Source organism: Ovis canadensis, chromosome 10 (assembly GCF_042477335.2).
Source record: "Ovis canadensis isolate MfBH-ARS-UI-01 breed Bighorn chromosome 10, ARS-UI_OviCan_v2, whole genome shotgun sequence".
NCBI lineage: Eukaryota > Metazoa > Chordata > Mammalia > Artiodactyla > Bovidae > Ovis > Ovis canadensis.
Window position 1 is genome coordinate 70,386,560 of NC_091254.1, and position 72,089 is coordinate 70,458,648.

Here is a 72,089-nt window from a genome sequence, read left to right on the forward strand (position 1 = left end):
TAAAAGGTTATTTCTAATTTATGCCTCCCCTCTCTTAACACATTGCTCTTATTCATTTTAGTTACACACATACTATAATCTCCTAATACATTATTGGTATTTGAACAGTTATCTATTATAACGATTCCCAACCTCCAGGATCTAATGCTGGTAGTCTAAGGTGGACCTGATGTAATGATAATAGAAATAAAGGCACAATATATGTAATATGCTTTAATCATCCTAAAACTAACTCCTCACCCCTGGTCTGTGGAAAAATTGTCTTCCAGAAAACTGGTCCCTGGTGCCAAAAAGGTTGGAGACTGCTGATCTATTAGATTAATTAAAAATAAGGTAGAAACATTTAAATTTCATTAATTCCCTCTCTGATGCTCTTTCTTTTTTTACATGAATCCAAGTTTCTGACCTATGTAATTTTCCTTCTCCTGGAAGAACCTTAAAATTTCTTGCAAGACAAGTATTCTAGTAGAAAACTTTCTTAACTGTTGTCTGAGAAGATCTTTATTTCTTTTTCAACTTGAAGAATAATTTTACTGGATGCAAAATTCTAGATTCATAGTTTTTTCCTTTTAACATTTTATTTTACTCCATTCTATTCTTGCTGGCATGGTTTTTGATGAGAAGGCTGATGTATTTCTTTTCCTTGTTCTTTCAAATAAAGTATCCTCCTTTGCCCCTGTCTCTTAAGCTTTCAGGATTTTCTTCATTTTGAATATGATGTTTTTAGAAGTAAATTTTTTGGTATTTTTCATGCTTGATATTCTGAGTCCTGTACCTGTAGTTTGGTATTTGTCATTAATTTAAAAAAAATCCTCATCCATTAGTGCTTCAGATATTTTTATAGTCCTTCCTCTATTTTCTTTCTAGTACTTCTACACTCATATATTACACCTTTGTAATTGTCACTCAGTCCTTAAATATTATTTTCCACTTTCTTCTTCTTTCCATATACATTTTGTTTTGGAACATTTATATTGACCTGTATTTTAGCAAATTGATTCTTATTCATCTGCGTCCAGTCCCCTGATGAAACCATAAAAACATTATCCATTTTACTTATAAAATGTTTCATGTCTAGCATTTATTTTTATTGTCTTAGAACTTCCATCCTTCTGCTTGCTGCTGCTGCTGCTGCTACTGCTAAGTCGCTTCAGTCATGTCCGACTCTGTGTGACCCCGTAGACGGCAGCCCACCAGGCTCCCCCATCCCTGGGATTCTCCAGGCAAGAACATGGGAGCAGGTTGCCATTTCCTGCTCAAATGCATGAAAGTGAAGAGTGAAAGTGAAGTCACTCAGTCTTGCCTGACTCTTAGCGACCCCATGGACTGCAGCCCACCAGGTTCCTCCATCCATGGGATTTTCCAGGCAAGAGTACTGGAGTGGAGTGCCATTGCTTTCTCCTCTTGCTTACATTTGTTTTTACATGCTGTATACTTTTTCCATGTGAGCTCTTGATATGTTAATCATAATTATTTTAAATTTATTATCTGAGAATTAGAAAACAAGTGCTTTAATCAATTCAGAGATACTTATTTTGTCTCTACAGGTTATGTTTTTTCCTGTTTTTTAACGAATCATGTAAATTTTTGTTAAAAGCTGAACAAGAAGAATTGTGCAATGGGAATTGAGGTAATTAGGGGATTTTCTCAGGTCTTATGTTAATTTTGCTAGTTGCTGAGCTGTGCTCTACATATATTATTGCTCTAGATGTCAAAGGCTTTGGTTTCTGATACTTTCTTTATTGCTGTTTAGGCTTCCCTAAAAATTCCTTATAAAATACAGTTTATGTCTAACAGACTCAGTTTTAATCCACTGGGATTATTCTGTAGTCCAGTTATTGTCTCCAATGTCTTCTGCTTCTGCTAAACTGATCTTAGATCTGACTGTACATATTTGTCTCTCTCCACATCTTGAGGAAGTAGTTTGCCTTGTGACCTCATTCTCTGACAGACCTATGAAAAATCATTGATTTTGACTTTGTTCATCTTTTTTTGCTGTGTTGTGAAAGGGGGAGTTGTGACTTCCAAGTGCTTTATGTGTTGGAACTGAAACTAGAAATCACCCCAGTGACCTTTCTGAGGTCAGCATGATTTTGACATTGAAAAAGGATACTACAATATAAGAAAAAAAGAGCTTAAAAGCCTGTGTGTGTCACAAAATTATGGAATATAATAAAATAATTATTTTAATCCACTGTGCTCTAGAGTAGTTTGTTCTGCAGCTAAAATAACTAAAATACCAAATATATAAAACTATGTTGTTAGAATAATAGAGTTTGGTAAAATTGCTAGATACAAGTTAATACAGAAAATCAAGGGAGGTTTTATATGCCATCTACAATAAGACAATATAGCTAGAAAAATTTTTTAAGTTACATAAAACATAAGACATAACTAAACATAGAGAACACTGGGAGAAATTAATAAAAGAGGTACAGGTCTTATGAAAAATATTAAAACTTTACTGAAAGTTAATAATGAAGACCTAATTTATGGATAGGTTATACTATTAATGGTGAAAACTCAGTATTCTAAAGGTATCAGTCTATTCAATTTGGCTTAAATAATTAATAAAATATTCTTTAAAATACTGACAGTTTTTAGTGGAAAGTAAAGTGAAAGTGTTAGTCTCTCAATCCTATTCAACTCTTTGCAACCCCGTGGACTGTAGCCTGCCAGATTCCTCTGTCCAAGGGATTCACCAGGCAAGAATACTGAGTGGGTTGACATTTCCTTCTCCAGGGGATCTTTCCAACTCAGGGATCAAATTCCTGTCTCCCACTTTGCAGGCAGATTCTTTATCTTCTGAGCCACCAGGAAAATGCCTATTTAATTCTATGAAGCATATGAAAGAAAAACAATAAAGACTATTGCTCCAAAAGAAAAAAGCAAGTTTTGAAGGTCTTCTAGCATTTCTTGGAAGAGATGACTTCGAATAAAGCTAATTAATATGAAAGACTTTGTAGAATGGAGGAAAAGTGTATGCATGTTTCAGGTGTTCACTTCAGCTAGTAAATCTTTCCTGCCACCCGCTCACCCTACATTCCCATCTTAATTTCCAGTGAAAATCTAAATTTCTACAAGTTGTTTTTCAAAACAAGATTTTTTTGGCTACTTATTTACTGCAGTACTCAGAGCATTAAGAGGCAACATAGCTATTATGAACAAGGTGGGAGGAAATCATTTTTTTTTACTTTGAACTTCTGAGGTCACATTTGTGTGCATTTCTGAGCTTAGAATGGAGATCTTGGCTCCTACTCCAATGCTACAATGATATAAATTTACTTGAGGTTTTTGAATTAAAAAGTTGGAAGAAGAGAACCACCCCTTACTGTTCTCAATTTATTATTTTTCTCTTGTTTCTAGAATGATGATTTCAGAAGCACAGGTGTATTTCATGTAACACTGAATTAAGAGGGGATAAGGTCATGGAAGGTGGGTAGGAGGTTGGTTCTTTCCTAACATATTTTGGTATTCAGGCTTTCTTTTCCCCATTAAATCAAATTTGTTCAATTTTATAGAAATGAGCTACTAAAGTTAATGTCAGAATTCAAGCCTATCTTAAAATAAGAATGTTTTAAAATAGTGTAAATACTATTTTGCCTAAAATTTTAAAGTTAAAGCATGACAATAAGAAGAATCTGAATGGCCACACCTGGAAATCCAACATTTTGAAGTCATGTTGAAAACAGTTGACTATAAAAAGCTCAATAAAATTCCAACTTTCTCCTTTTTCGCTGTTAATATTTACAGGAATTAGCATACATACGGAAAGGAAACTAACTGCAGTCAACTTATATAGATTTTCCTGTGGATTACACGGTTCTTGCTTATTATTTCTTTGACGGCTTAAAACAAAATTCAACAATTTGCATGCATCGTCCACAACTCCCCTCCCATTATTTTTGGCAAATCATTATACTGGCACTGTCAAAACCTGGTCTTTGGCATTTATCAATCTAGCATTATCAGGAATTTTCATGATCCAAGATTGTACTGCAGGTGAATTCAGTATGTGTGTGTGTGTTAGCTGCTCATTCATGTCGGCATCTTTGCCCAGGCAAGAATACTGGAGTGGGTTGCCCTGCCCTTCTCCAGGTGAATTTAGCATATTTTACTTCAAATACTTTTGGATATTTAATATTTTTATAATGTAGTACTTGCATAATTCTGAAACTTACAAACACTTGGCAGATATATTTGCATTTGTGAAAACTGCAAATTGCAACACCCCCATGCATACCTAAATAAGACTGAATAAATATTCCAAGTGTCTTCATAGTTGGTCATAGGGGTCATTCCAATTGGAAAACAAGACTTCAGATGCTATTTCCTCTATTAAGCTAATTGCAAACAAATGTTCCTTTTGTCAGAAAGGAAGGAAAAAATATTAAGCCCAGTGGAAAAGCCCTTTCAGTGTTTGGTGCTAGTTTCTGGCAGGCTGTACAGTCCAAAGATCTCATTTTTTCCTTTCAGTTCTCTTTAAGGGTTGCCTGGGCTCCATTATGTTACTCCTAATTCAACTTCTATTCTTGAACTTAAGGATTTCTCATAACTGGAACTGTTTGGTGCTAGAGATTCTAATACTCCTCATTATAGTAATCCCCACATCTATTGGCCAAGAGGAAACAAACAGGCCACCCCAGGGCTCAAAGTGCTAACCTACAGGATTCCAGAAGAACAACAATAAGATGTAAGAGTTGGAGGGAAATACCAAATGTGCTAATAGAACTACTGGTACAAAGAAGAAGCCACTTTGAAAAACTTGATTTGAGCCCTTAAGCTGTGCAAAGGAAAAACACCCAGCGCACTAAAGAAAGCAAGCCCAATAAATAGAAAGAACAAGCAGCTTTATTCTTTATTCCATACGTGCATTACCCAAGTTTTCTGTTTGAAAGACCTTGAGGGCTGGAGAACTATTCACCACTGTATTAATTGGTCAAGTTAAATGACTTGCCCTGCATTCACTCTAACTCCCACATTCTCCGTATAACCATTGGCCACCTGGACTCGGCACATTCTCACACATGGTCATTAACTCTGAAAACTAGTGCAAGCCAAACAAAGCCTGAAGAATAAATGAGTTGCCATAAGAAAACAATTAAAAAGTCACCTGTTGTGAAAAGACATATTTAATCAAACCTGGGCAAAGAGACCACCCAAGATTACACAGTTTTCCTACAAGTCTGGTATTTACAATACAGGTGAATTTTTGTGAATGAGTGACTGTGATGAAAATATATCTAGTTGATATGGGTGAGCACTAAGAATAAAAGTTTCTGATATAATAAACATTCAATATGTTTATTATTTATAAATAGTGAGCATCTATTTTTTTTCTTAAAGACCAAAAGTAAACTATATTTTATACAAATTTGATCATTAACTATGTTATACAATATCTGCAACTTCTGATTAGACTGCTCATTGGATTCATCCAGATTTGGGCAATAAGCTATACTAAAATTTGAAAGATGAATGAACTCTTTTTCTACTTAGGAATAAAATCGTCATGAAGATGCCTATGTACTATTTCCAAATCTTCCAACTGATCTCTTCTTTCCTCAAGACAGATTCTTGCAAACACAGCCTTTAAATTTCCAATATAAACATTTCAAATTAATTAAAATAATTGCATCGCAGTTAAATTTACTGTTAAAAAATTTTAAGGGTTGCTTGGGCAACCCTAAAATTAATGGAGGAAAGCATTCATCACACTTTTACCAAAAAAAAAAAACCAAAAAAAAAAAAACTGAAGTCCACAAGAAAATATATGGTTTGTGTTAAATGCTTTGGGAGAAAATAGTCACCCACTTTCAATTATACATGAAAACACAATAAAAAGGAAAATGTACATTTGTTGTTGAATGAATGGTGATTTAATGGTATTAAGGAATACAATTAAGTTATAATATTAAATCAAATATTACCATCAAAGCTAGTCAATTTCTCACTTAAAAATGGCAATGGAAATGGTAAATCATTATTGTCCCTGTTCTAAGAATTTGAAACTGTTTTCTAAAAAATGCCATTTGCCTTACATAAATTTTATGCAGAATTTGAATATTTTGCCTAAAATTCATAGAGAAGTGACTAAAAAATTGAACTTGAGATTCCATATGTCTGAAATGGGAACAAATATTTGTGTGTGTGTAGAGTTACTAAGGAGAAGGCAATGGCAACCCAGTCCAGTACTCTTGCCTGGAAAATTCCATGGACGGAGGAGCCTGGTAGGCTGTAGCCCATGGGGTCACTAAGAGTCAGAACGACTGAGCGACTTCACTTTCACTTTTCACTTTCATGCATTGGAGAAGGAAACGGCAACCCACTCCAGTGTTCTTGCCTTGAGAATCCCGGGGATGGGGGAGCCTGGTAGGCTGCCGTCTAGTTGGACACGACTGAAGAGACTTAGCAGCAGCAGCAGAGTCACTATAGCATGCACAGTGGATGAGAACATAGAGAATTTGGATCAAAATCGGTTACTTATAAGTTGCATGACCCAAAACAACTTTCTTAAACTATCTGTGCCATACTTCTCTCATCTGTAAAATGGGCATAATGCTAACACCTACCTGATAGACTTATGAGATGCAAATATTCACTGTAAGTCAAGTGCTATCATACAAGGGCTATTTGTGAGTTATTGATGATGTTGCTGTCCTCTCATATTTCATGTGTTTCTGATGAATTCAGGAGAGAAAATATATAGTCTCCATGCACATTTCAAAGCATTTCTTTATATAATTCATGATTAGATATTATAAACATGTTTCCACGATTTTGATTTTGAACCAGGCTTGCAGAGACAAAACATAGTCATAAAAATAATGCTAAATTAATTTTACATTTGATTAATTTACAACCAATGAGATAGCAAGAGATGATAGATGTTTGTGTTCTAGACTATCAGAGAAATGCAAGTGTGTGCAACAGAATGATGTTTAACATTTGTCTTTGTAGGCCACTCAAGGTCTTTCTATTATCTTCCACTTTATCTATATGACATATACGATATAATAAAATATGAGAAATAGCCTACAGAGTTTAAACTCAGTATGCCCAAAACAGCCCTTATAAATTTTCTTCTTCATATCTCTCATGGCATTGCTAGACTGACCTATTTATAATGGCATTGCCCTTATAAATTTTCTTCTTTATATTTATCATGTCATTGCTAGATTGACCTTCAACAATTATTGTCATTTTTTTATCTGCCAGGGTTTCATATTTACATTCACTGCATCACATGTTCCTAAGTATTCTACCCCTTTTTCTTCCTGATGCCTTGGTTCAGGCCCTCCTCCTCTTTTCAACTGAACTACTATAATTGTTTTCTTCTTGTTCTCTCAAACTTGGGTCTTCTTGAGTCTGCCTGCAAACTGTCAGTATAACTTCCCTAACAGGCAGACTCCCCATGTATCCATATCCTCACTGGCCATAGAACAAAGTTTAATTTTATCAGCATATTATAAGAGGTTTTGACCTCATCTTGCCGGCACTCTTCCCTCTTCTTCTTCCTGTTCTTGCCATTTCAAACTCCTAGCCATTCTTGAGAACATGCCCATGTTCTTCTGTGGCTTCATGATTTTACATTGTTTGCTCTGCTGGGGACTCTCTTCCTTTTATTTATTTTTTTTAATTGGAGTATAATTGCTTTACATTATGTTAGTTTCTGCTGTGTAACGTGAATCAGCTATATGTCTATATATATTCCATCCCTCTTGAGCCTCCATTCTTCCTTTTTCTAAACAGTGAATGACCCTCATCTCTCATGAACTATCAGTGTCACCTTTTCAAGTTCTCATCTGACACCTGGAATAGACCCTTCCTTCCCCCTCTATCCCAACACAGTGTCAAATATTGTCTTCCACTATAAAATTTACGACACTCTTAAAATTGTCTGCTCCTAATTTTCCACCATTGAACTAGACGTTGCATTTAGGCTGGATATTCATCTGATTTTTAAATTTATTTTTCCTTTAATGCTGCCATATTTTGTTCTGATGAGGGAATTTTCAAAAATTCTAAGATGTATTGTACCATTATGTTATAAAATAATGGCTGCTTGTAACATCAAAAGTTGGAAGAATATACCGTTTAGTGAAAATAAATCTTTTATATAGTTATTAATATGTATGAACATTTGAATAAAATTTCTTTGTTCCTGTTTGTTTTTACATTTGGTTTTTTTTTTATGTGGAACTGTGAAAACCCTATAATGGGCTAGTACCAGTTTAGGACCTCGCTATTGGTTCAGGAACCCCTGATTTAATATACTAATTTAGTTTGAACTGAGGTTCAAGGGTAATTGAAAGAGACACCAAAAGCTTATTTGTGTGATTATTTTGGAGATGTGCTGCACTTAGTATAGGGCCAGGGACTGAATACCTTTGATAAAGATTCACTGAATGAATGGACATGTTAAGAATGACCACTTAGTTCATTACTAATTCACGTGATTTGTGAGACGATGTATCTCTGCATCAGGGTCAAATTACAGGTGATTATTTAGATTCTATCTTTTTGCTTCTAACCTGTCTTGCTTTTACTTTTGCTACCCTAATTCATATTTTCCTTCTTTTTATTCCCTTGCACTTAATAAACTTTCACATTAAAAACTTTTCATTTTTCTTTAATTTAAAAATATTTATTCAACAATACTGCACAGTTTTTTAAGTCTCAGGTTTATTTTATACCGAATTAGCAGAAATATCATTTCTATTCATGAGTAATCTTATTTTTTAAAACTTAATGTCATAAAAGTCAGATTTTTACTCTTGTGATACCTTTATATAAGTGGCCACATCATAATTGTTATTTAATAGTTGTAAGAAAGGAACAGGTAGGAATTTCTGACTTCCAAAAGAAAAAGGAAAACACTCGAACTTGAGAGCAGCTGTAATTCTTTATCCTGCTTTGGAACGCTTAAATTCCAATGTGGGCTATAACAAAGGAGTGGTTTTATCTCCACTTGTTCAAGTTTATTCATCCCTAAAAAGGGGAGGAGAGAGTTTCTGTTAATCTTTCTCAAAAATAAGTTATATGAGCAAACGCTTCAAAAGTATTTTGGACTTCTCAGAAGAGTCAATAATAATAACTAATAGTGTCATTATCATAAAATAGTGAAGTATTTTATCATGAAATCAAGTCTAATGAAAATCCAAGTGTGTTCAAAGGCTCATTTTGCAGTATTATACTATTATTTGGTTATTATTAGTTGTGAATAGTTCCAGACAACAGCCTAGCTGGATAAGGAATTTAATCCTAATCAGTTGTGGGTTTCCTCAAAATGCTCTTTTGACAGAAGGAGTGTATTTTAAGTTATTAGTGTCTCTTTTTGAGAGTTTTCTATCAAAATTTTTTCTTATATTATAATTTTAAGATACTCAGGGTCTACCAAATAATTTTTAAAAAATGAAAAAGAAAATTGTTGCCCTGTTGCCCTGTTTCTCCTGTGGCTCTGAGAAAATGCAGAGGGTTCAGGTCTGGCAGAGAGACCACCAGCAAAGAACAGCTGTCTTACGAAACAGCAGGAGAGAGTGCTCCAGGAAGGATAGGAGGAACCCCACCTCGAGGGCTGTACCATGAAAGAGTGTGTGTCAGGAGGGTGAAAGGCAGGATGACTATGAATTTCTTTTATTTATTTTTTTGACTATGAATTTCTGAAACTCTTAAATAAAATGGCCCTGCAACATGAAATGAGAAAACACTTCCAATATTACATAAGCCCAAAAGAGAAATGCCCCAAGGAAATGCAACTCAAGATATTCTTTAACTTGACTATTCACTAAAAGCACGTAAAGTGTTTTTTAAGTGAATGTTAAAAGTCACCAGTATTTTCTTTAGGCAACAATTTCATGAACACTGGTGGACAGCAAAATGAATTAAATGTATTAATTTCTTATTTTCAGTGATGTTAATGATGCTGACCATTTACATTAAGGGAAATCTCTACCTCTACCCACTGAAGACTTATCACTTTGCATTTTTTTCTTTTAAATCTCTTTTTAAAAATGTTAGCTCAGAACCATCTTCTTCCTAATGTCTTCTGAGAACACACTCCTTCTCTGATGGACAATCGCACCATTTATCTTATGCACCTCTGTCCAACTGTTTCTGGTTCTGGTATTGCACTCAGTCATGTCCAGATCTTTGCAATCCCATGGACTACAGCACACCAGGCTTCCCTGTCCTTTACTATCCCCCAGAGTTTGCTCAAACTTATGTCCATTGGGTTGGTGATGCCATCCCACCATCTCATCCTCTGTTGCTTCCTTCTCCTCCTGCCCTCAATCTTTCCCAGCATCAGGCTTTTTTCCCATGAGTCAGCTCTTCACATCAGGTGGCCAAAGTACTGGAACTTCAGCTTCAGCATCAGCCCTTCCAATAAATATTCAGGTTTGATTTCCTTTAGGATTGACTGTTTTTATTTCCTTCCATCCCAGGGGCTCTCAAGAGTCTTCTCCAGCACCACAGTTGAAAAGCATCAATTCTTCAGTGCTCAACCTTTTTTCTGGTCCACTCTCACATCTGTACATGACTACTGGAAAAATCATATCTTTGACTATATGGTATATATGTGTTTCTGGTATATACCCAATATATTCCTGTCTTGCATATTGCTGTGTGTGTATGGAACTTGTTTTATGGCTTTCATTGACTTCCACTTTGTCATTGGATCAAAGTGTTTCATGTGACCATTTTATTTGAAGAAACATTGCACCTTTTCCTTTGCTTTATTTGTGTGGTCAAATAAGTAGTCTTCCTGAGGTTTCTACTCCATTTTTAAAATTGGAATATAATTGCTTTACATTGTTGTGATAGATTCTGCTGTATAGCTTCATAGAGTCCTGTACTCTGAGGACCTCAGTTTGGGATACGGCAGAAGTAACTCTTGTGTAGGTAAATCTCCTTGTTGCTTTGTCCTCAGACAGACACACAGATACACACACATGTATTTATAGCTATGTTTCATTGCATTCTCATGAATGTTAATAGCAAGCATTTATGAATGGGCTCCCCAGGTGGCGCTAGTTGTAAAGAATATGCCTGCCAATGCAGGAGACATAAGACTCAGGTTCGATCCCTGGATTGGGAAGATCCCCTGGAGGAGGGCATGGCAATCCCCTCCAGTATACTTGCCTGGAGAATCCCATGGAAAGAGGAACCTGGCGGGCTCCAGTCCATGGGCTTGCAAAGAGTTGGACATGACTGAATCGACTTAGCATGCACACACATGAATTTTTCAACCAGAATATGTAGTTTGTCTCTCCATATAGCCTTCCTTGGCAATTGCATCCAGCATTAATATCTCTCTTCACTCTGCTACTCAGATATGTGTTGAATTTCTTGGCAATAAGATCTCTGAAAAGGGAGCACCCTTAGCACAGAGAGGTTCAGGAACTTTCCAAGGCTCAGATTCTTTAAATAAGCTGATGTGTAGAAAAATGTTAATATAAAGCAGGTGCTCTGAAAATTAGATATTATTACAGAAGACGTGTATTATATACAACTTCTTATTTAATCAATTGATTTAGGATAATTTTGTCTTTTTGTCTCCAAGATTCTATGCCCCTTTAAAGTACTTATTGAAGCACTTATTGTTACTTCCTCGCACAGCATTTGCACTTTAGCAAAGCGGACAAAGTAATTGATAATTGTTTGAATGAAAGCAGGAAGGCAGGGGGCAGGGAAAAGAGTCAGAGGAAATATGCTGTACACAGAATAACAACAAAATCCCACCAAAGCATAAGGTTGGTATTGGTTAAGAGCAGGAACTGGGTGGGAGATGGAAGCTCTTGGAATAACTTCCCAATAATATTATAGAAGGAAGCTGAAAAACTTACAAAATCACAGTTTTATAAAACTAAAAATGTGACCATCATTTAGTCCCAAGACTGTGATGTCTGGACCTTTTATATTCTCATAATTTTCTATTAAGGTATCAAATACAAAATGATGCACAATTATAAACAATCAAGTATAATCATTTTCTAAAAGGCATAGAATTCATTAAGAAAAAACAATATTAATGGAAACTGCAATGCACAGTTATAGCCAAAAAAAAAAATCTACAAAATAGATTCCAGGAACATTACAATAAAATGTTAGACAAAGTGGGAACCAGGAAGGGAAATGAGTTTTAACAGAAAGAAAAGAAGTTTACAACCTCTTGTGGCTCAAGGGAGAAAAAGCTCACCCACAGTGCTCCCTTTAAGAGTTTTTCCAGATTTAACTAGCTGCGTGGAGGTTCCCATATGGCTATTAAAGAATTATACTATCAAATAGAAAAATAATAAGTATATTAAAAACAGTATATAATCATGCTATTAGAAGGGAAGGGCCATGTCATGAGCACATTATGTTTAAGAGTTTAGAAGAGCAGGTACTCAATAAACGGCATGCACAGGGCAGGCTTTGAAAGCTTACTTTCTAAATCCAATATGTAACTAAATAAATAATGCCGCCTTGATAACCCTCAAAATAGAAAGTAAATGGTCCATTAAGAGAACACATTAAGCCATCTTACTGACTCATACGTGGACCCTTCAAGTGCCCATTATTAGGCAAATGCTCCCATCAATCGCATTACCTACATAGAAAACAGTCTTCTTAAATACACTTTCAGGCCATAAATTCCCCATTCTTAGTCAGCTATTGACCAATATTTCTAATTTGATGTTTCAGAATTTTATAAAAATGTTACTTCTTTTTTTTTTTTTTTGCCTTAAAGTTGCATTTTTAAATGGTAAGGTTTATTTTTAGGAAGCATTAGCCCTAGAACTAGCCTGGAACAGAAATATCCTTTGGGGTTCATGACTCTCATTCATACTGTCACCATGAGAGGGATAAAGCTGCAGGATTTTTTTTTTCCCAATTACACCATATTCAAAGACAAAAGAAAGCTGAGGGCCGAAGAATTGACGCTTTTCAACTGTGGTATTGGAGAAGACTCTTGAGAGTCCCTTGGACTTCAGGGAGTTCCAACCAGTCAGTCCTAAAGGAGATCAGTCCTGGGTGTTCATTGGAAGGACCTACGCTGAAACTGAAACTCCAATACTTTGGCCACCTGATAGGAAGAACTGACTCACTGGAAAGTACACTGATGCTGGGAAAGAGTGAAGGCAGGAGGAGAATGGGACGACAGAGGATGAGATGGTTGGATGGCATCACTGACACGATGGACATGAGTTTGAGTAAGCTCTGAGAGTTGATGATGGACAGGGAGGCCTGGCATGCTGCAGTTCATGGGGCCACAAAGAGTTGGACAAGACTGAGCCGACTGAACTGACAAAGATAAATTAGCATTGTGAGACCTTATTATTTTTTAAATTATTGGAGTATAACTGCCTTACAGTGTTGTGTTAGTTTCTGCTGTACAACAAAGTAAATCAGCTATATGTATACATATGTCCCCTCTTTTTTGGATTTCCTTCCCATTTAGGTGCCTCTGTGTGAGCGCTATGTCACTTCAGCTGTGTCTGACTCTGTGTGGCCCTATGGACTGCAGCCTGCCAGGCTCCTCTGTTCATGGGATTCTCCAGGCAAGAATACTGGAGTGGGTTGCCATGCCCTCCTCCAGGAGATCTTATTTTGGTGTCTACAGAGCATTAAGCAGAGTTCCTTGTGCTATACAGCAGGTTCTCCTTAGTTATCTATTTTATATGTATTAGTGTATATATGTGAAGGACACACACATATATATATGTATATATCTTCCACCAAATATCAAGGATACAAAACAGACTCTAGGGTTCATTTGATATATGCTGTACAAGGATGCTATCCCTGTCTCCTGAGTGGAGAATTCAACTCATACTGACCTAGAAGACATGTGATTCCAAATGTATTGGATTTCAAGCAGATTCATACCCAGGCTTCTAAATTGCATTTTTTTTTTTCAACTTCTAGATATCTAAATCGGAGAAGGCAATGGCACTCCACTCCAGTACTCTTGCCTGGAAAATCCCATGGATGGAGGAGCCTGGAAGGCTGAAGTCCACGGGGTTGCTGAGGGTTGGACACGACTGAGCAACTCCACTTTCACTTTTCACTTTCACTTTTCACTTTCATGCATTGGAGAAGGAAATGGCCACCCACTCCAGTGTTCTTGCCTGGAGAATCCCAGGGACGGGGGAGCCTGGTGGGCTGCTGTCTATGGGGTTGCACAGAGTCAGACATGACTGAAGCGACTTAGCAGCTTAGCAGCAGATATCTAAATGGGCGATGTCCTTCAGTGTGGACAGGCACACCTCAAAACTTAGGTGCTAAAACTGTCCGCTCTACCACCATCCAAGCTTGAATTCAAAGCTGCTTTACTTTGGTTGGAGAGCTTAGACTCTGTGACATAGTTTCTTCTATATCCAGCATAGAACACTTTCTAAAATTGTTTCTCCTCAGCTCTTGCTGATCAAATGTTTTCTCTACCTTTTTGATCCGTATTTTGTTGCAGAGAAGGAGCCAGTTCTGACTCCATCTTGAAACTGTTTCTTTGACTTGTTTTATTATTCTAATTGCTTTTGTTATTTTTATAAAAACAAAAGCTTTATTACTTTCATTACCATTGTCATACAAAATGGCTGACTGTTAAACTAAAGTGCCTGTGTTCAGAACCCTGCCCACCTGCAGATGGCAGGAAAGAAGAAATTAACATATCTGCCTGAGGTTTGCCATTCTAGATGTTTGCAAGACTAATGGACTTTTTACTTTGCTTCCTCAACTCCCTCCATCTCTGATTTATTAAAGAATCTGGCATCCGGACCCAGATAAGGTGGTTATTTTGAGGTGCTAGCCTGCCATCTTCTCGGTCAGCAGAGTCCCTGCATAAAGTATCTTCCTTGCTTCAAGCCCTCATCTCTCAGATTCATTGGCCGGTCATACAGCGAACAGAGTGAATTTTTTTGATGTGGACCATTTTTAAAGTCTTATTGAATTTGTTACAGTATTGTTTCTGTTTTATATTTTGGCATTTTGGCCACAAGGCATGTTAGATCTTAGCTCCCTGATCAGAGGTTGAACCCCCCCATCCCCTGCATTGGAAGGCTAAGTCAACTGGACCTCCAAGAAAGTCCCATCTAGACACAGATTCTCATTATTCCCATGCACCCACCACATCTGGACTAACATGGACTATTATTACAGGCTTAGTCAAACAATTTGTGGTAGTTCTATCAGCATTCCCCATTGATGGCTAGGTAAATAATGGTTTTTTTTTTTTTTTTTTTGGTCTGTAGAAAAGAGGTCAGTGCAATACACATTTAATTTGAGAAGGGTTTAGTCATTACATAAGTCATTATTCAGATAAAGCTGCTCAGCAGTTAATACATCTGGGAGTGAATTAAGTGTATGTCATGTGGAATTTGTTTGACACAATTTTTAATCTCTAAAACATTTGTGAAGAGGAAGTTGATGATATTTTTTCCTTCAGCTAAAAGAGCAAGGTTAAGTGAAGGTTGCGTGCAAAGGGATGGGGAAATTTATCTGGAAGAAGTATCCAGGGAAGGAGGAGAGGGGGAAATATGAGAAAGGAGAAAATAAACGGGAATGGGAGGAAATAAAGGAGGAGAAGACAGGAGTGAAAAGGAGAGAAGACTGAGTGGGAGAGGAGGAGGTTGGGGGAAGGAAGGAGAGGGGAGAAAGAAGAATGGGAACAGCATTAGTTTCAGGAGTGGCATTCTTAAAGAAAAATAGTCATTTTACTTGGTATAAATTATATGCCAAATTGGTATAAATTATATGCCAAACATTGAAATCTTTATTCTATATCTGTAAAATTAGAGAAGAGCTGATACACACAAACACACACACACAGACACACACACACACACCCCTATAATATTCTCTCTATATTATTATATGTGTTATATGCTATTTAGAAATGAATTTATATGTGTCTTGCACATGTTTTCTGAAAAAGTACTGGAAAGAAGAGAACTTTAGCTATTCCCTGATAATTACCCTTTCTCTCCGTCCAATCCAGTGTCTGCTAAAACCACAATTAGGCATTTAGAGTTGTACAAACAGACATGCAGGCACACCTTCACATCATCTCATCTTCTCTTTCTACAGCTTTCACAGTAGAATGTAAATCTGCATTTTAGGTTGACTCCAAGAGGCATGAGTAAGTCTGCTACTGCTAAGTCGCTTCAGTCTTGTTCGACTCTGTGCAACCCCATAGACGGAAGCCCACCAGGCTCTCCCATCCCTGGGACTCTCCAGGCAAGAAAACTGGAGTGGGTTGCCATTTCCTTCTCCAAGGCATAAAATTGAAAAGTGAAAGGGAAGTCGTTTAGTCGTGTCCGACTCTTAGTGACCCCATGGGCTACAGCCTACCAGGCTCCTCCATCCATGGGATTTTCCAGGCAAGAGTACTGGAGTGGGGTGCCATTGCCTTCTCCAATGAGTAAGTCTACATTGTCAGAACTCTGCAATGACAATTCAAACTTCTGAGAAATACCATGGTAACCAGACTATCAGTTTGGTGAAGATGTCAACCCTCCAAAATGCAAAAATTAGTAACAGAAGCAACAGGGAATGATTGGAAAAAGTGAAGAAATAAATTCATATCTTGTCAATAAAATTATTTTTGTTGTTTTAGAATTTAATAAAGTTTATACTTTTTGTTAGTCATTAATAAAGTTTATACTTTATTAATAAAGCTTATACTTTTTCAAGTGCATATTTGCCATTTGTCTTTTTAGTCTTTAAATTTCTTTATCCATTTTTCTATGGAAGTATGTGTATTTTCTTTGCACTTTATTTGGAAATTGAAATTTAATTTTTACCTAATTAATATGTGCCCAGTTTTAATATTTACTTAATTCAATAAATCTTAGAATGAACAAAAGCAGTCCTTTGCCTTGACCCTTCTTATCTTTATTTAAGCTACTCTGAAGTCCATTATGTAATTTTAGTTACTTCTTTTAGGATTTACCTCTGTATATCTAAATGATATATTAAACTGATATATTTTGAGGGCTCACTTTATACACAATCTATTGAATTTCTATTATGAAAGTTATATAGTTAGTTCATTTATACCTTGTTTCTGCACAACACATAATTCAGTACCAACTCTCAATATTGTTAAGGAATAATTTTAATTATAATTCATTTGTTAAAAGTTAAGAACTATGGTTCTCTTATTTAAAATTGAGTCTTATGTTTTCCTGACTTGCACCCAAATTTTTATTTTCTCTGGAGTCAACAATTCTGTTTTGTCTTTTTTTTCCTGTTTGATTTTCCCTGTACCTATCACTAACTTTTCAACACACTCTTCATCACATGCGTAAAATTTAGGTCTATATCAAGCAATTATGCAGTCCTAGTTTTCCCTGAGAGATCTTTGCTGAGTTCTGTAGTCAACTATTCTGATTGAAACTGGCCTCTCTCTGAGTATTGATTCACAGCTTTCACCTGGCAGCTTTCTTTACCATAAATCAGTATTTTTTTCATAGTGCATCTATTTCCTGAAGGCCCTGAGTTGCTTGACATGCTTCCCTTGACAGCATAGCTTCTATTGGCTATCTTTAAAAGAGTACAAGGGAGATGATTTTTTGTTAAGCTAACATGCCTGAACTTGATCTATACTTATAATTAATTAATAGCCTGATGGAGTATGGAAGCCAAGCTCAGAGATGGTTCTTTCTTGAAATGTTCACAATGCTAATGCTTCATTACTGTTTGCTGTCTAGTATTATTACGGAGACATTTAACACCATGCTCAGTCAAATGTTTTCTGTGCTTACTTTTTGCTTTTCTCCTTTCTGGGAACTTTTGGGATCTGTTCCTTCTTCTTGGGGTTCTAATAGTCAAAGCAACAATGGTGGAATATTTACCAAATTTTCCAAGAGACATGAATGAATGTATTTTAAAAGCCAAGATAATCCCAAACAGGATACCTTCAAACAAACTCACATCAAGAAACATCATAATCAAGCTGCGGAAAATTAAAAATAAAGGAAAAATAATCTTGAAAGTAATGAGAGAGGAAAAACAGTGGGAAGCCAGTTTGAATAACTGGTCTTATCAGAAGGAGGCCAGAAGGGGTTCAGTGTTTTTCAAGTGGTGAATGAGAAGAACTCTTAACTTCAAACCCTATCCTGGGGAAACAGTCTTTAGGAACCAAGGAAAAATCAAGGCAGACTTAGATGAAGAAAACTGGGGAAAAAAACTAGCGGGTCTGAAAAAGGATTAAAGAAAGTTATCTGAATAGATAACAGATAAAGAACATGATGAAGATAGAGTCTTGGAACATTCAGAGGAAAGAAAGAATAATGAAATGAGTGAAACAAGTCTAAATACATTTTACTTCTGCTGACTTTCCTAAATTATGTTTTATTGTTGAAGTAAAAACTGTGACACTATTTGATACAGTTCTAAATGTATATAGAAGAAATATTTAAGATTATTATAAATGGGATGTTAAAGGAAGCCGTGTTTCTGCCACTCAAACTGCCACTCACAGCCATGTTTCTGCCACTCAAACTTCATATTGTGGATAAAGCCTCGTTTCTCATTGTCAGGGACAGACATTAAAAATGAGGAAAAAAAGGAACTCTCTTGCGTTGCTGGTGGGAATGCAAACTGATACCACCACTATGGAGAACAGTATGGATAGTCCTTAAAAAACTAGGAATAAAAACACAATACAACCCAGCAATACCACTTCTCGGCATATCCCTGAGGAAACAAAACCTGAAAAAGAGACATCTACCCCAATGTTCATTGAAGCACTATTTACAACAACTAGAACATGAAATGGAGAAGGAAATGGCAAACCACTCCAGTATTCCTGCCTGGAAAATTCCATGTACATAGGAGCCTGGTGGGCTACATCTCATGGGGTGGCAAAGAGTCAGACATGACTAAGCGACTAACAGTAGGACCTGAAAGCAATCTAGATGTCCATCAGCAGATAAACGGATCAAGAAGCTGTGTTACGTATATAAAATGGAATACTGCTTAGCCATAAAAAGGAATCCATTTGAGTCAGTTCTGATAGGTGGATGAAACTTACTTCATATTATACAAAGTGAAGTAAGTCAGAAAGAGAAAAACAAATATCAAATATTAATACATATGTGTATGTATATATATAATCTAGAAAGATGGTACTGATGAACCTATGTGCAGGGTACAGCAGAGATGCAGACATACAGACCAGATTTATGGACATGGACTGGGGAGAAGAAGGAGAGGGTGAGATGAATGGATGAGTAGCAAGGGAGCATGTACAATAACATATGTGAAATAGATAGTCAATGGAAATTTGCAGTATGACTCAGGGAACTCACACTGGGGCTCTGTAAACCTACAGGGGCAGGATGGGGTGGGATGTGAGAGGGAGGTTCAAAAGGGAGGGGGGCATATATATATCTATGGCCAATTCATGTTGATATATGGCAGAAATCAAACCAATATTGTAAAGCAATCATTAATCAATTAAAAATAAATGTATTTTCAAAAAAAAAATAGTTCAGTTCAGTCACTCAGTCGTGTCTGACTCTTTGTGACCCCATGAATCACAGCACACCAGGCCTCCCTGTAGTCACCAACTCCCGAAGTTCACTCAAACTCGTGTCCATAGAGTCGGTGATGCCATCCAGCCATCTCATCCTCCGTTGTCCCCTTTGCCTCCTGCCCCCAATCCCTCCCAGCATCAGAGTCTTTTCCAATGAGTCAACTCTTTGCATGAGGTGGCCAAAGTACTGGAGTTTCAGCTTTAGCATCATTCCTTCCAATGAATACTCAGGACTAATCTCCTTTAGAATGGACTGGTTGGATCTCCTCGCAGTCCAAGGGATTCTCAAGAGTCTTCTCCAACACCACAGTTCAAGAGCATCAGTTCTTCGGTGCTCAGCTTTCTTCACAGTCCAACTCTCACATCCATACATGACCACAGGAAAAACCATAGCCTTGACTAGATGGACCTTTGTTGGCAAAGTAATGTCTCTGCTTTTGAATATGCTATCTTGGTTGTTCATAACTTTCCTTTCAAGGAGTAAGCGTCTTTTAATTTCATGGCTGCAGTCACCATCTGCAGTGATTTTGGAGACCCCCAAAATAAAGTCTGACACTGTTTCCACTATTTCCCCATCTATTTGCCATGAAGTGATGGGACCAGATGCCATGATCTTCATTTTCTGAATGTTGAGCTTTAAGCCAACTTTTTCACTCTCCTCTTTCACTTTTGTCAAGAGGCTTTTGAGTTCCTCTTCACTTTCTGCCATAACGGTGGTGTCATCTGCATATCTGAGGTTACTGATATTTCTCCTGGTAGTCTTGATTCCAGCTTGTGCTTCTTCCAGCCCAGTGTTTCTCATGATGTACTCTGCATATAAGTTAAATAAGCAGGGTGACAATATACAGCCTTGACGTACTCCTTTTCCTCTTTGAAACCAGTCTGTTGTTCCATGTCCAGTTGTAACTGTTGCTTCCTGACCTGCATACGGATTTCTCAAGAGGCAGGTTAGGTGGTCTGGTATTCCCATCTCTTTCAGAATTTTCCACAGTTTATTGTGCCAAGTCAAAGGCTTTGGCATAGTTAATAAAGCAGAAATAGATGTTGTTCTGGAACTCTCTTGCTTTTTCCATGATCCAGCAGACATTGACAATATGGTCTCTGGTTCCTCTGCCTTTTCTAAAGAAAGAGACAAGACTAGTATAAAACTTGTGGTGTTGTGCCAGTTTCAGTTATACTAACATGAAGCTCCATTAAAAAAATTAAACATGTACAGACATGTTGATATAGACATGTGTGAATATGTATATACATATATTTATTTTCTAGTTCATGTTATTCTAAAAGTAATCATACCCACTCAGCAATGAGCAAATTTGTTATTTAGGTTTGCTGTTTTCTAATAAAAGGAAATAGATGCTTCTAGGTCTAAGCAGAAAAAGTGCAAGATGAACTTGGAACATCAGTCATCGGTGGTAGAAAGTAATGAACTATTTAGAAAGGAAAGTTCTATGTCAAAAGAACTGAGGGGCTAGCTTCAAAAAACAATCAGTGACAAAATCTGGGACATTTTAAAACCACGAAATAATAAAGCTTAATATTTAAACTAAAGTGAATAAACTAAAATAAATATTCATGAATTTACATTGATATAAATATATATTTAAATAAATAAACAGATCGATGGCTAGATATTAGATAAAGGACAACTTTTCGTTATAGTTGTGAATTTGAATATATAAATAGAGAAAAATTCATAGAACTTGAAAGTCACCATTTTGTGAATACATTGTAATTATCCTTTCTTGTCAAGCTTCCCAAGTAGCCCAGGGGTAAAGAATCCACCTGCCAGTGCAGGAGACTCAGAGAACAGGTTAAAAATCCCTGGGTGGGGAAGATCGCTCGGAGTAGGAAATGGCAACCCATTCAGGTATTCTTCTCTGAGAAATCCCATGGACAGAGAAGCCTGGAGGGCAACAGTTCATTGGGTCACAAAGAGCCGGACACAACTGGTCATGCACATGCAATATCATCAGTGTGCTAGAATTAGTTGGTGAAATTATTTTGAAAAACAGGATACTTGTTCATTAAAACTGAAATAATATGGCTTCAGTTCAGTTCAGTTCTGTTTAGTCGCTCAGGCGTGCCCAACTCTTTGTGACCCCATGGACAGCGGCATGCTTTGAAATTCAACATTAAAATAAGGGAAAACAAAAACAAAAAACCCCCACTGTGACCATGCATCCAGTCCTATCACTTCATGGCAAATGAAGGGGAAACCGTGACAGACTATTTTCTTGGGCTCCAAAATCACTGCAGATGGTGACTGCAGCCATGAAATTAAAAGATGCTTGCCCCTTGGAAGAAAAGGTATGCCAAACCTAGACAGTGTATTAAAAAACAAAGACATCACTTTACTGACAAAGGCCCATATAGTCATAGCTACAGCTTTTCCAGTAGTCATGTATGGATGTGAGAGTTGGACCATAAGAAGGTTGAATGCCAAACAAATGATGCTTTTGAAATGTGATGCTGGAGAAGAGTCTTGAGAGTCCCTTGGATTGCAAGAACATCAAACCAGTCAATCCTAAAGGAAATCAGTCCTGAATATTTATTGGAAGACTGCAGCTGAAATTGAAGCTCCAATACCTTGGCCACTAATGCAAAGAGCTGACTCATTGGAAAAGACCCTGAGGCTGGGAAAGATTGAAGGCAAAAGGAGAAGAGGGAGGCAGAGGATGAGACGATTAGATAGCATCACCAACTCAATGGACGGGAAGTTGAGCAAACTTTGGGAGATAGTGGAGGACAGAGGAGCCTGGTGTGCTGTAGTTCATGAGGTCACAAGGAATCAGACATGACTTAGTGACTGAACAAGAGCAAAAATGTTTAAAAGTAAGCAAAAATAGATCACTAGTATGACTTCTGTCTGTAGCTTACAACCTGACTGTTCATTAGCTATGGTTTAAAACTTGTTAGTATAAATACATTGAAATATTTCGAGCTCCGTATTAAAGAAAATAGAGTTACACTGCATGAAATAAGTTTAACATTCTGAATTTGATCCTATAGGATTTAAAGTTAAAATGTCATGAAAATTTATTACCATAGTTACATTAATTTTAAATTCAGATTTAGGTTTATCTGTAGCTTATAAATTTAAACTTTTATAATGTCTTCCTGTCTCTTATGTAAACCTTTAATAACTGAATAAAAACCAAGCACAGATTAGGAAGTACTAAAATAAAGCAGACCCTTATCATCATATCTTTTCCAAATAAAGTTATCCCAGTAAAAAATCTTTACAGGCAAGCTCTATTTGGCAAAGAAACTATGTATAAATGTTTGTGTTTCGGACACAGAGTAAATTATAAACTGTGTAGCAATTTTTCATGATTGGCAAAGAACAGAGTATACTGGGGTTTTGAACATTTTACATAGTTTTGTTCACATTTATCCTCAATTAGGCATTTGGTACATATGAAGGCAATATTGGAATTGAGATAAAATATTTATACTTTATGTTTTGTGTAAGGCTAAAAAGAAGATAACATCTTACTGGACAGTTTGAATTGGCTGGAATTTGACCAGTTAGAATGAATAACTTTGCATGAAAATCTTTATCTAGACGGTCAGAATTTAGATGGGTAAGCTGCCTGATTAATTCCAGATTTCAAATATTTTCTTTCCAAATTTTCTTCCTGCCAAGATAATTATCAGGAACAATATAGATGAGTACAAATGGTTTTGGAAACTTTTATGTTGTTTAGGGTTAAAAATAAGTTCATGATATTTAAACTTCAGCTGTGCTGGGTAAATGTATCCTTTGCCATATTCTAATTTTTAAAACATCTTTGGAAATAATCCTTGCAAAGTTTTGTCACACTCAGTGTCATTTGGAAGATAAATTCCAGTTGGCTGTGTTTCATAGCACCTGCAGTTTTCGGAAATAACTATAGAGTTTCAGTTGACATGTCCTAGATATCAATTTATGTTGCAAGTTAAAATGATTAAATCTGTGTGCTTGTGAGCAAGGTGCCTTTGTTAAGAATATGTAATGATAAAGAGCAAATAAAGTCAACCAGTGATTTAAATCTCTACTCTACAGGGAAAAATATATAAAATTAATGCTTGGAATTTGACCTCAGCTGTTAAAAGAAAATGAATTTTAAGAATATGTAGAGGCATGTATCTTAGTTTTTTTCAATGCTGTTGATGTTTCATAAGCTAAGCAAAAAATTACTCTTTGCAGTATTGTATGTTATGTATAAATCAAGAAGTATTTTAGTAAATTAATATTTTACAACTAAAGTTTGTAACATATAATAGACCCTTATTGTTTAACAATTTGTCTTATTGAGTTCAGTTCAGTCGCTCAGTGGTGTCCGACTCTTTGCAACCCCACGAATCGCAGCACGCCAGGCCTCCCTGTCCATCACCATCTCCCGGAGTTCACTCAGACTCATGTCCATCGAGTCAGTGAGACCATCCAGCCATCTCATCCTCTGTTGTCCCCTTCTCCTGCCCCCAATCCCTCCCAGCATCAGAGTCTTTTCCAATGAGTCAACTCTTTGCATGAGTTGGCCAAAGTACTGGAGTTTCAGCTTTAGCATCATTCTTTCCAAAGAAATCCCAGGGCTGATCTCCTTCAGAATGGACTGGTTGAATCTCCTTGCAGTCCAAGGGACTCTCAAGAGTCTTCTCCAACACCATAGTTCAAAAGCATCAATTCTTTGGCGCTCAGCCTTCTTCACAGTCCAACTCTCACATCCATACATGACCACAGGAAAAACCATAGCCTTGACTAGACGGACCTTAGTTGGCAAAGTAATGTCTCTGCTTTTGAATATACTATCTAGGTTGGTCATAACTTTTCTTCCAAGGAGTAAGCGTCTTTTAATTTCATGGCTGCAGTCACCATCTGCAGTGATTTTGGAGCCCCCCAAAATAAAGTCTGACACTGTTTCTACTGTTTCCCCATCTATTTGCCATGAAGTGATGGGACCAGATGCCATGATCTTCGTTTTCTGAATGTTGAGCTTTAAGCCAACTTTTTCGTTCTCCTCTTTTTGAGTTAGAAAAAAACGATGAAGTCTTTTTTTTACAAAAAGATGCAAATTGCCTGTAGTTTGGGCCCAAATTCCAAAGTTTTAGTGTGAGAAAGATTTCTCTTGAGGTTACATACAAGAACTACACTGATTTAATTCCAGTTTTGAGTCAAAGCCACTGAATGATAATGTCCAGCAAGGAGCAGGATAACAAATTGATAAAAGACTGAAAATAATAGAATCACAAACCAATCATAAATTTCTGCATGGAATCATACACCTGGCTCACTACTTTTGTTGTTCAGCGGCTCAGTTGTGTCCTATTCTTTGCAACCCCATGGACTGTAGCATGCCAGTCTTCCTTGTGCTTCACTATTTCCCTGAGTTTTCTCAAATTCATGTCCATTGAGTCGGTGATGCTATCTAATTATCTCATCCTCTGTTGTCCTCTTTTCCTCCTGCTCTCAATCTTTCCCAGCATCAGGGTCTTTTCCAATGAGTCAGCTCTTTGCATCAGTTGGCCAAAGTACTGGAGATTCAGCTTTAGCCTCAGTCCTTCCTATGAATATTCAGGGTTGATTTCCTTTAGGACTGACTAGTTTGAACTCCTTGCTGTCCAAGGGATTATTACATTTAGTTATTACTTGAAAACGAGGATACTAGGAACTGGCCCAGAAATCTATATGGCTGTTCAGCATTAGGGGTTTAGAATGAGATCAGAATATTTGAAGACGTATTTGGGAATTTTGTCAAATCTTGAGTTCACCTGAATTTAAATACTTTTGGGAAATAACAATGGACTGTCTACAATTAGAGAGAAAAAAAAAAATTAAATGTAGACATCTTTGACCCTAGATCTTCCTTAGCACAGAGCAAAGGACAGCTGGAGAGACAATTTAGGTGACAAATTCTTGGCTTTACTGGCTTATGTCTCTACTGCAAACCTAGAAAGATATAAAGTTTGCTGAAAAAGATAGGTAGAAACATAGATGGAGCTAAAGGGCTAGTGTGTCCTCAGAAAAAGGAGCATTAGTCTCCAGAATGTTTCAGCAATGAGACAGAACTTGAGGAATAGTTGAGGGGACTAGTAGGAATGTCTCCATCCAGAGAGGCGTGAGCGACTTCTATCTTGATCATTATTATGCTTCCAGGCCTTCATGCAGTACTTGACATTTAGATGGCATATAGCAAAAATGTGTTTAAGAGGAAGAAACTTAGTCACTCCCTCTGTCCTTACTTCACGTTTTGGGTCTCACTTCAGTTTTAGTACTTATCATAGTATGCTGAGTTGTCTCACAGCATGCTCTGTTTGAGAGAGAACAGAATTCCAAGTGGGACAGATATGTCTCTCAATAACTTCTACTCACTTCTAGATTGAGGATTTAGGAAATTTACTTTACTGTACTGGGCGTCAGTGTCCTCATCTGTGAACTGAGATGAATAAAACTAAAATCATCTACAAGAACTATAGCACAATGCCTACATAATGTAGAGTGAATAGATGGAATAACATGCATGATCAATTCAGGACAGAAAATACAGAATAGACTAATTACAATTTAGGGATAAGGCTGAAGAAATTGACCAAAACAAAAACATGGTCTTAGAAATGTAGCAAATGTCAAATTCAGTAAAAATTCAGGTTTCCAGTTTATGAGAACAAACTGTTACATCCCCTAGGAGTGGTGATTATTTAGTAGTTATTCAGCAATACTCTAGCACAAGAGCAAGGTAGACCATTTCTGCCACTGGCTGGTGCTTAGTATCCATTTCCCCAGCAAAGCTGGAGTGTTAGATATGGAAGCTAGATTGGATAGGGACCCAAGCAGAATCTCTGTCCTACTGGTTCCTTGTAGAGAGTAAGGAGAAAACCTGGCAGGAGCAACTTTGGAGTCCAGTTCATCAGACCCAAACCTTTTTGGCACCTGGTAGTGGTTTCTTGGAAGACAATTTTTCCACAGATTGGGGTCAGGGGGTAGGGGGAGCTGTGGTTTCAGGATGATTTACATGCATTGCATTATTGTGTACTTTCTTTCTATTCTTGCAGCACCTCAGATCATCAGACATTAGATCCCAGAGGTTGGAGACCCCTACAGTAAATCACTACAAGAGTCTAAATCCCAGAAGATTCATTAGTCCATTACAGAGACTTAGAAAGTGTGACTGTCAGCAGTGATTATGAGACCAACCAGTGGAAGCCAGAGTAGGGCCATCACCTCTACCTGCCATGTAGAGAATAAGAAGCGTGGAAAGTGAGCTAATGTTGTTGATGTGGTTTCTTCCTAGGTCACACTGGGCTCTCTCTGTCAAGGGCAAAAATGAGAATAAGCCTGAGATGACGGGAAGGAGAACTGGACAAATTGTGTAATTCAAATTCCAGAGGAAACCAGAGGAAAAAAAAACAACCAGAGATGTCTTTGCGCATATAGGATATCTTATAATTTAGGCTCATATTTCTAACATATTTGGCAGAAAGTCTCCGGAAGAAAGGCAAATCTTGAAAGATATACAAAATCAGGGAAGAAAGTCTAACATTCAAAGAGATAGTTTAAAATATGACTGGCCTTAAAATGTGACAGGCACATTGAACTGAATTTGACCTTCTTGGCAATTTGTAATGAAAGATAAATACTTTCACAAAAATAGAATTTTTGTTTATCTAAATTAAATGATAAACATTATTCTTCCTGAAGTCTGCTTTATCCTAGATCTTCAATTTTCAACTATAAAGTATGTCCTTAGATATTTTTATCCAAAGTCTTTGCTTCATTCCTCTGAATATTCATTTCCTCCTTTGCACTCTAAGGAAAATTAATGGAATAGGACTGACTCAGTTTGTAAAACAGCTCAATCATTGTTGGATATGTGTATGTATAATCTCACTCCATTATAACCTTTATGACTTGGAATATATTTTTCTCATAACTCACATAAGATATCATTTTATTTCCTCAATTAATCTTTTCTTTTTCAGATTATGAACGAAACTATGTCCCAAATGTTAAAGTTAAAGCTGTGCTTGTTTATAAAAAACAATTATGTGCAAAGCTTGCCATCAACTAGCAACATTTTTTTATACTAACAACTGATGAGTCTCATGTTAAGTCTCATTAGCAAACTTAGGTTAAGCTTCAAGATTTTAGAAATTTTCCAAAAGATATATATATATATATATATATATATATATATAAAACAGTTAGAACACAGACTCTAGTAGACCCAGGGATATAGTCAGTAGTCCTGTTCTTTCTTTAGAAGCCTCTGTAGCTTGGTGAGACATGGAAAACCCTATAAGGAAAAAAAAAGCAAACCAAAAATACAGCACTATGGCATACCACGTGATAAAGGATGATATTCCTGGGATTTTCACAACCTATTCCTATTAGCTTGTGGTTCAAACTTCAATGTAGAATTTTAGCCAAAATGATGAATTTTATTTTGTTTTTAATGAATCCTTTCTAATATTTATTTTATTTTTGTGGTTTGTACTGGATTGTAATTGCGGCATGCAGGATCCAGTTCCTTGATCTAACCTGAGTCCCCTGCCTTGGGAACACAGAGTCTTAGCCACTGGACTACCAGGGGAGTCCCCCAAATGGTGAATTTTAGTCAACATTTTACAGTGGGTACATGAGTGGGAAGTTTTGTATTATATCCCTTGAAAGTCTTTGTCTGTCTTCCTTTTTAGTTAGCTCATCCAACAGGTTGCTGAGTATGTGCTTGGGTACAGGTCATTGCATCAGTTCAGTTCAGTTGTTCAGTCGTGTCTTAACCCTTTGCAAGCCCAGTGACTGCAGCATGCCAGGCTTCCCTGTCCATCACCAACTCCTGCAGCTTGCTCAAACTCATGTTCATCCAGTCACTGATGCCATCCAAGGATTTCTTTCTCTGTCGTCCCCTTTTCCTTCTGCCTTCAATCCTTCCCAGCATCAGGGTCTTTTCCAATGAGTCAGTTCTTCACATCAGGTGGCCAAAGTATTGGAGCTTCAGCTTTAGCATCAGTCTTTCCAATGAATATTCAGGACTGATTTCCTTTAGGATTGACTGGGTGGATCTCCTTGCCAAGGGAGAGCCAAGGGACTCTCAAGAGTCTTCTCCAACACCACAGTTCAAAAACATCAATTCTTCAGTTGTTGGATACTATTGATGGAAGACATATTACCTTAAGTCAAATAGCTCTAAAGTATAAGAACAAAGACATGAATCCAGGCCTCCTGACATCAGTTCCACAGCCAAAGTATATATTAAAGTGCTTAAATAACTAATCCTTTGCAGGAAAGTTAAGTAAATTTGAGTTTGACTCAATAATCCAGAAATCACCAGAGTGTGGTTCCTTTAGAGAAGGAGAAGTTTTGACGTCAGTAGAAATGGGGCTTCATATTGAATTCAGGGTAGGGCTCCACATGGACATTCCTGCCGCCTGATCATATTTCTCAGTAATCTCTTAATATTTACGGACAGAATGCCAAAAAAGTTAAGTTTGTGTTAATCAGTTCCTAAAAGGATTATACCTTAACTTTAAGTATTAAGCCTTTGCTTATCTTGTCTAAATCTTCAGTTTTGCTGGAATTCTAATTACTAAACTATTCCCCTATGCAGATGGTCACAGGGAGGAAGTTCCTTCTTCCTTGACCAAAGTAATTTATTAGTTTGTTGACAGATTACACAAGGCTGAGCTCTCTGCTTATCACAGCTAATGTCTGGAATATGCCTGAGGAGTGTGTATTTTGTACTTGTAAGGTCATCATGTTACCACAAGCTCAAGCCTGTTTGTTTGAACAAGGGCAAGAACATGCACACAGATCATTCAGTAAACTGATTAGTCACAGGTAGGGTGGCTAAGGAAGATAAACAATCTACACAGTACCTCAGGAAAAGGTCTCCAAATTCCTAGCCTGTCTTCACATTCCAGTGCCAACATAAATTTTATACAAATTTGTTTATTTGCCCTTAGTCTTATAAACAGCAAATAGTTTAGTTTCTTTATTATGTATCTGTATCACAATAGATTTAATTCATGCATAATTATTTGTTAAAGTTAAGAAGTGAAAATGTATCTGAGACTATCACAATTGCTACTCATAAAATGTCTCATATTTTTCTTAAATTATATATAATATTTAAGTGCAAAAATGCAAATTGCTGAGTTCTTAAATTTGCTACTTATTGTAAAAGGATTATCAACTTTTACATGTCCTCAATCAGTGATTTTTCTAGTCTTTCATATAATGTTAACATTTGAGATTCAATATTCAGTCTCATAAAATTAAAAAAGCAAAATCGGTAAAAAATTCCTTCAAATAATCAAATAGATTCAAATCAAAGTTCAATTAATGCCTGATACTGCTCTAGAAAAAAATCAATTAAGCAATCAGTTTCTTTGTTCACAACACAAGAATACCAGAGTTATGGAGACATTATATCAACAAATAAGCAAAAAAGATCATTTGTATTAAGGAAACATCTCAAGATGAAAAGTAGTAATTCACTTTTTTTCTTCATCTTTTTATCCCTAAAATTTAAAATGTAAAACATTAATTATTGAAGAGCCAATGGCAAGTTATAATTTGCCAGCAACTCAGATAGTAGAGGAATTTCTCTCGTTGGTTGAACAACTGCCTGCTTCTATTTGGTCTACGAGAGACTCAAGAGACTAATTTATTGACAAGAGTAAAAGAGTTTTTGCCTTGAGACTCTTTATCTTGAGTCAGTGCATTCCAGGGACTTGTGTCACCAGAGACTCATTTTTCACTTCCCATTTAAAAAAAATATTTATTAAGAACAAATCTTGTCCTGTAGTTCATCGTTTTAAAATTATTTCAGTTCAATACCCTGGAAAAATTGTTATTGCTTATATTATTTTATTTTATATCAAAGGTTTTTAATTTCTTGATTATTTACTTCTTACATTTTATACCTTTACTTTAAATCTTCTATCTGGAAAATTTACATTCTTTCTACTTTTTATAATTCTATGTTGCTGAATTTAGTCTATATTATTTACTCAGTTACCTTTGTCTTTCACTTCATTGGGCTTCTCAGGTGGCAGTAGTGGTAAAGAACCCCCCTACCAATGCAGGAGGTGCAGGAGACAGATTTGATGCAGGTTTGATCCCTGGGTCAGGAAGATCCCCTGGAGGAGAGCATGGCAACCCACTCCAGTATTCTTGCCTGGAAAATTCCATGGACAGAAGAGCCCGGTGGACTATAGTTCATGGGGTCTCAAAGAGTCAGACACGACTGAAGTGTCTGAGCATGCATACATCACTTCATTATTTATCTTTCTTTTTACCCTTTATTATCTTCAAAATACTTACCTTATTTGATTATTTAACTGTCTAGTTTAATATCTTAATATTTTATTTTATTATTTTATTTCCTTTTGTTATAACGGTCACAAAAGGTAGCAGTGGAAGAAAGAAGTAGTACAGAGCATTTGTTCATTCACTGTGAAAAATTATACTATATGACCACAAAATACTAGGCACAATATTCAGGAGAAACATTAATTATTGAAGAATCAGGCTTTGGAGTTTACATCATCAAAATAATAACAACAATTTGGTACCGTTTCTCTCAGCCATTTCTCTGACATTGAGCCGCCATAATACCAAGAATGAGACTGTTTTCTCAGGATGACCTGAGTATAACAGCTGATGCATCTAGAGCTTTGGGACCAACACTCCCTTGATTCTCTCCTGACAAGACAACAGATGTTCAAGGGCACGTGTGCTGGGTCATTGATTAGTCTGCTAAGGAGCATGCATTTGCCAACTTATGTTGTATTCTTTTGTGAGGACCTTGACAACAAATTTCAGGGAGTCCTGCCTGTGTGCATTGTGAGTGCCAAAGCTGAACACATGTCCCTCTTTCCCTTGACTCTTGGAATAGTCATTGCTGTTCTTGCAATTTTGTAGCAGGAATTTACAGAATAAATCTGGTGTGCTAAAATTCAACCTTGGCCACCTCTTTCTTTTCTAATCCTGATACTCCATTTGCCCAAATTTCTTTACTAATTAGTGTCCTTTGTGTTGTTTTTCCTTTTTTATGCCTTTTGAAAGGTGCTTTAAATTAGTTTTAAGAGTGAGACAGGGGACTTTTTATCATACTATAAAAAAGTTTTTAACAGATTGCATATTTTTGAGCAGAAACTATGCTCCATCTGCCTCTACTGGCACTGGGTACTACATTACCTGATAGAAAAAAGGTGTGAATTCTACTTTAATTGATTCCAGAACAGTTCTGTGTTTTTATTGTCATACAGAAACCAAGTGTTTAGGATTCATAGATACCCTCATTTGTGATTAAAAAAATCATGCAATGAGCATCGTTTCTAAGGTTTCTGTCCATCAGGCCATTGTGCTCAAGGCAACAGCTTAAACCAGCTTCGGTTCCTATTCTTCTATCTTGTCTCATGGCTCAAGGTCCACTAATCTAAGGCACTTTACCCCAAGACGTTATCTTTCATAAGTCAACTGATATCATGAACTTTTTGCCCACTTAGTATTGTGAGGTTTCCCAACAGCTTTCTCTGTTACCTTGGAAAAAATGTTGAGCATTTTTCCTATGACTAAACATTTCTTAGGGAGAAATGTATAATAAGGAGCAGACTGCTGCAAAGTTACAAGGAGAGAAGATGAAATGGAGGTTTTCAGGGAAATCTCCATCAAACCATTGGTTTATACTGAAAGCAGCAGTGAATTTGAGTTGTTCTTATGGAGCAAAATTATGACTTTATTATATCCTTAAATGTAGTGCTGTATCTGGGGAAAGATTCAATTAAGCTAACTACAGGGAAATGTCTAAAATACAACCTCAATGTCCCTCACCTTGAGCATTATAGACAAATTATTCACATATGCTGAGCACAATGGGAAGACTCTTTGCTTCTTCCTGAGCACAGCAAAATGGCGACTGCCACTGATGGCACAGGGCTTCCCAGGTGGAGATAGTGGTAAAGAACCTGCCTGCCAGTTCAGGAGACATAAGAGATGGGGTTCAATCCCTCTGTCAGGAAGGTCCCCTGGAGGAGAACATGGCAACCCACTCCAGCATTCTTCCCTGGAGAATCCCATGGACAGAGGCACCTTCTCACAAAGAGTTGGACCCAACTGAAGCAACTTAGCATGCATGCAGGCACTGAGGCCCAAGCCAGAGAACTCCTGAGAATGAGCTGAGTAAGAGTTTTCTTCTGACAGAAGGGTTAGGCATATATCTATATTCTTCAGAATGCCATTCGAATTTAAACTTAAATGCATCCATGTTGACAACAATTTGGAGAGCTGTGTGAATTTTCTGGAAGTTCTCAGAACTTCAGGTGGAAAAGTATTGAAAGTCACTTATTGCACTAAAATTTTTTATATGATGCTGGACAATATATCCTAGAAAGAAATGTTACTGCCTACTGATACTCCTTTTAATTCTGCCTTAAATACAACATTGGCTATGAGCCAAGAGAAAACTATACAACAAAAGTCATCACTAACCAAAGGTTATATTCACAATAATTTTTAAATATCATTGTTTTAGGGGAAATTTAAGTGATATTGAAAACAATATAATGTGGAAACATTTAAACAAAAAAAGATTCCAACTGGTTTTCAATTCACATCAGTTTAAATTTAGTCACCACAAATCACTTCATTCTAAAATCATTTCTTTCAGCAATAAAAATGATTAATCCCATTATCAAATATTTCATTAGAATCAGATTAAATGGCATGAAATTTAATTTTTTAAATTAAAGTATAGTTGATTTAAAATATTGTATTAGTTTCAGGTGTACAGCAAAGTGATTCAGTTATATACATACATAAATTTTTTCTATTTTCCATTATAGACTATTATATGATATTGAATATTCTTTATGCTACACAATAAATCATTATTGCTTGTCTATTTTATATAGAGTAGTTTGTATCTGTTACTCCTATAGTCCTAATTTATCTTGGTCCCCCTTTGCCCTTTGGTAACCGTAAGTTTGTTTTCTATATTTCAGTCTGTTTCTGTTTTGTAAACAGATTTATTTGTATTTTTTAGATTCCACATATAAGTGATATCATATGGTATAAATCTTTCTCTGTCTGACTTACTTTACTTAGTATGATGTTCTCTAGGCCCATCTACATTGCTGCAAAGGCAGTATTTCATTCTTTTTATGGCTGAGTAATATTCCATTGTGTATGTATACTGCATCGTCTTTACACATTGATCTGTTGATGGACACTTAGATTGCTTCTATATCTTGGCTGTTATAAATCATGCTTCTTTGAACATTGGGTGCCTGTACCTTTTTGAATTAGAGTTTTTGTCTTTTCCAGGTATATGCCCAGGACTGGGATTGCTAGATCAAATGGTGATTCTGTCTTCAGATTTTTTTTTTTTAAGAACCTCCATAGTGGCTGCATCAATTTAGATTTCCACCAACAGTGTAGGAGAGCTCACCTTTTTCCCCATCCTCTCTAGCATTTATTATCTGAAGATGTTTTGATGGTAGTCATCTGATCAGTGTGAGGTAATACCTCATTGTGGTTGTGATTTGAGGTCTAATAATTAGTGATGCTGAGCATTTCTACATGTAAGAAAGTATAACTTTTAACCCAATTACTAGAAAATAATAAAGGAAGAAAATTAATCATGTATGAATTGTTCATATATTTTGAAAATTAACACTTTGTCAGTCACTTCATTTGCAAATATTTTCTTCCAGTCTGTAGGCTGTCTTTTCATTTGCTGATGGTTTTCTTTGATCTGCAAAAGCTTTTAAGTTTGATTAAGTCCCATTTGTTTATTTTTGTTTTCATTTCTTTTGCCTTGGGAGAGTGATCTTAGAAACTATTGCTGCAATTTACATCAGAGGATGTTTTGCCTATGTTCCCTTCTAGGAGTTTTACAGTACAATGTCTTATGTTTAGGTCTTTAATAAATCATCTGAAATTTGATATTACTTGACTATACAAATAATCTATTTTTGAATGTCTCATCTATTTAGCCACATTTGACCTTTACTATAGAATTTTTTTGTGGAAATCATGAAATTTAATGCCATCATATAAATACAGTTTGAGTTATAGCATCAGATACCTCCATTTGTTTGTAATAATGGAAGACACCTATCTCCCTATTCTGTCAGCCTTATACATATGAAGACCAAACTGTAGAGCTCTATATGGCAGATCCTGTCTGGAGACCCACTTCCCTCTTCCATGTCAGTCACATATCAATCTGTAGTTCCACCTGTCAGTGCTCTATTTTTTTAATGTGTATATGAAATATCAAAAGAAGAAAAGTTTCTTGGTCATTACTGTTACCTTGGTTTCCATCCACAATGGTGTCTCTTTCTACATATGTGTGTACACACACACACACACACACACACACGGCATATATATAGAAATATACATATATGTGTGTACATCTAAATGCATATTTATATACATATACCCCACATACACACATGATTTTATTTAAAACAAGGGCTGAAACAGCCACTAATGGCAATGGCCAACTTTAGTGGGATTTTTAAACCAAAATAGCCAATATAGAGTTTCTAAAAAATATATACTGGATAAAATTCCAATAGCTCATTAACCACTGACTTGTGAAAGCTGAGAACAGGTACTGCTAGAAATAGTTATTTTTATACAATCCATTTTTATGGCCTTGCAAAGATATTCCTGCTCCTATAATGCTTTTCTTTGAGTAAAGTTGAAACCAAGGTAAACTCATAGATTAGAATATACATCATAGAATTCTGAGCATGATTTCAAATATTTTAGAGATAAAATATGCATATCTACAAACTATTATACTGAATAAAGTTCCTTTTTTAACAACAGGGCATTAAAAAATTTATTATAAAGTCTCCTTTAGTAGTGAAGCTGTATTCTCTTTCCCTGAAAACCCTTTATTTTTGAGTCAATGGTGTATTCTTAGCTGCATGAAATAAAGAAAAAATGATTTTTCCACATATGCATAAGATTGTAACCATATGCACCCAATAGTTCAGTTTCTACTATGGGTTATATTACATCAAAATAAATGACAAAATCTCTGCTGGAAAGCCAATATTACTGGGGAATAAGTGATGTAATAAAAATAACCAAAGTGTTGTCTGTTAACTTTAAATGGAATGCTCTTTTACTGCAGTTCTCAGAATAAGACTTATATATTAATATATATGTATAAAGTTATATATATATTAATACATATAAAGCATATAAGGGAGCATTGAAATATATGAAATATATTCACTATTAAAAATACATATTATTTGCATTTTATGACCATTTTTGCTTTTTTGTTCTTTTAGGAGAGGCATTATTTTAAGAGAAATGAAGTGGAAACTGTAATTAATTAACATTGACCAATATGCTACTGGAGATCAGTGGAGAAATAACTCCAGAAAGAGTGAAGAGATGGATTGAGAGCAACACCACCACCCAGCTGTGGATGTGACTGGTGATGGAAATAAAGTCTGATGCTATAAAGAGCAATATTGCATAAGAACCTGGAATATTAGGTTCATGAATCAAGGCAAATTGGAAGTGGTCAAATAGGAAATGGCAAGAATGAACATTGACATTTCGAGAATCAGTGAACTAAAATGGACTGGAATGGGTGAATTTAACTCAGATGACCATTATGTCTACTACTGTGAGCAAGAATCCCTTAGAAGAAGTGGAGTAGCCATCATAGTCAACAAAAAAGTCTGAAATGCAGTACTTGGATCTCTGTTCATTTCCAAGTTAAACCATTCAATATCACAGTAATCCAAGTCTATGACCTGATCAGTAATGCTGAAAGAGCTGAAGTTGAACGGTTCTATCAAGACCTACAAGACCTTTTAGAACTAACATGCAAAAAAGATGTCCTTTTCATCATAGGGGACTGGAATGAAAAAGTAGGAAGTCAAGAAATACCTGGAGTAAGAGCCAAATTTGGCCTTGGAGTACGTAATGAAGCAGGGCAAAGGCTACTAGAGTTTTGCCAAGAGAACACACTGGTCATAGTAAACACCCTTTTCCAACAACATGAGAGAAGACTCTACGCATGGACATCACCAGATGGTCAATACCAAAATCAGACTCATTATATTCTTTGCAGCCAAAGATGGAGAAGCTCTATACAGTCAGCAAAAACAAGACCGGGAGCTGACTGTGGCTCAGATCATGAACTCCTTATTGCCAAATTCAGGCTTAAATTGAAGAAAGTAGGGAAAACCACTTAGACCATTCAGGTATGACCTAAATCAAATCCCTTATGATTATGCCATGGAAGGGAGAAATAGATTTAAGGGATTAGATCTAATAGACAGAGTGCCTGAAGAACTGTGGACAGAGGTTTGTGACATTGTTTAGGAGGCAGGGATCAAGACCTTCCCCAAGAAAAAGAAATGCAAAAAAGCAAAATGGTTGTCTGAGGAGTCCTTACAAATAGCTGAGAAAAGAAAAGAACTGAAAGGCAAAGAAGAAAAGGAAAGATATACCCATTTAATGCAGAGTTCCAAAGAATAGCAAGGAGAGATAAGAAAGGCTTCCTCACTGACCAATGCAAAAAAATAGAGGAAATCAATAGCATGGGAAAGACTAGAGATCTCTTAAGGAAAATTAGAGACACCAAGGGAAATTTTCATGCAAAAATGGGCAAAACAAATGAAAAAAATGGTATGAAACTAGCAGAAGCAGAAGATGTTAAGAAGAGGTGGCAAGAATACACAGAAGAACTATACAAAAAAGATGTTCACGACCCAGATAATCAAGATGATGTGATCACTCACCTAGAGCCATACATCCTGGAATGCAAAGTCAAGTGGGCCTTAGAAAGCATCACTACAAACAAGGTAGTAGAGATGATGGAATTCCAGTTGAGCTATTTGAAATCTTAAAAGATGATGCAGTCAAGGTTCTGCACTCAATATGCCAGCAAATTAGGAAAACTCAGCAGTGGTCACAGGACTGGAAAAGGTCAGTTTTCATTCCAATCCCAAAGAAAGGCGATGCCAAAGATTGTTCAAACTGCTTCACAATTGCCCTCATCTCACACTCTAGCAAAGTACTTATGCTAAAAATTCTCCAAGTCAGGTTTCAATGGTACATGAATGGTGAACTTCCAGATGTTCAAGCTTGATTTATAAAAGGCTGAAGAACCAAAGATCCAATTGCCAACATCCGCCAGATCATTGAGAAAGCAAGAGAGTTCCAGAAAAACATCTATTTCTGCTCTATTGACTATGCTAATGCTCTTGACTGTGTGGGTTACAATAAACTGGGGAAAATTCTGAAAGAGATAGGAATACTAGACACCTGACCTGCCTCCTGAGAAATCTGTATGCTGGTCAGGAAACAACAGTTAGGATTGGACATGGAACAACACACTGGTTCCATATAGGGGAAGGAGTACGTTAAGGCTGTATGTCGTCACCCTGCTTATTTAACTTCTATGCAGAGTACATCATGAGGAATGCTGGGCTGGATGAAGCACAAGCTGGAATCAAGATGGTCAGGAGAAGTATCAATAACCTCAGATATGCAGATGACACCACCCTTATGGGAGAAAGTGAAGAGGAACTAATGAGCCTCTTGATGAAAGTGAAAGAGGAGAGTGAAAAAGTTGGCTTAAAGCTCAACATTCAGAAAACTCATGGCATCTGGTCCCATCACTTCATGGCAAATAGATGGGAAAGCAATGGAAACAGTGACAGAATTTTTTTTTTTTTTTTTGCCCTCCAAAATCACTGCAGATAGGGACTACAGCCATTAATTAAAAGACACTTGCTCCTTGTAAGAAAAGCTATGACTGACCTAGATAGCATATTAAAAAGCAGAGACAGTACGTTGCCATCAAAGGTCTGTCTAGTCAAAGCTATGGTTTTTCCAGTAGTCGTGTATGGATGTGAGATTTGGACTATAAAGAAAGCTGAGCACTGAAGAACTGATGCTTTTGAACTATAGTGTTGGAGAAGACTCTTGAGAGTCCCTTGAACTGAAAGGAGATCCTACCAGTCCATCCTAAAGGAAATCAGTCCTGAATATTCATTGAAAGAACTTATGCTGAAGCGGAAACTGCCATACTTTAGCCACCTGATGCGAATAATTCACTCATTTGAAAAGACCCTGATGAAAGATTGAAGGTGGGAGGAGAAGAGGATGACAGAAGATGAGATGGTTAGATGGCATATCCGACTCAATGGACCTGAGTTTGAGTATCCAGGAGTTAGTGATGGACAGGGAGGCCTGCTGTGGTGCAGTCCATAGGGTGCAAAGAGTCGGGCACAAATGAGCAACTGAACTGAAGTGAACTGAGTGAGATGTGGGGCATCCCAGGAGTCTCAAAGGTAAAAGATCTGTCTGCAATGCAGGAGACCTCTCAATTCCTGGTTCTGGAAGATCCACTGGAGAAGGAAATGGCAACCCATTCCAGTATTCTTCTCTGGTAAATCCCATGTACAGTAGAGCCTGGAGGGCTACAGTCCATGGGGTCTCAAAAGGTTGGGTACAACTTGGAGTCTAAATAACAATGAGATTTGTGACTTAGGGTAAATTTTTGTCTGTCCTTCTAAGTCATTCATGTTAGTATTAAGTAGTTTTATGTATTTCAAGAGAAGGCAATGGCACCCCACTCCAGCACTCTTGCCTGGAAAATCCCATGGACAGAGGAGCCTGGTGGGCCGCAGTCCATGAGGTCGCTGAGTCGGACACGACTGAGTGAGTTCACTTTCACTTTTCACTTTCATGCATTGGAGAAGGAAATGGCAACCCACTCCAGTGTTCTTGCCTGGAGAATCCCAGGGATGGGGGAGTCTGGTGGGCTGCCAATTTGCCTTAAGATTAATTTTGGTGAAACAGTTTTTCTTATACCATGTGTGAAAACTACTAGGTAATGTTAGAACATCTTTCCTCAACTCTGGTTTTCTTGAAGAAGAAAATACACTTGGTTCTGTCCCACCCCTACTTCTCTAGTGGACTGAGGTACTTGGTTAATGGGTGTCAAAACTGGTCTGCAATTCTCAAGAAAGTGGGTTAAACTTTCAGAAATCCATTGAATGGTATTTAATAAGCTTACTGCTTCTTTCTTCATTTAGACCAATGACTCGACTAAGTGTGTTAAATTTAAAGACTTAATAGGGCTGCCTCAAGTTGGGGGAGTCTCCCCTGTTTATATTTGGTTCTCATGACAAGTTATGTAATCTGTTTTTTTTTTTCTGAAATAAATTGGGTATTTTTAGTTATTTCTTTAAGTGACTGTAAATTGGTTTGAGAATGAGAATGATGGCTGCCTCCAAGATCTGAGTTGATTAAATCACCTTAAAGGGTTTTTTTCCTCTATTTGCTGTTGCTTAGTTGCTAAGTCATGTCCAACTCTTTTGAGACCCCATGGACTGTAGCCTGCCAGGCTCCTCTGTCCGTGGGATTTCCCAGGCAAGAACATTGGAGTGGGTTGCCATTTCCTTCTCCAGGGACTGAATTCGAGTCTCCTTCAGTGGCAGGTGGGTTCTTCACCACTGAACCACCAGGGAAATCCCTTTCTCCTCTATACAAAGAGAATAAAATTTGCTGCTGACTACTAGCTTCCATGTCTTTTTTATATCATTTTCACATGTCATGTCTCAACTATTCTATAATCTAATATGGTTGCTATTCTTAGGACCATTTTACTGATGAGGAAACAGACACAAAGTGATTAGTTACCTCCCAAAGGATTAACTAATGAGCAACCATGACTCAAATTCAGTTCTGTTCAGTTACTGATTTAAAAAACCATTTATATGACATTTAACTTGAAAACCATAACAGGACATAATTAAATTAAAATGTGCATTTTTTAATGTGTTAAGTGAGAAAATACAAAATTAAAACAAGAAAATAAACATAAGTGACTACAGTTTGGGCTTCCCAGGTGGCGCCAGAGGTAAAGAACCTGCCTGCTGATGCAGGAGACTTAGATTGTGGGTTCAATCCCAGGATACGGAATATCCACTGGAGGAGGGAATGGCAACCCACTCCCGTTATTCTTGCCTGGAAAATTCCATGGACAGAAGAGCCTGGCGGGCTACAGTCAATAGGGTTACAAAGAGTTGGACACAACTGAAGCAACTTTGCATGCAAACACAGACAACTACAGTTTATCTTTTATCTGATTTCCCCTTTTTATTCCCCATTTCAGATCAATCCAGTGCTAACAGGTTTATTTCTTTGAAAATTTTATGTTATAAAATATATATATACATTTAGATATTTTGGAATTTTTATTCAAATATTCATAATCTACAGATTCCTTTAAAATTCTTTGTAGTTCACTGACTATGGCATATCAGTTTCTATTTTTAAACCAATTCATGCACATTTATTATTTTAAATGAGTTAGGTCATATATGGTGGCCTATTTTTAAAGTTTTAGTTTTTTCTTTAATTTACTCACTTCTCCTTTTCTTTCTGTACCAAATGCAAGCAGCAATACCACTACAAACACACACATTGCAAAATAAAGGTAGACTGTATGTAAGCAGTCTTCTACATGCTTATGAATTCATATAAAATATGTAGATTTATAACTTGAGTTTAGATAAATCAGGTAATAAGAACTCAATGTTACCAGGAGTTTCAGTTCCTACTCCTATTTGTCTTGCAAAGTTTTCTTATTGTTTATAAGAAAGAATTTCTTTACTTCAGGAACAGATGGGCACCATCACATGAGAGCTACTACACGAAGTTTTATGGCTAATGCATTTTGTGGCAAGTTTTCCATGTGAAGACTCACAGTTTATAAATTTATAGCGATAAAAATATTGTACAACATGCATCTCATGATGTCTTTTCTTTTGTTGATTATGGTATCATTTACATTCTTTCCATAGATTTCTTTATAGCTTTACTCTTCTTTTTCTTCATTAAATGTCAAATTACATAGACTATTTATAGATACAGACATATTTAGCTTATCATTATGGCTGAAAAAATGCTTAACAATTACAAAAGAATTTAAAGAGAAGAGTTACACAACAAAATATAATAATTCACTACAGGATTTATAGGATTATTCAGTTTTTTTCTCTTTGATATGAGCTTGGTAAATTCTATTTTTTCTAGTAGTTTGCCCATTTCAAATTTGTTGGCTATAATTATTATAACATTCTCTCATCTTTTACATGTTTGATAATTGGTATTGGCTTTTGATGACTTGCTTCATTTCTTTAAAACATTTCTCTAGAAGTCTTGTTGTGCTGTTAGTTGCTAAGTTGTGTCTGACACTTTTGTGACCCTATGGACTGTAGGCCACCAGGCTCCTCTGTCTATGGGATTTCCCAGGCAAGAATACTGGAGTGGGTTGCCATTTCCTTCTCCAGAGGATCTTCCCCACCCTGGGACTGAACCCACGTCTCCTGCTTGGCAGGTGGATTTTTTACCACTGAGCCACCTGGGAATCTCTAAATGTAAAATAGAAAAATGTTATTTTCTTTTTAGTTATGAAAATACAGCAATACACCATTTTTTTTTAAATCTGGAAGAGAATGATTGGGGCTAGTGATCTCAATAAAACCATTGAGATCTTACTTACTGGTGCCAATATTTGCAATTCAAGAATACTGGAGTGGGTTGCCATTTCTTTCTCCAGGGAATCTTTCTGACCCAGTGATGGAACCCATATGTCCTGCACTTCAGGTGGATTTTTTCTGCTGAGCCACTGGGAAGACAGAGATTTATCAATTTTATTATCTTCTAAGAAACAGCTTTTTGCTCTCTTGATTATCTGTTTTATTTTCTATGTTATTAATTTCTGCTCTTATTATCTTTTTCAATCTTTATTGTTTAATCTATAATTCAGATACAGACTTACTGTTAGTGTTAGCTTTTTGTCTAATCTGGTAAATGCATTTAAAAATGTAGGTATTCTAAGTACTGCTTCAGTACACTGAATAACTGTTGGTATGTAGCATTTTATTATCATTTATTTCAAAACTATTACTGTCTACTATGATAATTTCTAAAATATTTGGGTGATCTATAAAAACATTTTTATATTCATATATATGGCATTTTCTATTACGTTTTTGCCTTGCTATTTCAAATACGATGAATTTTGGTCAGAGGAAATTCTATATTACTTCAATCTTTTGGCATTCTTTTGAGTTTTATTTTTAAAACTTTTTATTTTGTATTGGGGTATAGCTGATTAACAGTGTTTTGATAATTTCAGATGAACAGCGAAGGGTCTCAACAATACATCCGTTTGACATTTTTTAAGACTCACTTGAAATTAAAAGATGCTTACTCCTTGGAAGGAAAGTTATGACCAACCTAGATAGCATATTCAAAAGCAGAGATATTACTTTGCCAACAAATGTCCTTCTAGTCAAGGCTATGGTTTTTCCAGTGGTCATGTATGGATGCGAGAGTTGGACTGTGAAGAAGGCTGAGCACTGAAGAATTGATGCATTTGTACTGTGATGTTGGGAAGACTCTTGTGAGTCCCTTGGACTGCAAGGAGATCCAACCAGTCCATCCTAAAGGAGACCAGTCCTGGGTGTTCATTGGAAGGACTGATGCTGAAGCTGAAACTCCAATACTTTGGCCACCTCATGCGAACAGCTGACTCATTGGAAAAGACTGTGATGCTGGGAGGGATTGGGGGCAGGAGGAGAAGGGGACAACGGAGGATGAGATGGCTGGATGGCACCACCGACTTGATGCACATGAGTTTGAGTGCACTCCGGGAGCTGGTGATGAACAGGGAGGACTGGCGTGCTGCGATTCATGGGGTCGCGAAGTCTTGTACACAACTGAGTGACTGAACTGAACTGAGCTGAACTGAAGACTCACTTTACTGCTTACCATTGGTCATTATTGCAAAAGTTTCTTACATGTATATCTAAAAATATTGCGAAACTGTATTTTTTAAAGGTAGCAGTCTATATATTCCAGGAGATATATTCAAAAATACGTTGTACACAACTTTTGTATGTTTATCTATTTTTTATGTATTCTAGCAATTATTTGGAAAAATTTTTTACTGTTATTGTTATTATAATTTGGCTAAGTCTTTTAGTTTTATTGACTTCTATATTTTAAATTCATGTTAGGTGCAAATACATTTATAACTACTACATATTCTTGTGATATTCAAATAAATGTCATTATCATACGACCTTTTAAGTAAAGATTGTGCCTTAAAGCCAATTTTGTTGAATTTTAATAAAACTTTACCAGCTTTCATTTTACTCTTTGCTATCATTTTCTATTCCTTTATAATCACAATTGCCAAACATATTTTCAAATATTTTGGTGTAAACAATATAAAGCTGGTATTCTTGCTACTGCTGCTGCTATTATTTTTAAACAGTATTCCACTGAATAAGTAACTAAAACCTGTCAAGTACGTGGAGCTGGATAAAGTGTGTATTAGGTATGGATTTACTGTAACAATGGTTTCTTTGTGTGTATTGAAGCTTCATGTTGCTTCCTTTGTAGCTGCTGTGGGATTTCCCCAAGTATAAGATCCTGGAGAATCTATTTGAATTTGGTCAATGATGAGGATAAATGGATAGCTAAGTGTGAGTGAGTAATTTGGGTGTTGTTTTTTTTTTTTTTTTTGGTACCTTTTAGGCTGTCTTTTTACAATACTTTACAATACTATATTGATTTTGTCATACGTCAACATGAATCCGCCACAGATGTACACATGTTCCCAATCCTGAACTTCCCTCCCCCCTCCTTCCCCATACTATCTCTCTGGGTCATCCCAGTGCACCAGCCCCAAGCATCCTGTATCCTGCATCGAACCTGGACTGGCAATTCATTTCTTATATGATATTATACATGTTTCAATGCCATTCTCCCAAATCATCCCATCCTCTCCCTCTCCCACAGAGTACAAAAGACTGTTCTATACATCTGTGTCTCTTTTGCTGTTGCCTTATGACCCAGCAATCCCATTGCTGGGCATACACACCAAGGAAACTAGAATTGAAAGAGACACGTGTACCCCAGTGTTCATCCCAACACTGTTTATAATAGCCAGGACATGGAAGCAACCTAGATGTCCATCAGCAGATGAATGGATAAGAAAGCTGTGGTACATATACACAATGGAGTATTACTCAGCCCTTAAAAAGAATACATTTGAACCAGTTCTAATGAGGTGGATGAAACTGGAGCCTATTATACAGAGTGAAGTAAGCCAGAAAGAAAAACACCAATATAGTATACTAACACATATATATGGAATTTAGGAAGATGGTAATTTGGGGTATTCTAATCATTGTTCTCTGTATTTTGTTAGATGCTTGCCTGAGAAAGCTGAGTTAAAGATTGCTAATTACTAATCTCAGCTAATCGTGGAGTATATTAGAAAAATTGAAGAAGGTGAAGAAGATGGAAGAGAAGGAGGAGGAAGAGAGGAAAACAGTGAGACAGATCTCCTTTAAGACATCATTCTTGGGAGAGCTGTTTTGAGAGGAATCCAGGAAGATTAACTAGTCTGTTGAATACCTTATATGCATAGGCAGATTATAAAGTGGTCAAGTAAACAATCTCAATTATTCTTAAGGTCCAGCACACATTGTTCTGTGAGTTTTCAATGTTTCTCATGTTTTCTATGCCCCAGCAGGCATTTGGGCTTGTGGCTCAGCTAGTAAAGAATGTGGTGCAATGAGGGATCAATTGGTTCAATCCCTGGGTTGGGAAGATGCCTTGGAGAAGGGAAAGGTTATCCACTCCAGTATTCTGGCCTGGAGAATGCTATGGACTGTATAATCCATGGGGTTGCAAAGAGTCGGACACGACTCAGCATCTTTCACTTAAGACTTAACCATGCATTTACCAATTTTATGTATATTAAATGAGATTGGTAAGAAATTCAAACATGGAAAGTTTGGAATAATAGTGATATAAATTGATCAACTAGAGCATTTTACTATTCACCTGATTTTACTTTTTCTTATGTCCATATTTTAAATATGTTTTTCATTTTTGTTCATTTAAAACTTTTGTAGGAAACACCATCTTTAAGGAAGATAGATAAACTTTACTATGGACCAGCTTTAATGTCCTTATTTAATTTCTGGAAGAGACTGCCCTAAAAGACATTTACTTTTAAAAAGAAGTTATATCAGGAGATGAACAATTAACCTGAGTGTTCTTATAAGGTTTTCTTTGGTGGTTGGACAGAATTTTAACGAAATTACTGATATATTTAACTACGATAAATTTTATTCTCTAAATCAATAGATTGAATTAATAATCCACATGAGCTGAGATTGCTGTTAAAAGATAGATTAAAGAATTCTAATTTTGATAAATGCACTAGTTATATGTGAACATGATAATTACATGAAATATTGAATGTGAAATTAACTGGGACTTGTTCTCATCATCAATCAATTCAATTCAGTCACTCAGTCGTGTCTGACTCTTTGCAACCCCATGAATCACAGCATGCCAGGCCTCCCTGTCGATCACCAACTCCTGGTGTAAACCCAAACTCATGTGCATCGAGTCGGTGATGTCATCCTGCCATCTCATCCTCTGTCATCCCCTTATCCTCCTACACCCAATTCCTCCCAGCATCAGAGTCTTTTCCAATGAGTCAACTCTTCGCATGAGGTGGCCAAAGTACTGGAGCTTCAGCTTCAGCATCAGTCCTTCCAATGAGCACCCAGGACTGGACTGGTTGGATCTCCTTGCAGTCCAAGGGACTCTCAAGAGTCTTCTCCAACACCACAGTTCAAAAGCATCATTTTTCGGGCTCAGCATTCTGCACAGTCCAACTCTCACATCCATACATGACCACTGGTAAAACCATAGCCTTGACTAGATGGACCTTTGTTGGCAAAGTAATGTCTCTGCTTTTGAATATGCTATCTAGTTTGGTCATAACTTTTCTTCCAAGGAGTAAGCGTCTTTTAATTTCATGACTGCAATCACCATCTGCAGTGATTTTGGAGCCTCAAACATAGTCTGACACTATTTCCACTGTTTCCCCATCTATCTGCCATGAAGTGATGGGACCAGATGCCGTGATCCTCGTTTTCTGAATGTTGAGCTTTAAGCCAACTTTTTCACTCTCCTCTTTCACTTTCATCAAGAGGCTTTTGAGTTCCTCTTCACTTTCTGCCATAAGGGTGGTGTCATCTGCATATCTGAGGTTATTGATATATCTCCTGGCAGTCTTGATTCCAGCTTGTGCTTCTTCCAGCCCAGTGTTTCTCATGATGTACTAAGCATATAAATTAAATAAGCACGGTGATAATATGCAGCCTTGACGTACTCCTTTTCCTATTTGGAACCAGTCTGTTGTTCCATGTCCAATTCTAACTTTTGATTCCTGACCTGCATATAGGTTTCTCAAGAGGCAGGTCAGGTGGTCTGGTATTCCCATCACTTTCAGAATTTTCCACAGTTTATTGTGATCCACACAGTCAAAGGCTTTGGCATAGTCAATAAAGCAGAAATAAATGTTTTTCTGGGACTCTCTTGTTTTTTCGATGATCCAGCAGATGTTGGCAATTTGATCTCTGGTTCCTCTGCCTTTTCTGAAACCACCTTGAACATCTGGAAGTTCATGGTTCACCTATTGCTGAAGCCTGGCTTGCAGAATTTTGAGCATTACTTTACTAGTGTGTGAGATGAGTGTAATTGTGTGGTAGCTTGAGCATTTTTTGGAACTGCCTTTCTTTGGGATTGGAATGAAAACTGACCTTTTTCAGTCCTGTGGCCACTGCTGAGTTTTCCAAATTTGCTAGCATATTGAGTGCAGCACTTTCACAGCATAATCTTCCAGGATTTGAAATAGCTGAACTGGAATTCCATTACCTCCACTAGCTTTGTTCATAGTGATGTTTTCTAAGGCCCACTTGACTTCACATTCCAGGATGTCTGGCTCTAGATCAGTGATTACACCATCATGATTATCTGGGTCATGAAGCTCTATTTTGTACAGTTCTTCGGTGTGGTCTTGCCACCTCTTCTTAATATCTTCCGCTTCTGTTAGGTCCATACCATTTCTGTCCTTAATTGAGCCCATCTTTGCATGAAATATGCCCTTGGTATCTCTAATTTTCTTGAGGAGATCTCTAGTCTTTCCCATTTTGTTATTTTTCTCTATTTCTTTGCACTGATTGCCGATGAAGTCTTTCTTGTCTCTCCTTGCTATTCTTTGGAACTCTGCATTCAGATGCTTACATCTTTCCTTTTCTCCTTTGCTTTTTCTTCTCTTCTTTTTACAGCTATTTGTAAGGCCTCCTCAGACAGCCATTTTGCTTTTTTGCATTTCTTTTCCATGGGTATGGTCTTGATCCCTGTCTCCTGTACAATGTCACAAACCTCCATCCATAGTTCATCAGGCACTCTATCTGTCAGATCCAGTCCCTTAAATCTATTTCTCATTTCCACTGTATAATCATAAGGGATTTGATTTAGGTCATACCTGAATCAAATGAAGTTGCTCAGTCGTATCCAACTCTTTGCGATCCCATGGACTGTAGCCTACCAGGTTCCACTGTCCATGGGATTTTCCAGGCAAGAATACTGGAGTGGGTTGCCATTTCCTTCTCCAGGAGATCTTCCCGACCCAGGGATTGAACCCAGGTCTCCCACATTGTAGGCAGACACTTGACCATTTGAGCCACCAGGGAAGTCCATACCTGAATGGTCTAGTGGTTTTCCCTACTTTTCAACTTAAGTCTGAATTTAGCAATAAGTTCATGATTTGAGCCACAGTCAGCTCTCAGTCTTGTTTGTGCTGACTGTATAGAGCTTCTCCATCTTTGGCTGCAAAGAATATAATCAATATGATTTTGATGTTGACCATCTGGTGATGTCCATGTGTAGAGTTCTCTTGTGTTGTTGGAAGAGGGTGTTTGCTTTGACCAGTGCATTCTCTTGGCAAAACTCTATTAGCCTTTGCCCTGCTTCTTCTGTACTCCAAGGCCAAATTTGCCTGTTACTCCAGGTGTTTCTTGAATTCCTACTTTTGCATTCCAGTCCCCTATAATGAAATGGACATCTTTTTTTTTGGTGTTAGTTCTAAAAGGTCTTGCAGGTCTTCATAGAACCATTCAACTTCAGCTTCTTCAGTGTTATGGGTTGGGGCATAGACTTGGATTATTGTGATATTGAATGGTTGCCTTGGAAACGAAGAGAGATCATTCTGTCATTTTTTGAGATTGCATCCAAGTACTGAATTTCAGACTCTTTTGTTGACCATGATGGCTACTCCATTTCTTCTAAGCGATTCCTACCCACAGTAGTAGATACAATGGTCATCCGATTTAAATTCACCCATTCCAGTCCATTTTAGTTTGCTGATTCCTAGAATGTTGACATTCACTCTTGCCATCTCCTGTTTGACCACTTTCAATTTGCCTTGATTCATGGACCTGACATTCCAGGTTCCTATGCAATATTGCTTTTTACAGCATTGGACCTTGCTTCTATCACCAGGAGCAAACCCACATCCCAGAAGCTGTGGCTGTGGCGGCACAGGAGGGCCGGGAGGAGCCAGTCCACGTTCAAGGTCAGGAGAGGCAGCCATGAGGAAATACCCCTTGTCCAAGGTAAGGAGCAGTGGCTGCGCTTTGCTGGAGCAGCCGTGAAGAGATACCCCACGTCCAAGGTAAAAGAAACCCAAGTAAGACTGTAGGTGTTGTGAGAGGGCATCAGAGGGCAGACACACTGAAACCATAATCACAGAAAACTAGCCAATCTGATCACACAGACCACAGCCTTGTCTAACTCAATGAAACTAAGCCATGCCGTGTGTGACCACCCAAGACAGGAGGGTCATGGTGGAGAGGTCTGACAGAATGTGGTCTACTGGAGAAGGGAATTGCAAACCACTTCTGTTTTCTTGCCTTGAGAACAGCATGAATAGTATGAAAAGGCAAAATGATAGGATACTGAAAGGGGAACTCCCTGGGTTGGTCGGTGCCCAATATGCTACTGAAGATCAGTGGAGAAATAACTCCAGAAAGAATGAAGGGATGGAGCCAAAGCAAAAACAATACCCAGTTCTCATCATAAATAGTGGTTATTTGCATCCTAAATGATAAATGATATGCTGAATGTGGTATTTTGAAGAGGAAAATATATAGTCAGAGAATATTTTTCATGTGATTATCAACATTCTTTACAAATGCTGAGTAGAGATGAAAAGTATAGTAAGCATTAGTAACATGGTCTTTATATTACTTAGAACATCTGATCTGACTGACCCAGGTTGAGCCCCAATACCTTTTTGGAAGAAAGAAAGAGACACATTCACATAATTTTTTAAGCTTAATATAAATTTTACCAAGATAACACAGTTAGTCATTTAAAACAAAATGAATATATTAAGTGTATGCAAAGTTAATGCAGCTAACGAGATTGAAAAATGGAGACCAGAGAAGAAAAAACAACCACAGCACTCAAAGGCACTAAAGTAACTTTGCCAAAAAGAGCAGGAAATGAGGTGAAAATATGATTTCTCAGAACATTGATAGAAAACTTACCTAGGACAATGGATATCCTATAACACTTGTTATAAGGACTTGAGCCAACATGATCTAAATCTCAAAGCACAAGATAACCATAACTGATAGCTAGGCTAAATTTTGACAAATTCATTTATTAAATTGGGATTATTGGTTATTTGCCTAAAATTCTCTCAGGAGACCAGATTGCAAAATACTTAGTTGTTAAATTCAACAATTTATCGAATGGACAGGTTTAAAGTTGGGAAAAGTATTATATAAAATGGGAACATCTGTCTTACGAGCTTTCAACAAGTCAATGACTCTCTCAGAACATGTTTATATCATATGTTCCTTTAGTTCTCATTCATAAATGCCAAAAATATATATCTCACCTAATCTGATTTCAGAGCAGGCCTGAAAAAAGACTATGTTCCACACTTTATTTAAAAACTGTTGTAATAAAGACGTAAAAAGCTGAAACCTTATGCTTGATTGAAAAAAAAGTATTCATAGAGAAAAATTATGAATGAAATAAAATACTTTTTTTTCCTGAGAAATACATGCATTTTAGGTTTTAAAATACTGAAGTACATATGTAGAAAAGTACACAGATCATATGTGCAGCTTAATGAATTTCCGGAGTGAACATACCAAGGTGAACTGGTTAGTTTTCACACTAATACAGATCTGCCCTTATTATTTCAATTGCACTGATTCCATCAAACAATGTGGAAATAACTGGTATTTTTACAATGACTCTTTCAACTCATGAACATCGTACATCTTTTTATTTAATTCTTCTTTTAACTTCTCTAGCAAAGTTGATTTAATTTTTCCATGGAGGGACTGGGCATGTTGTAGATCCTAATTAGATATTTAGCATCTGTGCATGTGTGCTAAGTCACTTCAGTCATGTCCAACTCTTTGCAACCCCATGGACTGTAGCCCACCAAGCTTATTTGTCCATGGGATTCTCCAGATAAGAATACAGGAGTGGGTTGCCATGCCCTCCTCCAGGGAATCTTACCGACTCAGGGACCAAACCAAACACATGTCTCTTATGTCTCCTGCATTGACAGGCAAGTTCTTTACCACTAGCACCACATGGGAAGCCCACTTAGTATCTAAGTATGATTTTAAATGATTTTTTTTAAAAATTGATTTTCTGATTTTAGGCAGGTAAAGAGAAATACACATCTTATCATATTGATTCACACAGTCAGTTTCACTTCATAATTCCAGCAGATTTTCCATAGATTTAGTTGGATTTTCTACATATAATCAGCTGTGAATAACAACAGGATTTTTTTCTTCTTCTTGTTTTAATGCACTGGCTGGTTGTCTCATACAGTTATCTCTTTGCCAGTCTCAGAGTAGAAAAGATTGTCATATTTTATCATTAAGTTAGAAGTTGGCTGTAGGCTTTTGTTTCTATCCTTAATTAGAATAATGATGCTCCCTTTCATTCCATTGTTATCCTAAAGAGAATCCTTTTCAGCTAAGTAAGGATTTTGTAACTCTGTGAGAGGAAAGTATTTAAACAATGGAAAAGTTTCCATAATATCACACACAGAAAAAACTAATTTGAGAAATTATAAATTGTAAGTAGCCTGTTGCATGCAGTGTATAAAGAGTAGACTGAACTAAGAGGCAGGAACAGGATCATTAAGAACTTTGCAGTTCATGCTAGGTGTTCCAAGGTCAGTGACAACTTTGAGAGAGCAGGCTAATTGAGTCACACGTTGTCTATTTTTTTTTTTAATTTTTTTTTTTTTTGTGACTAGGCCTCACCTTGAGTGATAGAAACAAGTAATTAGGGTTCCTCTGTAAGTATAGTACAATTTGTTTATACTACATCCACTTGGAGTCCACAATCTTGGCTTTGATAGTTTCACAAACTTTCCAAACATTGAGACTCTAGAAACTCTAAAAAGTAAACATTCTATAACATATTAACTTTATTAAGGGCATGGGATTTCATTCCATATCTTTCATTTTTGTATCCTCAGTTCCTAGCTCAGTGCTGGGAACAATATTGGTGTTAAACATTTTTGACCAATTAATAAATGAATGTAAAAGGAAAAATAAGGCATAACTTCCCCCCTCCTTCCTAAACCCAATATATATGTTTCCAGGCAAATAGTCAGCCACCCAACCCCTTTTCCTAACCCTTTCCTTCATGGAATTTGACATTGTCTCCACATGTTATATTTTTCTCTAAGGGTTTCTCATGTTTACTTAATAACTCCAGGTTTTAACTTGCCAAGGTCATCAATCAGAATTCATATCCAATTTTCACCTGTATCTGTAATATGGAAGCTAATCTTTTTTTATCTTAAAATATATTAACATATATACAAATCAAGTTCATATTATGATTGGTCCAGCCTCATCAAGAGGAAGATGTTTTAGAGCCTTTTATAATTTCAGACTAACAAAGATTATTATACAACTCAAATAATCCTTTGCTTCTTAATGGTTTCCAGAAGTCATTATTCTATGATTCCTACTGATTTCAATTATAGCAAAAACAGTTTTAGTATTGGAAAGATGACATTTTACTCAATATCCTTTCTTTAGTGCTCCTTGTAACTTGATCTACCATTACCACCACAGCTCTGAGATCTTTATTCAATTATTAGATGAGTTCAATTACAGTTTAATGCAACCCCAGAAATCTTCAAGTCTATGGAAAATATACAACTACTGCAGTACTCTAAATTTCAGCATGTGTATTTACTTGCCTTGTTCATTAGCCACACAATAACGCAAATATAAACCATAGTATTTTAAATCTTGGAGAGATGTGTTAATCATTCTGAGGAAAAAGTGAGGTTCAAAGGGTTAGATGATTTGCTTATGGATATAGAAACTCATTCTTGAAGTTAATTTCAATTTTGCCTGAGGTTCTTTATTTATTTCTTTGAGGTTTTAAAAATAATGACCTTTAAAAAAAGTCTTTATTGAATTTGTTACAATATTACTTTTATTTTATGTTTTTGGCCACAAGGTTTGTGGGATTTTTTTCTCCCTGACCAGGGATTGAACCCATACCCCCTACATTGGAAGGGGAAGTTGTAACCACTGGACCGCCAGGGTAGCCCCCTGTCCAAGGTTCTTTTTGTTTCAGTTTATATTATATTCTAAGGCCAGAGATATATTCACCATTAATGGGAAATGGGTAGCAAATTAAAACTCCAATATTAAACAACCTAAAAATATAAAATATATTTCAGAAGAAGATAAATGCATCAACTAGTCTTGTAAACTTTCAATCAACGTTTAATTATTAAGGGTATTAGAGAGAATTACTGAGTGGGATTTCTAAAAGGATTTTTCAAATTATTTTGTGCCTAAAAAAGTTTCTTTTCAGATATTCTAATTCATCCATCCACCTTACTTTGTTTTGAAATCTGTATATTCATTCATTCATCAGTACATATGTTTGGGGTAACAATCATGGATAGGTCTTTTTGTATTGTGAGTAGTTTTAAACTAATAGGATAAATGAGATATGCACAGAAATAATAAAACAAGACATTTTTAAATATCTGGAAGAGGCACGTATAAGTGAACACAAAATTCAAAGAAGATAATGAATAAACACAATCAATAATGACATCACAGAAGAGAAAGCTTTTTGATTTAGTCCTTGAGGAAAGGATCAAACTCAAGCATTCATCAAGAGGGTAATAATGTTGCAAGCACAGAGAACCTGGAGAATAAAGTCATATTGGTAAAAATGTAACAGCATGGGTAGATGGCTGGGTCTCACAGCCAGAGGTTTTGTTTCAGTATATCTGGGCTGGAGCCTGCTGCTGCTGCTAAGTCACTTCAGTCGTGTCCGACTCTGTGTGACCCCATAGATGGCAGCCCACCAGGCTGCCCCGTCCCTGGGATTCTCCAGGCAAGAACACTGGAGTGGGTTGCCATTTCCTTCCCCAATGCATGAAAGTGAAAAGTAAAAGTGAAGCTGGAGCCTAGGGATCTGCCTCTCTTGCAAGTATTCATCTGATTATGACACTGCTGCTCTGAGGACTACATTTACAGAACCACCACTCTATTCTATGAATAGAGATTCCCCCATAGCTCAGCTGGTAAAGAATCCACCTGCAGTGCAGGAGACCCTGGTTTGATTCCTGGGTCAGGAAGATCTGCTGGAGAAGGGATAGGCTACCCACTCCAGTATTCTTGGGCTTTCCTGATGGCTCAGCTGGTAAAGAATCCACCTGCAACGCAGGAGACGTGGGTTTGATTCCTGGGTTGGGAATATCCCCTGGAGAAGGGAAAGGCTTCCTACTCCAGCATTCTGGCCTGGAGAATTCCCTGAACTGTATAGTACGTGGGGTTGCAAAGTCGGACACAACTGAACTACCCTGCACGGCCAAGCACCCCTGCACTAGTGAGTGACCCCAGAGAAGGGAACAGCTACCGAGTCCAGTATTCTGGCCTGGAGAATTCCACGGACTGTATAGTCCATGGGGTCACATAGAGCTGGACACAACTAAGCGACTTTCACTTGGACTGCTCTATTCTAAAGGGGTTTCTCCTTTTGTGCAAGTAAAGGATGCCTGCAAACCTATGACTATGCCCAGCTTTGGATTCAGGAGCAAGGTCAAATGGACTGAATGAAGTAAGGATCCACAAGAGATATTTTAGATACTGTTAATGAAGGGCAAGAATCTAGGCAAACACAAATATTCACCAATGTACTCTAGCTCACTGCTCTTTGTATCACTTAATTATTAATAACAAATTACACAGACTTGTACTCCTAACTTTAAATACTTAGCTTCATTGAAATGTGGCATTTGGAATTTAAAATATAATAATATCAACCATAATTTGGAAGGGTATATATATTTCAGAACATTTCCATCTACAGTGCACAATTGTTGGAAAGAAACTGCTATTGATTTCAAATTTTTTCCTGAAAATGAAATTATTTTAGTATCCAGGTACTGTACAACTCAAGGAAGATAACGTTCACTTTGTTACATGAATGGAAACTATGAGGTTGTGCAACACGGTTGATTCTTAATTGCATTCAAAAGTTTCCAAAAGATACAGCTCATTGAAAGTATAAAGTGAAAGTGTGAGTTGCTCAGTCCTGTCTGACTCTTTGTGACCCTAGCCTGCCAGTCTCCTCTATCCATCAGATTCTCCAGGCAAGAATACTGGAGTGGGTAGCCATTCCCTTCTCCAGGGGCCCTCCCAACCCAGGGATCAAACGTGGGTTTCCTGCATTGCGGGCAGATTGTTTATCACCTAAGCCACCCGGGTAGATATTATTTTCTTGGATTTGATATTTAATTGTTACAATAGCTTTCTTAGAGAAAATAAATTTTTATGAATCTTGAAGATATTTCTTCCTTGGCAGGAATGGTTTCTGCTAGTCTGGATTGAGGCTGCTCTAAGAAGATTCAATGTAGATCTGGGTTCTTTCATGTGCATTGTTTTCAGAAACATGTTAACTAGATTTCCAGGATGTCTGCATTGTCCATGAACCCATAATCTCTCCATGAGCCTGTGACAAATTTACCCACTTTGTAGCATTAACTAAAGGAGTTATGGTGTGGCAAATTTTTCATTATTTTGGACACATAGTCACAGTCATATCCCAGCAACAGACAGAAAGCCTTCTAGCAAATTTGCTACCAGCAAAAATGCTTACAGAGAAAAAATATTAAAGCCCATTTGAAGTTTGAGGTTGTGAAAACTTAGTGTCCAAACACAGAGAAAGGATTTCAAATATACTGACCATGTGAGGGGCATTTTCATGTGTTTTATTTATTTATTTTTTTTTTTAAATTTTTAGTTTTTTATTTTTTAAATTTTAAAATCTTTAATTCTTACATGCATTCCCAAACATGAACCCCCCTCCCACCTCCCTCCCCAGAACATCTTTCTGGGTCATCCCCATGCACCAGGCCCAAGCATGCTGCATCCTGCGTCAGACATAGACTGGCGATTCAATTCACATGATAGTATACATGTTAGAATGGCATTCTCCCAAATCATCCCACCCTCTCCCTCTCCCTCTGAGTCCAAAAGTCCGTTATACACATCTGTGTCTCTTTCCCTGTCTTGCATACAGGGTCGTCATTGCCATCTTCCTAAATTCCATATATATGTGTTAGTATACTGTATTGGTGTTTTTCTTTCTGGCTTACTTCACTCTGTATAATCGGCTCCAGTTTCATCCATCTCATCAGAACTGATTCAAATGAATTCTTTTTAACTGCTGAGTAATACTCCATTGTGTATATGTACCACAGCTTTCTTATCCATTCATCTGCTTATGGACATCTAGGTTGTTTCCATGTCCTAGCTATTATAAACAGTGCTGCAATGAACATTGGGGTACATGTGTCTCTTTCAATTCTGGTTTCCTCGGTGTGTATGCCCAGAAGTGGGATTGCTGGGTCATAAGGTAGTTCTATTTGCAATTTTTTAAGGAATCTCCACACTGTTCTCCATAGTGGCTGTACTAGTTTGCATTCCCACCAACAGTGTAGGAGGGTTCCCTTTTCTCCACACCCTCTCCAGCATTTATTGCTTGCAGATTTTTGGATCGCAGCCATTCTGACTGGTGTGAAGTGGTACCTCATTGTGGTTTTGATTTGCATTTCTCTAATAATGAGTGATGTTGAGCATCTTTTCATGTGTTTGTTAGCCATCCGTATGTCTTCTTTGGAGAAATGTCTATTTAGTTCTTTGGCCCATTTTTTGATTGGGTCGTTTATTTTTCTGGAGTTGAGCTGCATAAGTTGCTTGTATATTTTTGAGATTAGTTGTTTGTCAGTTGCTTCATTTGCTATTATTTTCTCCCATTCAGATGGCTGTCTTTTCACCTTGCTTATATTTTCCTTTGTTGTGCAAAAGCTTTTAATTTTAATTAGATCCCATTTGTTTATTTTTGCTTTTATTTCCAGCATTCTGGGAGGTGGATCATAGAGGATCCTGCTGTGATTTATGTCTGAGAGTGTTTTGCCTATGTTCTCCTCTAGGAGTTTTATAGTTTCTGATCTTACATTTAGATCTTTAATCCATTTTGAGTTTATTTTTGTGTGCGGTGTTAGAAAGTGATCTAGTTTCATTCTTTTACAAGTGGTTGACCAGTTTTCCCAGCACCACTTGTTAAAGAGATTGTCTTTACTCCATTGTATATTCTTGCCTCCTTTGTCAAAGATAAGGTGTCCATATGTGTGTGGATTTATCTCTGGGCTTTCTATTTTGTTCCATTGATCTATATGTCTGTCTTTGTGCCAGTACCATACTGTCTTGATGACTGTGGCTTTGTAGTAGAGCCTGAAGTCAGGCAAGTTGATTCCTCCAGTTCCATTCTTCTTTCTCAAGATTGCTTTGGCTATTCGAGGTTTTTTGTATTTCCATACAAAGCTTGAAATTATTTGTTCTAGTTCTGTGAAAAATGTGGCTGGTAGCTTGATAGGGATTGCATTGAATTTGTAAATTGCTTTGGGTAGTATACTCATTTTCACTATATTGATTCTTCCAATCCATGAACATGGTATATTTCTCCATCTATTAGTGTCCTCTTTGATTTCTTTCATCAGTGTTTTATAGTTTTCTATATATAGGTCTTTAGTTTCTTTAGGTAGATATATTCCTAAGTATTTTATTCTTTTTGTTGCAATGGTGAATGGAATTGTTTCCTTAATTTCTTTTTCTACTTTCTCATTATTCGTGTATAGGAATGCAAGGGATTTCTGTGTGTTGATTTTATATCCTGCAACTTTACTATATTCATTGATGAGCTCTAGTAATTTTCTGGTGGAGTCTTTAGGGTTTTCCATGTAGAGGATCATGTCATCTGCAAACAGTGAGAGTTTTACTTCTTCTTTTCCAATTTGGATTCCTTTTATTTCTTTTTCTGCTCTGATTGCTGTGGCCAAAACTTCCAGAACTATGTTGAATAGTAGCGGTGAAAGTGGACACCCTTGTCTTGTTCCTGACTTTAGGGGAAATGCTTTCAATTTTTCACCATTGAGGATAATGTTTGCTGTGGGTTTGTCATAAATAGCTTTTATTATGTTGAGATATGTTCCTTCTATTCCTGCTTTCTGGAGAGTTTTTATCATAAATGGATGTTGAATTTTGTCAAAGGCCTTCTCTGCATCTATTGAGATAATCATATGGTTTTTATTTTTCAATTTGTTAATGTGGTGAATTACATTGATTGATTTGCGGATATTGAAGAATCCTTGCATCCCTGGGATAAAGCCCACTTGGTCATGGTGTATGATCTTTTTAATGTGTTGTTGGATTCTGATTGCTAGAATTTTGTTGAGGATTTTTGCATCTATGTTCATCAGAGATATTGGCCTGTAGTTTTCTTTTTTTGTGACATCTTTGTCAGGTTTTGGTATTAGGGTGATGGTGGCCTCATAGAATGAGTTTGGAAGTTTACCTTCCTCTGCAATTTTCTGGAAGAGTTTGAGGAGGATAGGTGTTAGCTCTTCTCGAAATTTTTGGTAGCATTCAGCTGTGAAGCCATCTGGACCTGGGCTTTTGTTTGCTGGAAGATTTCTGATTACAGTATCAATTTCCGTGCTTGTGATGGGTCTGTTAAGATTTTCTATTTCTTCCTGGTTCAGTTTTGGAAAATTGTACTTTTCTAAGAATTTGTCCATTTCTTCCACATTGTCCATTTTATTGGCATACAACTGCTGATAGTAGTCTCTTATGATCCTTTGTATTTCTGTGTTGTCTGTTGTGATCTCTCCATTTTCATTTCTAATTTTATTGATTTGATTTTTCTCTCTTTGCTTCTTGATGAGTCTGGCTAATGGTTTGTCAATTTTATTTATCCTTTCAAAGAACCAGCTTTTGGCTTTGTTGATTTTTGCTATGGTCTCTTTTGTTTCTTTTGCATTTATTTCTGCCCTAATTTTTAAGATTTCTTTCCTTCTACTAACTCTGGGGTTCTCCAACTCTTCCTTTTCTAGTTGCTTTAGTTGTAGAGTTAGGTTATTTATTTGACTTTTTTCTTGTTTCTTGAGGTATGCCTGTATTGCTATGAACTTTCCTCTTAGCACTGCTTTTATAGTGTCCCACAGGTTTTGGGTTGTTGTGTTTTCATTTTCATTAGTTTCTATGCATATTTTGATTTCTTTTTTGATTTCTTCTGTGATTTGTTGGTTATTCAGAAGTGTGTTGTTCAACCTCCATATGTTAGAATTTTTAATAGTTTTTCTCCTGTAATTGAGATCTAATCTTAATGCATTATGGTCAGAAAAGATGCTTGGAATGATTTCGATTTTTTTGAATTTATCAAGTTTAGATTTATGGCCCAGGATGTGATCTATCCTGGAGAAGGTTCCATGAGCACTTGAAAAAAAGGTGAAATTCGTTGTTTTGGGGTGAAATGTCCTATAGATATCAATTAGGTCTAACTGATCTAATGTATCATTTAAAGTTTGCGTTTCTTTGTTAATTTTCTGTTTAGTTGATCTGTCCATAGGTGTGAGTGGGGTATTAAAGTCTCCCACTATTATTGTGTTATTGTTGATTTCCCCTTTCATACTTGTTAGCATTTGTCTTACATATTGTGGTGCTCCTATATTGGGTGCATATATATTTATAATTGTTATATCTTCTTCTTGGATTGTTCCTTTGATCATTATGTAGTGGCCTTCTTTGTCTCTTTTCACAGCCTTTGTTTTAAAGTCTATTTTATCGGATATGAGTATTGCCACTCCTGCTTTCTTTTGGTCTCTATTCGCGTGGTATATCTTTTTCCAGCCCTTCACTTTCAGTCTGTATGTGTCCCTTGTTTTGAGGTGGGTCTCTTGTAAGCAGCCTATAGAGGGGTCTTGTTTTTGTATCCATTCGGCCAGTCTTTGTCTTTTGGTTGGGGCGTTCAACCCATTTACGTTTAAGGTAATTATTGATAAGTATGATCCCGTTGCCATTTACTTTATTGTTTTGGGTTCGGGTTTATACACCCTTTTCGTGTTTCCTGTCTAGAGGATATCCTTTAGAATTTGTTGGAGAGCTGGTTTGGTGGTGCTGAATTCTCTCAGCTTTTGCTTGTCTGTAAAGCTTTTGATTTCTCCTTCGTATTTGAATGAGATCCTTGCTGGGTACAGTAATCTGGGCTGTAGGTTATTGTCTTTCATCACTTTAAGTATGTCTTGCCATTCCCTCCTGGCCTGAAGAGTTTCTATTGACAGATCAGCTGTTATCCTTATGGGAATCCCCTTGTGTGTTATTTGTTGTTTTTCCCTTGCTGCTTTTAATATTTGTTCTTTGTGTTTGATCTTTGTTAATTTGATTAATATGTGTCTTGGGGTGTTTCGCCTTGGGTTTATCCTATTTGGGACTCTCTGTGTTTCTTGGACTTGGGTGATTATTTCCTTCCCCATTTTAGGGAAGTTTTCAACTATTATCTCCTCAAGGATTTTCTCATGATCTTTCTTTCTGTCTTCTTCTTCTGGGACTCCTATAATTCGAATGTTGGAGCATTTCATATTGTCCTGGAGGTCTCTGAGATTGTCCTCGTTTCTTTTAATTCGTTTTTCTTGTTTCCTCTCTGATTCATTTATTTCTACCATTCTATCTTCTATTTCACTAATCCTATCTTCTGCCTCCGTTATTCTACTATTTGTTGCCTCCAGAGTGTTTCTGATCTCATTTATTGTGTTATTCATTATATTTTGACTCTTTTTTATTTCTTCTAGGTCCTTGTTAAACCTTTCTTGCATCTTCTCAATCCTTGTCTCTAGGCTATTTATCTGTGATTCCATTTTGATTTCAAGATTTTGGATCATTTTCACTATCAATATTCGGAATTCCTTCTCCGGTAGATTCCCTACTTCTTCCTCTTTTGTTTGGTTTGGTGGGCAACTCTCCTGTTCCTTTACCTGCTGAGTATTCCTCTGTCTCTTCATCTTGGTTATATTGCTGCGTTTGGGGTGGCCTTTTTATATTCTGATAATTTGTGGAGTTCTCTTTATTATGGAGCTTCCTAACTTTGGGTGGGGTTCTATCAGTGGCTTGTCAAGGTTTCCTGGTTAGGGAGGCTTGTGTTGGAGTTTTGGTGGGTGGAGCTGGGTTTCTTCTCTCTGGAGTGCAATGGAGTGACCCGTAATGGGTTATGAGACATCAAAGGTTTTGGGATAATTTTGAGCTGCCTGTATATTGAGGCTCAGGGGAGTGTTCCTGTGTTGCTGGAGAATTTGCGTGGTATGTCTTGTTTTGGAACTTGTTGGCCCTTGGGTGGAGCTTGGTTTCAGTGTAGGTATGAAGGCATTTGATGAGCTCCTATTGCTTAATGTTCCCTGAATTCAAGAGTTCTCTAATGTTTTCAGGCTTTGGGTTTAAGCTTCCTGCTTCTGGTTTTCAGTTTTATTTTCACAGTAGCCTCTAGACTTCTCCATCTATACAGCACCGATGATAAAACATCTAGGTTAAAGATGAAAAGTTTCTCCACCTTGAGGGACACTCAGAGAGGTTCACTGAGTTACAAGGAGAAGAGAAGATGGAGGGGGTAGTTAGAGGTAACTGGAATGAGATGCGGTGAGATCAAGAGAGGAGAGAGCAAGCTAGCCAGTAGTCACTTCCTTATGTGCGCTCTATAGTCTGGACCGCTCAGAGGTATTTACAGAGTTATACGGGGAAGAGGAGAGGGAGGAAGTAGATAGAGGTGACCAGGAGGATAAGAGAGAGGAATGAGTAGGAGAGAGACAAATCCTGCCAGTAACCAGTTCCTTAGGTGTTCTCTACCGTCTGGAACACACAGAGATTCACAGAGTTGGATAGAGAAGAGATGGGGGAGAAAAGAGACAGAGGCCACCTGGTGGAGAAAGAGGAGAGGCCAGAGGAGGAGAGAGTGGACAAGTCAGTAATCTCACTCTCAGGTAAACTTGGGTAGTGAAGTTTGGGTTTTTAAATGTACAAAATTGACAACAAAGATTAAAAATCTGGAGTAGAGGTTGGATTTTCAAAGATACAATATTAAAGAAAAGCAGAAGGAAAAAGGAAGAAAGAAAAAAAAAGAATTATTAAAAAACAAACAAACAAACAAAAAAACAAAACACCAACAACCATCCAAAGAGTATATATGGTGTTTGCCTTAAAAAAAAAAAAAAGTCTTTTTTTTTAAAAAATAGTAATACTAGGTTATAGAAATAAAAATTAGAGGAGAAATAGAAGACTTAACAATTAAAAAAAAGCTCGGAAAAAAAAGAAAAAAAAAAGCAAAAGGCAAAAAAAAAAAGAATGATTTTAAAAATATTTAAAAATTAAAAATATATCTGGCTCTTCTCTGATGTTATGGGCCGTGTGGGCTCACTTCCAAGGTGGTTCCCTCTGTTTAACTTCTTCTGTTTGCTGGTTTTTAGGCTCACTAGTTCAGTCGCGCTGTGGGGAGGGGGGATGCTGCAAACAAATAGCACTGCCGTGTGTACACAGTATCTCTGCCCCGCTTGACCTGTCCTTTCTCGCGGCGTACAAACCGCTCCGGCTCTATGATGCTCAGCTGGGAACTGTCTGGGGCCGGCCCTAGGCTGCGTGCACTTCCCCGGTCCAAGCCGCTCAGGTTCGGCCCTCAGGCAGCCCTCAGAGGCACAAATGCGGCTGGGACTGCGCTTTGTGCCCTTCCCAGGTCCAAGTAGCTCAGGAGTTTGGCGAGCGCGATCGCCGCGGCTTGTCACCTTTTCCGCCGCTACCGCTCAGCTCTCTGGGTGGACCGCTGGCGCACCCCGTGAGGCAGACTGTGACTGTCCAGCACCCCCAGAAGTCTTAGCAAAGGAGCCTGCTTGCAGTTAGGTAAGTAAAGTCTCTCCGGGTCTGCAATTGCCCCTTTCCAGTCCTTACGGCTCTGGCTGCCTGTCCCCGGCGGGGAATGGTCTGCAGCCGGCTTTTTCCGCTCCGTCCTTTGTTCTGTGCTCAGTCCTGGCGGTGTCTTATGTTCGAGCTTTTCGCGTGGTAGCTATCCCACAGTCTGGTTTGCTAGCCCAAGTTAGATCGTTCTGGTTGCGCGTGGGGCGTTCCTGCCCGATTCTTGCAAAGCTCTGCAGCCCGCGCCTCCCGCGCGTCCCTGCCCTGCCCCCACTTCCCAATGGCGGATGCAGGCGTCTGTGCTGCTTTTCCGCTGGGGGAGTTACTGGTGGGCTTGTAATCTCTTGGTTTTAATTATTTATCTATTTTTCCTTCCTGTTATGTTGCCCTCTGTGTTTCCAAGGCTCGCCACAGACTCGGCAGGGAGAGTGTTTCCTGGTGTTTGGAAACCTCTCTTCTTAAAATTCCCTTCCCGGGACGGGCTTCCCTTCCCAGGACGGAGCTCCCTCCCCACCTCCTTTGTCTCCTTTTTCGTCTTTTATATTTTTTCCTACCTGTTTTTGAAGACAATGGTCTGCTTTTCTGGTTGCCTGATGTCCTCTGCCAGCCTACAGAAGTTGTTTTGTGGAGTTTGCTCGGCGTTGAAATGTTCTTTTGAGGAATTTGTGAGGGAGAACGTGATCTTCCCGTCCTATTCCTCCGCCATCTTTTTCTGTCTCCATGTGTTTTAATTTTATGGGAAATGGCTAATTTGAGAATAAACAGAAAGCAAGAGAATAATTCTTTAAGCAGACATGCTATCTTGTAAACCGGTCCTTGTGAAAAAATGCCTCGGAGCATATTTAAGGGCTTATTGTTCTGTTTTCTGTGTATATGAGGTATGATCATACATCTGGGGAACAAGTTATGAAATGGAAAATGCTCCCTGGCCTGAGACTACAGACAGAACTGTTCTAGTTGCTGCTTTGGCATGGTGACAACATTTAAACTGTTTTCTTAGTGCAACTGGAGTTAAGGCTCTCAGTTTCTCACAAAGGGTAAAATAAAGATGATCACACTGTGCTTGTTTGATTTTACAGTTTTAACTAAGAAATCACAACAGCAACTTGTGTGTTCAATTACACAATAATTTGAAGCATCTTTTCTCAATTTATTTTTTATTTGCTTTTAAATGTTACTTAGTATCTAGTTAAACAAACAAGTAAAACATGTGAATATGTGTATCACTGTCCAAAAGACATAGATGAGTAGCAATGAAATAAATACCATAACTTTTTCCTTGGCTCTAGGCTTGTTGATTATGGACAGAAGTTAAGAAGTGTAATTTTCTTATAACACTACACCTCTATTACTTGGAGAAGATTTATCCAGTTGTTAACATATTTAATCTAATTTCCCCAAACTTGGTGTAGCTTATGACTGGGTGGTATATAGAGAAGAATGAGGGGATTTCAGCTTAAATCTAGTCACTTTCTTTTGCTATTAGTTCACTGAGTTTATTGAGAGAAAAAAAATCTGCATGTACTAAAATATGAAGTTCTATTTTGTTTTATTTAGACATGCTTTTAAAAAATTGCTTGATTAGGATATCAGTAAGATGGCAGGATAGAAGGTTCCCTGCTCATATTCCTTCATTCCAACAATAATTTGGCAGTCTTCCATGAACAACGGTGCCTTTGTGGGAACTTTGGGATCCAGGTAGGGAGTTGTGAAACTCCAGGGGAGCCCTAGACAGAAGAGCATCATTTAAGGCCAGCCCATGCCCAGATGACGGGCTTGTAGAGTGTGGTTCTGGCTACAGACCAGCAAATAATCACAACCTTTGCGAACTTGGCTATAGCCCCATTTGATTTTGATCCTGCCACCAGCACAATCCACCAAGGGACCTGGGAGGAGCCACACCTGCCTGTGCCTTGGGTAACAGGCTCAACAACCTCAGTCTCAGCTATGCACCCTGAAGCATTCCATGGCCTGGCTCCAGCCCCTCTCCAGCCCCTGGATACACATTGTAAAGAGATGTAAGTAGTAACATCAATAACATAAAACATGGTGGAGAGTAAAAGGGCAGAGTTTTTAATGTGCAAAGGTAAGTTGTTTTCAGCTTAAACTATACTGTTGCAGGATATCTTATGTAAGTCGCATGATAATCAAAAAGAAAATCTGTGATAGATATAAAGAAGATAAAGGAATGAAAGCAAAACCTCAAAACCTCATCAAATTACAGATGAAGTTAGCAAGAGAAGAAAGGGTCCAAGGAACTACAAAGCAGTCAGAAAACGTTTAACAAAATGACAAAGGGAAGTACTTACCTATCAATAATTATTTTAAATTTGTACTATATTACAAATGTATAATAATCAAAGTTGTACGGAAATAGAATAGGGTTCAGAAAAAAATCCACACATATATGATTGACTGTCTTTGACAAGGGTGCTGAGAATGAACATCATTTAAGGTCAGCCCACACCCAGATGAAGGGCTGGTAAACTGGTTCTGGATACAGATCAGGAAATAGCCACATCTCTTACGAACTTGGCTACAGCCCCATTTGGTTTTGGATGAAGTGAAGTGAAGTCGCTCAGTCATGTCCGACTCTTTGTGACCCCATAGACGGTAGCCTACCAGGATCCTCCGTCCATGAGATTTTCCAGACAAGAGTACTGGAGTGGGTTGCCATTTCCTTCTCCAGAGGATCTTCCTGACCCAGGAATCGAACCCAGGTCTCCCGCACTGTAGGCAGACGTTTTACCGTCTGAGCCACCACATACAAAAGGATGAAATTAGACCCTTATCTAACACCATCCATAAAAATAAACTCAAAATAAGAAACTTAAATGTGAACCCTCCTACACTGTTGATGGGGATGTATGGAGAACAGTATAGAGATTCCTTAAAAAACTAAAAATAGAGCTACCATATGAGCCAGCAATCCCACTCCTGGGCATATACTCAAAAAGTCACATATATCCCAGTGTTCACTGCAACACTATTTACAATAGCCAGGACATGAGAGCAACCTTTTAAATGTTGATGGAAACAGAGGGATGGATAAAGAAGAGTAGCGTACTCTTCATACTAAGTGAAGTAAGTCAGAGAAAGACAAACATGATATTTCTTATATGTAGAATCTAAAAAAGGGTACAAATGAACTTATCTACCAAAAAGAAATAGTATTACAGATCTAGAAAACAAACTTATGGTAACCATGGGTAAGGGGAGGAGGGATAAATTGGGAGATTAGCATTGACATATACACACTATTATATGTAAAACAGATAACTAATAAGGACCTACCATATAATAGCGCAGGGAATTCTACTCAGTACTCTGTAATGGCCTATATGGGAAAAGAATCTGAAAAAGAGTGGATATATGTGTATGTATAACTATTTACTTTCCTGTACACCTGAAACCAACACAACATTATAAACTGACTGTACTCAAACAAATATTAGTAATAAAACCTACTAATGTCAAAAAAAGACATATGTGAAACCTGAAATTATAAATATCCTAGAATAAAATATAGGGAAATCTCCTTGACATTAACCTTGATAATTATTTTCTGGGGCATGTGGCTCCAAAAACATTAGCAACAAAAGCAAAAAATACTGTAAAAAAATGACATTATATCAAATTAAAGAGGTTCTGCACATAGAAAGAAAGAATACAATGAAAAGATAACATGTGGAATGAGAAAATATTTGCAAACTCTCTGCTAATGTGTTCATATCCAAAATACATAAGCACTTCATGCAATCTGAGCAAAAAACCAAATAATTAAAAAAAATCAGCAAAGAACCTGATTCGACATTTTTCCAAAGAAGACATGTAAACGGCCAAAATGTATATGAGACTGTTCTTTATACTGCTAATCACTCTGGAAATGCAAATCAAGAACACAATGAGATATAGCTTGGCTATTATCAAAACCAGAAAAAGTAGCAGACTGGTAAGGGTGTAGAGTAAATGCCACCCTTGTATAGTGTTGTTGGGAATGGAAATTGGTATGTGTGTGTGCTCAGTTGTGCCCAACTCTGTGACACGTGGACTGTAATCTGCCAGGTTCCTCTGTCCATGAAATTTTCCAGGCAAGAATACCAGCGTGTGCTGCCATTTCCTACTCCAAAATTGGTATAGCCACAATGAAAAATAATATGTCGTTTCCTCAAAAAAAGTGTAAAACATAACTATTATATCATCCAATAATCCCACTTCTGGGCATATATCCAAGGGAAATGAAATAAGTATCCCAAAGAGATATCTGCACTCCAATGTTTATTGCAGTATTATTCCCAATAGCCAAGATAAGGAAATAACCTAAATGTCTATCTGCAGATGGATGGATAAAGAAAATGCGGCATACATACAAAATGGAATGTTATTCATTCATTAAAAAAGGAAAATCCTGCCATATAACAACATGGATGAACCCACAGGACATTATGCTAAGTAAAATAAGATGAACATGGAAAGGCAAATACTAATGATGTCACTTATACAGGGGATCTAAAAACATCACGCTCCGAAGTGAAGGGTAGACTGGTGGTTGCTAGGGGCTGGGGACAGAGGGAAACAGGGAAATTTCTGTGAAAGGACACAAACACTATAAGATGAATAAAATCTAGGGATCTAATATATAGCATGGTGACCATAGTTAATAATACTTCATTTATTGCATTCTGAAATTTGTTAACACTTCAGTAGATCTGATGTGATCTCACAACACACACACACACACACACACACACGCACACACACAGATGGTAACTATGTGAGGTGATGGATATGTGAATTAGCTTAATTGCAATAATTTCACTATATATATATAATTTTCATGTTGTAATCCTTAAATATTTACAATTTATATTTGCCAACTGTACCTTAATAAAGCAGGAATAAGTTGTTTAAACAAAATATTACATTTTACAGTTTGGTAAAATTTCCTTCTACTCATTTGATTTCTGGAAAATTATTCTTCATGACTATAAATCTTTCTCAGGACACACTAATTTAAAAGGAATGAAATGGCAAGAGCAAATTTAATTTTTTGAAAATAAATGCAAAAAAGATGAAAATAGTTTTATTTTATAAACCTTGCCTTTCAGTGTTTCATATGAAGCATACAAAAATACTGTGATGCTTAGAACATTTCAAAGCTAACTTGGAATTATAAAAATTAGATTCTTTAATAGGAAAATTTATGTCTCTATAGCATTTGTCCAAGCTTAAGAAAAAACAAAAATTTAATTTCCTGATATTGAAAGCTATTTTGTAAATAAATATTTTATTATTTGCCACTATTGCAATAATGTTTAACTGTCATACGATTAACAGAATTGTGTGTTATTTATGTGAGATACTTTTGCATAATAATTTAACCTGCAATTTTATTGGCCTGTCTTACTTTGTATAATGTAATATTTAAAACTGTGATGTGATTAAATCCTTAAAAAAATGTATATAGTTAGTTACCTACTATAGAATTGAAGTTTTCTTTGGTTGTAATACTCCTAATTTTTTAGATTCTTAAATTTGAAATAGACACTGAATTTCTTAAGTTGAAATGCTAGGAAGATGAAAATTTTCTCTCCCTAGGTGGGTTCTGAGGGTAGGAAATTGTGTAAAGCTTCTTTCTCTGTTGCTGGTTACTAATATTTACTTCCTATTTATTGTATATTTGTTGCTGTTATCATTTAGTCTCAAGTCCTATCTGACTCTTTTGTGACCCCATGGACTGTAGCACAGCAAGCTTCTCTGTCCATGGGCTTCTCCAGGCAGGAATACTGGAGTGGGCTGCCATTTCCTTCTCCAGGGGATCTTCCCAGTCCAGGGACTGAACCCACATCTCCTGCATTTGCTGGCAGATTCTTTTCCATTTGAGCCACCAGGGAAGCCCCTTACTGGAATCAGAAGTTGATATTAAAAAAAAATAATAATATGCACTTAAAATGCAGCACACTTTGAATAATTGAGATGTTCTGATATTTACATTGTGTTAAATTATAAACTCTCCCATTCCTTTTTCTTTTTACATTGTGCTTGTTCTCCTTTTCTTAATAATATTTACATTATCAGTCATATGGGGGTTTTGAAAACACAGGTAAGAGGGAAATAAGGAACCCCTGGACACGCTTCAGTATTTGGTAACAGAAAAACCTGAAGCACTGTAGGTGTGTAGGAAAGAAGTCATACATGTTACCCTACAGATAACCTGCAGTATTGTTTGGGAATGGGTGCTCCCATCAGAGAAACAGTCAAAACAAGGATATTGGATCACTGAATTACATTTCCATTTGCATTACTTTTGGAGTAAATTGTTATTGATAGCAATAATGGCACTTAGTTTTTTTAAATTAAGCAGTTCTGTATTTTGATATGTTCTTTAACAGTGATGAATAATTTGGAGTTGTCTTCACCGCCAATAGAAGTAAATGCTGACTTCAAAAAATAGTATTCATTTGGTGCTTTTGCGGGTGTTGAGTTTTTGTTTTTAGCATATTGGAAATCAAGTACAGGTGCTCATTCATATCTGTGCTTGTCTAGAAGACTTCTACTAATATACAGTATAATTCATAATAAAGTATATTCTGCTTCCTTTGGCTTTTTTTCCAACACTGAGGAACAGCATATTGCTCTTTTTAAGAATATGTATCTTTCATGTATGAAGGCATGGATATCTTCTCTAATCACCCCTTATAACTCGTGCTTTATCTAAACATATCTCTGGATTCCACAATATTATTTCTTTCCACCCCATTCTGTCAGCTAAAACTTCTACAAACCAATGCCTGTCTTCACCTTCAAAATCTAAGCCTGAGGAACAGCGAAGGAGATGTATAATGGTGGAGACAGCATCGTCCATTAAGGATGGAGTTGATTCTCATGATGAATTCAAACTGAAGGAGGATTTTAAATACTGAGCAGTAACTTTAAACATTATTACTAATTAGGAAAATTTATTTTCCTTTGGAAAAATGAAAGCAACCACATACCCAAGGCATAGGTGAATTCAACCACCTGGATATATATTTGCAATAAGAATAATGTTGTTCCTAAGGAAATGTAAGCAGAATATAATGGGTCTGATGATATGGGTATAAGCTGGATATTCTCCTTTAGAAACAGAAGAAACAGATTTATTGAAATGAAATTCACTCCTCATTTCCACTCCTCTTTCCTCACATTCAGTCTCAGAAAATTGACAGAAGTTTGGGGACTAACTGAAGCTGTTATGGAATCGACACCCATCATGGATTCTTTCTCGCCACAAGTCAGTGGAAAAAATCAAAGAAGGTCATTTTCTTCTTTCCTTTCTTCCTCCCATTTTTTACTTTTTCTTTAATAAGTCTTACAATGACCGAGAAAGATCTTTTTAACCAAGAGGTCATTTATGGGATTATGTTTGATATGACTTCTGAAATTATAATTGGCTTTAAAAGGCAACTCAGGAATGTAATTCTTGCTGTGGTAGATCGTCTCCAGTTTTCCAAAACACATATTTAAAATTGTCTCTTTGGTCTCTGTCCTCCAGCATAGCTGTAAGAAATCTATCTAGGTCAAGGCAAACTGACGCTCTTTTCTAGGGTTTAAATAAGCCTACAGCAGAACAAGCTTTGATGCCCTTAATCAGTCAACAAATTTCTTTTTATCAACTTGAAAGAGGAAACCAGTAATCCAGATGCGTTGGGAATGTTATAATCATAAGTTGATATGTTTCTGATATACTAAAGTGAGCGCTATAGACTAGTCATTTATCCTTCAAACATAGGTAATGGATAGATTTTTGAAAATATTTTTGGAGAAAACCCACTGCAGACTGAAGTTAAATAATTTAAGGGGTTTGTTACAATACATATTGAAAAGATCACATATCACACACTTACACACATCCATTTTCTAATTTAGCAAAGGTGTAATGATGATATAACAGAAAGCTATGGAATATAAAACCTCTTTTCTAGTGCATAGGGAACAGACTGAAAGTTTTATAAACATGGGGAATGAAGTTAAAACAAAAATGACTGTGGATAGCGCTGTAGGTCATTTACCAATTATATACGCAAACAGTATTTTTTCCCCCTCAAGCAGAACTTCTAAATGAGCTTCCACTTCTGGTTGAAAAATCAATCTGTGTATCATTCAATATTGCGAAATCAGAAATGAGGTAGCATCATTTTTTAAATTTAGCTTATCTCACTAGGTATTCAAAATATCTCTCACTTTTGTTGATCTAATGATCTGCTTCATCAAAATATGTAGTGGCCAGTATCCATTTTTGTGTAGTTTCTGGTGATGTCCACTTCCTACCTCCCTCATTGTGTTTACAGTGAGCATGCTGTTTATGTACAGCAAAAGATCGTCAGGATCTCTCTACTTAATGGAGTTTAGTCTAGAATTGCTTGCTGTAAACAAAAATGAGAAAAGGACACTTGCTTTACCCAAGAATGCGGGCTAGTGTTTGAAGTTTCAGTTTCATGAGCTTAGCATGTTTTTTCCAAATGAATCTGAAATTGGTAAAAACAAGCTTTAAATATTTTAATTCATGCTTTATACATGTGTGATAGCTAACAATTTCCTCAGATATAATTTTGATTTCTCATAAATACATTTAGTCTTTTCAATAATTTTGGGACAACTGGAAAACACATTTGGAGAAATTGAATCCCAATTACATATATCTCATAAATATATAGGTATATCTCTCAAATACATATTTCTCATGGGCCAAGTACTGTCATAAATGATGTAAGAAATTCAACTGAACTATAAAGCAGAGATGGTGTTGGTGGCAAAAATAAGGGTGGTGGTGGAAGTTTTAGAATCCCACAACTAGCATTGGAATCAATTTTGTTATCTGAAACAGAATAATAAGACTTATCATATTTGTTCTTTAGGGAAAAAAAAACCTGCATGCAGCAAATAGTGTGTTAAGCTCATTGAATGACAAAAGGAGTGTCAAATAAATGCCATGGAAATATGAAGGATGCAGAGATTTAAAGAAAAAGGGGCTTGAGTCAGGAATGTCTTTATGAAAGTTGTTATGACTTGAGCTGGCAATAATGAATTGAACAATAATAGGAAAACACAGATAGGAATACATTTGGAATAGTAAAGACTTCAGGATATGCAAGACATTTACAGGATTGTAACTAGGAGTTAATGCACTCAATGTAGATTAAATAGGCATTCTGAGTAGCTTATCGAATACTGTACTGAAAATGAAAAGCAGAATGGCTGTCTGGGTATAGAATGTTTTAAATGTATTCACTGTTTATCTTTTTGATTGTGTGGCTGACTGGGAGCTGGGCTTGTTGATGCTGCC